Genomic DNA, 72,089 nt, shown 5'->3' with positions numbered 1-72,089 from the left:
TTTGTCCCATTCATAAGAAGAAAAATAGGAATAATGTTGTAAATAATAATATTAATGAGCATGAAGGGGATGAATTTCAACATACATTAATACTTGAATATAATGGGTTGAATAGTATTGTTAAGAATATATTCTTAAATGAATGGAAGAAATTTGTGGCTATTTCTGATATAGAAAATCTAGCTAGTATACCTCAGAAAGTAATTTTTAAGAATTCCCAAAATATTAGATCTATAATAGAGAACAAAAATAAGATAGAATGTAAGAAAAATAGGACAGGTACTTATAAATGTGGGCATTGTACCCAATGTACCTATATTATTAACAGTGACAGAATTTATTTAGAAAGTAGAGGAAGGTATGTGAATAGTGGGGAATATTATAATTGCGATTCAAAAGGTATAGTATATCTAGCTATTTGTGAAAACTGTAGATCCTTCTACATAGGAAAGACTGAAAGGAAACTAAAAAGAAGGATCTATGAACATGTGTATGAAATTTTGGTGGGAAAGGAAAGTAATGCACTATACAAACATACAAAAGTTTGTTCCAATTATAAATATAAATTCATTGTTTTAGAACAAGTAAAAAGTGATATTAGAGGAGGGCTTTGGGAAGAAAAAATAGAATTTAGAGAACTTTGGTGGCAGGTAACACTGGAAGCTGACAAAGCCCCTGGACTAAATGATTATATTTCTAGAATACCTTTACTGAAGCTAAGGTCTGCAAAACTGAGTTACCAATAGAGGGCATTAATTGCACACTATTAACTGAAGTATAGGATGGGGATATAGTTTGTTTTATTAAGTAATTTTTATGGTAATCTTTATAATTAAATAATTTTTATAGTGAGTTTTTAAAAACAGTTTCAAAAAAACAGTATAAATGATTTATTTTATTTCTTTAATTATGAGTGTGAATGTATTATGGTATTTTAGCCTTTTTATAGTTTGATAATTATTTAATGAATGATGGAATTTCATTGGTAGATTATAAAGGATTTGTAGTATAAATTAGCTGAATTAATTCATGCTGGTTATCTGATGAAGTCAATAGTATGACGAAAACGCTTATGAATGGTTTGTGAAGGCGTTCATGGTTGATGTACACGTGGTTTGTCTTTTAATTTGTCAATAAAATATCATTTTATTTGGTGGACTTGGCTTTGTTCATCGTGAATACTGCTTTGAAGTTTTTTCTTGGTTGCATTTGGCAGTATTATCCATGTATTTGGTTGTTCTTGGTAGGATATTATCATCACCACATGATGAGGTCTGATGGGTGACACATACTGGGGTGTATTAGCATTATCCTCCTGAAGGTGCATATTAGGGAGTCACATAATATGGGTATTATCATGACAACCTAAAAGTGTATGTCAAGGTGACATATAGTGGGGTGGGGGTACTATCATCACCATCTGAAAGTGCATGTTAGGGTGACACATAATGAGGTCCAATGGGTGACCCATAATTTGGGGTATTATCATCACCACCTGAGAGTGCACATAAGAGTGACACATTATTTGGTGATTATAATTACCACCTGAAAATGCATGTCAGAGTGACACATAATGGGGGTTATTATCATCACCATCTGAAAGTGCATGACAGGATGACACATAATGGTGGGGTGCTATTATCACCACCTGAAAGTGCATGGCAGGGTGACACATAATGGGGGGGGTATTATCATCACCACATGAAACAGCATGCCATGGTGACACATAATAATGGTTTTATCATCTGAAAGAACATATCAGGGTGACACTTAATGGTGGGGTATTATCATCACCACCTGAATGGCCATGTCAGCATTACACATAATGGGGGGTATTATCATCACCACATGATGAGGTCTGATGGGTGACACATACTGGGGGGAATTATCATCATCCTCCTGAAGGTGTATATTAGGGAGACACATAATATGGGTATTATCATCACAACCTGAAAGTGTATTTCAAGGTGACATATAGCAGGGCGGGGGTACTATCATCACCACCTGAAAGTGCATGAAAGGGGGACACATAATGAGGTCCAATGGATGAACCACAATGGGGGGTATTATCATCACCACTTGACAGTGCATGCCAGGGTGACACATTATGGGAGGATTATCATTACCACCTGAAATGGCATGTCAGGGTGACACATAATGGGGGGTATTATCACCACCTGAAAGTGCATGACAGGATAACACATAATGGAGGGGTACTATTATCACCACCTGAAAGTGCATATCAGGGTGACACATAATGGGGGGTATTATCATCACCACCTGAAAGTGCATGTCAGCGTTACACATAACAGGTGGGTATTATCATCACCATATGATGAGGCACAGTGGGTGACACATAGTGCATGGTATTATCATCATCACCTAAAACAGCATGTCAGGGTGACATATAATACGGGTGTTACCATCACCTGAAAGAGCATGTCAGGGTGAGACATAATGGTGGGGTATTATCATCACAACCTAAATGCGCATGTAAGAGTGTCACATAATGGGGGATTATCATCACCCCTGAAAGTGTATGGCAGGGTGACACACAATGGGGGGTAATTATCATTACCACATAAAACAGCATGTCAGGGTGACACATAATGGGTGGTATTGTCATCACCACATGATGAGATCTGACGGGTGACACATACTGTGGTGGGGGGGGTATTATCAACATCCTCACGAAGGTGCATATCAGGGAGGCACATAGTATGAGTATTATCATCACAGCCTGAAAGTGTATGTCAAGGTTACATATAGCGGGGAGTATTATCACCACCACCTGAAAGTGCATGCAGGGTGACACATAATTGGAGGATGTGGTCTGATGGGTGATACATAATGGGGGTGATTATAATTGTAATTTATAGTTTCCTCCACTAGAGGTCAGGGTTTATCTATCATTGGATTAATTATTATTTTCTTATTGGATTAATGACCATTAATTGTGCATATTTTAAGGTTTTTATGTACTATTTTTTATGTTTCAATGATTTTTTAGACATATAGTTATATCCATGTTCTTTTTCATTTATGCACTTATTCATTTAGTTAATTAGAAAATTGGGCTTTCATTGGATAACTGTTATGTAATACAGTATTTAAGGGATGTTGCATTATGGTTTGCTATCTGATGAAGTTCTTGTTTTGGGGATGAAAACACAATGAGAAAGTTAAGCGTTAATAACGTATAGTATTTTTCTTGTCATAGTTCGGTTTGTAATTTTTGGCATCAATTTCTTCTAAGTGCTAGTTTATTTCTGTTTCTGGGTATTATAATCACCAACTGAAAATGCATGTCAGGGTAATGTGTAATGGTGAGGTATTATCATCACCACATGATGAGGTCCAATGGGTGGGTGACACATGGTACAGGGTTTTATCATCACTGCATGATGAAGACCGATGGGTGGCACATACTTTTACTTATTTATTTATCTGACATTTGTTAACCTCGTTAGTCCGACTGGGCAGAGACCCTTTTTCAGTGAAGACCTGAGGAGAAAAGCTCCAATATTACAATAGAACATATAGTAGATAAAATTGCCAAAGATTACAGGATTAAACAAGATGAAAAGTTCTAACATGAGATAGCTAGCATAAAATAACAAGGTCAAATTTTTACAAGTGATACAAACTAACTGGATAAAACAAAATGTACATAGAACAAATATGTCAATAACAAGTTATAAAAAATACAGCATAATGAGGATGTATATGAAGAAGGTTAACTTAGACTACAGACAGTTATGAGGCAGGATAGGAGGATAGTTGTAGGGAGAGGACAAGTGTAAAGTGAAAACAGAAGAAACCCCTGGGTACTAGGTATGTAAGAAAGCATCTTAGAATGGAAATTAGTGTAAGAATACAGAAATTGAATGTTGAGAGAACATCAGTAAGATTAATAAAGTTTATTGATATGTTGGAGATGGGCAAAAAATTATGGGGGATAGGAAGATAAGTTATTTGGGTCATTGCAAGGGCATAACTATGACTTGTGGAAGGTTTCTTTTAGTGTTGTTTTAAAGGAGCTGGAGTTAGTGATAGTTCTGACTTGTAGTGACAGTTTGGTCCAGACATTTTTGACAGAATAGCTGTAAAGTAGTTTGCCAGTGTTCTTATTGGGGCTATAAACTTGCAGTAGGTACTGTTGCAAGCTACAGATAGCATGGCTGGGAGTATACAGGTGGGTAAGATTAGAGAGAGAGAGAGAGAGAGAGAGAGGGCAATATGATGGATCATGTAAGACTGAGTGAGCTGTGAGAAGCTAGGGTAGTAGAATTTGGTACTGAAATTCCAGCCACTGCAGATTTTTTAGGCCTATATAGTGATGGGTACAATAGGGTAGGTTAGAGACAAATCTTGCAATTCTGTTGCAGGTAAGTTCTTGTTTAGTGAGGAGATCAGATTGGAGGTTTGTGAGTATAACGGCAGCATATAATAGTGTGGGGAGTAGAAAGGCTTGTGCAAGGGAGAGTCTGGAGGAATAAGTGAGAAATTTATATCTGTATAGTAGTCCAAGTTTTTGATGAGTCTTTTTAATGCATTGCTGAGTGTAAAGATATAATTTTAGGTGGTCATTGATAATAATTCCGAGAAGTTTTGTGTGAGGCTCAGCAGATATGGCTGTGTTGTTCAGGGAGGTAACAGAAAAGGTAGTTTTATGATGCTGGAGAGTTATTAGGAGGAACAGGAGAAGTTTAGTTTTCTTAGGGTTCAGTAGCAGTTGGTTAGAAATAAGCCATCTTTTGACAGATTGAAGGGACTCTTGGGTGAGACTATGAAAGTTAATAATGTTGTCAGAACAAGAGGTGATTGTGGAATTATCTGCATATTGAATAATAGTATAGAGCAGAAAAGAAGAGTGAAGATCGCTAATAAAGATATTGAAAAGTAGGGGTCCAAGGATGGAGCCGTGGGGCACAACAGTTTGAACAGGTAGAAAGGGAGAGATGCTAGATTGCCATTTTACAGCCTGGAATCTGTTAGAGAGGTAGCTGGAGAACCTGGATAGGGTAGAATTAGCAAGGTTAAGCAAAGTACATTTGAATAGAAGTAGTTTGTGGGAAACAGTGTTGAAGGCTTTGGACAGATCAAGAACAAGCTTGTTTTAGCTCAGCAGGTCCTGTTTTGGTGTCATGCAGACTACAAGAGCAGCAGAAATGAGAAAAGACAGACTTTGATTGATTTTAAGTACCTCTGTTTACTTATATTTGCTTAAATTTGCTTACTGCACTTTATTTAAGTCATTTTCTCCCTTATTGCATCTATTTTAACTGCATTTACTGTTTTTGGCTACACACTCAAGTGTGCTAGCCTGCACTGTGTTTAAAGTGAATTTATTGCTGTTTTAAGAGTATTTTTTGCAGTTTAACAAAATAATAAATAAATTCTAGCTTGTTTGCTTGTTTTCCTGCCGTTTTCTGTTACTAGAATAGTCCGGAAACAGATTTGCTGTATTCAGGACTGTATTGGAGTTTCTGAGTTCCCCAGACCTTTCTGTGATAGAGGAAGTGGGAGTGATGAGCACTGAACAGCCTATCTACTACAAGAGGAGTGGTTTCCAGATCTGAAATTGTACCTTATTGGCCATTTTGGGTTGCATTTCTATCCCTTTTAACTTTCTGTCTTAAAACCTCATATTTGCACGGGTTTGTGTGATGGGCAGCACCACTAAGCTAGGGTAAACTATTACTGGTGCCAGAAAGTGTACTCTTCAAATTTTCCCTTAGGTCTTGCTAGTTCTCATCTTTTATGCCACATAATGCACTCACTCAGGTCACTCCACAACAGGTACAGATATGACTCGATCATTGTCCATGTTGGTGTGAATGACCTGAGATGCACTTCCCTGGACTACATGAAAAGAGATATAGAGGAGTTCTTGGATCATATAGCCCAAGTGGATATGACCCTAGCCCTGAGAAGCATCTTACCATCACCCAGAGTGATACCACAGTACAAACAAAAATGACTGACTTCAATAATTGGCTAAGTTTCTGGTGTCATTCTAAGGGGATCCAGTATCTGTATGTCTGGGATGACATGACTGACAGACCTTGATGCTTTGCCAGAGATGGTCTGTATCTGTCACCCCTGGGATTCTGGATACTGGCCAAGGCCCTTGCCACCCCTATAGTGCCTTTTTTAGGCAATTTCCAGAAGACCAAATTACCATCATAGCAGCTACAAACAAATGCAATCTGAGGGTTATACTACTCAACTCTAGAAGTCTAAATCTCAAGATGCACTTGTTCAAAGCATTCCTTAAAATGGAGAACATCAACATTTGTACAGTAACTGAGACCTGGTTCAAAGCACCTGAAAGGACCCCTGCACTACCAGGCTATAGTTCATACTACACTTTTCAGCCCCAAAATGTGGACCGAAGCCCTAAAGACGGTGGTGTCTCCATATTCATAAAGGATATGCACACCTTCAGGCTAGTAGCTCAACATAACACATCAGAGATACTCCAGATACAACTAACACTGGTAAGACTGCAATCCAGGTTGTTGCCTGCTATAGAGCCCTCACCATGTCCCAAGACTCTCACTCCACTTTTCTAAGCAGCCTGGAAAATATTAAGGTCCAACCCAACACACTCATACTGGGTGACTTTAACTACCCCTTTATTAACTGGGAAAACTACTCAAGTACTAACACACTTGCCCAATGTTTCCTGGAATTCATTCATTCCGATGCCCTGGACCAGCTCATTCTTACCCCCACTAGGGGTAGTAACATCCTCAATTTGGTTATTACTAATATGGGAGACCATTGCTCTACACCAATTGTCAACTCCTCCCTGGTCAGACCTGACCACAAGCTAGTCACCATGGATATCCAAATCCCACCCACACCCCCCACAAAGGTAACCACCATGAAAAACTTTTCCAAAGCTAACTTTGGGCTTCTAAAAACTGAGGTGGCTAACTTCACAATGCCCATGCAAATGGAAAATAAATGCAGGACTGCTGAATCATAGTCCCATGCACTGTACGGACACATACACAAATGCATGGAATAGGCCATACCCAATAGAACCAAGATGCTCTCCTCCAAAAAATGGAAGCCAATCTGACAGTCCCCTGCCATAAACAAACTCTACAACAGAATGAAGAAACTGTTGCAGAATAAGGCAAAGTCCCAAGACTGGAAAATCTCCCTTGTTATCCTCAACAAAAAGCTGAGATCTCTCATAAAATCTGCTAAAGCTAGCTATGAAAACAAAATTGCAGCAGACAATAAAGACAACCACAAAGCCTTCTATAGCTATGTCAAAAATCTACAAGGCAATGCTCAGATCTGCTCTGAGCTACTACACAACGGAAACTCCTATACTGAGCCAATAGACATTGCCAGTATACTGGTAGACAGATTCAGTGCCAACTTTATCCTCCTCTCACCCCTTAAAGGGCCAATCGCAATACCAGAGAAATGCCTAGTACCCAATATTATAGCTGTACAGGTTAAAGTCGCACTGTCCAAGGCCAAGAATACAGATTCCATGGGACATGTCAATATCCCTGGCTGTGTTCTACATGAATTACAAAATGGGCTGGCACCACACTGGTGTTCCCTGTTCAATCACAGCCTCACTTCAGGCTTTTTCTCCACCAAATAGCGCACTGCTACAGTCATCCCACTCCATAAAGGAAGTGTGACTATGGACCCTGGGAACTACTGCCCCATTAACCTGATGAGTCTGGTATGTAAGGCTATGGAGTGCATCATCATGGACCTATTAAACAGAGACATAGGGAATCTCCAGACTCTCGCCCCCACGCAGTTTGGATTTGTGAAGGGTAGATCATGTCTGCTTAACCTGGCAGAGTTCTTGGAGTCTGTCACCAGAGCTGTGGACGAAGGCAAGGTAGTTTACACAGCCTACCTCGATCTGGCCAAGGCATTCAATACAACTCCTCACTTAGGAACCATAAATAAACTCACTAAACTAGGCATCAACCCCTATGTCAGAAGGTGGGTTGCAAACTGGCTCACTGATAGAACCCACACTGTGAAAGTAGCAGACTCCAAGTTAGACTACCAACCAGTCATGAGTGGAGTCATACACAGGGATTGGTCCTGGGTCCTCTCCTGTTTGACATCTACTTTTCTGAAGTCCAGGCCAAAACAAAGGGACTCTGGCTGACCAAGTTCGCAGACGATTGCAAACTGGGAGCCATTATTAGCTCTAAAAATTATCTTGACATTCTACAGAAAGGCCTCACAGAGACCAATTACTGGTGTCAGAACCATGTCCTTAAGCTCAATGCCAAAAAATGCATCTTCATTCCCTTTGGGAAGAACACAGTACCCATGAATTACCACATCAACAGTAGTCCACTGAACACTGAAGGTGTTATAAGAGATCTGGGAACACAAGTGGATAGCAACTGACAATCACATTACCACTGTGATCAGAAAACTCTTCTATTGGCACATTTCATTTCAATGGGGTTTGCATCCAGGAAGAAAGAGGTCATTGACTCTCTCTACTCTTCCCTCATTAGACCAATTATCGAGTACAGTTCCCCATTTGGCATGTGCCTCACTAGACCTATGCAACAACTAGAAAGACCACAAATATACCTCACTAAGAGGATCCTAGACCTTAAACACCTGCCTTATGTGGACAGACAAAAAAAACTCCATCTTTTCTTGGTATCATATTACCTAATTAGAGGCGATCTCTGCTTGCCCTACAAAGCCATGTCATACCCAGCACTGTTAGATATGCTGCATCTAAAGAAATCCCAACCCCTCCATGCCACATGTTCCAGAGACCTCAACCTCATTACCACAATCAATAGGACTTGATGGAGGGACAGATTCCTAACCCAGGGATTGCCCATACTCTGGAACAGACTTCCCTTACACGTCAAGCAGAGCACCTCACTGAATCTCTTCAAGAGAAATCTTGACGAGTGGATGGGAAATAGAAAATTCACCCCAGGGATCATTTCAGTGACCCTGCTTGACAGAGGCTCTGGGTAATAACATCGGGCGGCACTATGACGGAATCCTTTGGGCTAGGCTTATAAAGGCTCCAGGACCATTAGCCTAACACACACCTATGACACTAAGAAATAAGCTGGTTACTAACATATTATTGTCATAGGATTTTGCAGTTATATTAATGAAGGATGTAAGAGCAGTATCAGTACTGTGCTTTGGGTGAAAACCATGATGATAGGGGGTAAGAAGATGTTCTTGAAGGAGGTAATCAAGGAGCTGTTTGTGTATGCATTTTTCCTGAATTTGAGACAGGGGAGATAGGATGGCATTTGGTCTGAAATTAGAGGGATCGGGATGCATTACTACCTTTGTGAAGGGGAATGATATACATTTTTTTCCAGATATTAGGCACAGTGTTTTCCTGGATGGATCTATTGAGTAGTATGAAAATGAGGAAGGCGATAGAATTAGCTATTTACAAATTGTGGAGGTAGGTTATCAACTGATGGAGAACAAGTTTTAAGTTTTGAGAGAAGGGACTTGATGAAGGCTGTAGAAATAGGTTTGAAAGAAGGCAGTAGAATGGGTGGACATAGGAGGTGTGGGGTTGCTGATGTTTTTGGTCAGGGTGCAGACTGACTCAATGAAGAATGAACTAAGGAAGGTAGCAGTCTCTGTGGAAGAGCTTTTAGGGCAGGGGTCAGGGGAAGATGGGCATCCCAGATTTAGTAGTATGCTTACAGATTGCCAACATTTTGAGGGTTAGAGTAAGGGTTATTAAGTGGTTTTAGGAAAATGTTTTGTCAAGGGTGACTTTTTTTGGTTAAGTTATGGAGCTCTCTATAGTTTGAAGATCGGCGGAGGATATGAATTTCTTCCATTTTTTCCATGCTCTCTTATTCATAAGTGTTCGGGTGGCTTGAGTAAGCCAGGGAGCAAAATCAGTTTTGAGCCTTATTTTCCTAAAGGGTGCCAGAGAGTTGAGTGTTTCTATAAAGATATTGTTAAAAGCTAGGACTGCTTCCTCTAGAAGGAGATTATGGAAGAAAGACCAATGAATCGAAGAGTGCAGATGGTTAAAAGTGTCTGGATTAAAATTTGAGTGTTTATGACAGTTTATGAAAAGCTGGGGTTTATGTAGCTGGGAAGAATTCTAATAATGATGGTGGGATGGGGATCACTAAGGGTGTCAGGCAGGGTAGATAGGTTATGGTAGAGATTAGGACTGCAGGTGAGGAACCAGCCAATAGTTGAACCTAAGTTGGTGCTTGTTTAATCAGGTTGGATCCAAGATAAGCTAGGTGAAGCCAAAGAGTATGATGGAGGAGTTTTGGGAATCATTGTCAAGGATGTTACAATCAGTTTTTACATCACCCATGACAACGGTTTCATAGAGGATGGTTTGAGTGATCCAAGAGAGAAAGTTTTCTAGGATAGGGATGTTATTTCCTGGGGGAATGTAGATAGAGACAATAGCTAAATTATGAGTGTTAATTAGACAGTTTGCTATGAGAATTTCAGCGGAGTGAAAATCTGGAATGGTAATTGGGAGATGGTGAAGGGTGAATTGGTTGAAGTACAGAATAGCAACACCTCCACCTTTATTTTTAAGACTATAATATTGGAGTATGTTATCGCCTGGTGGAAGCATTTTGGTGTTGGTAATATGAGGTTTAAGCCAGGTTTCAGCGAGGCATAGTATATAAGGGGTATGTAAGGACATCCAGGCATGAAAGGAAGAGACGTTGTTCATAATACTTTGAATGTTCATAGATAGTAATGAGATTTTTGGTGGGAGTGGATGCGGGTATCTGGGGAAAAGTTTTAGGGGTGGGGTTATGGAGGAGTGAGGGGTGGGCTGGGAGTAGGGAGCTAAGGTAAGGACCAGGGTTTGGATATATGTCTACTGACAGTGACAGGTGTAAAATAAGATGTCTGAGTGGAGTAAAGTCATTCATTTGGAGGTTATTTTTTGTTTTAGTTTTCAGTGGGAGTGTAGACAGTAGGAACAGTTTCATTTTATGTAAAGTAGATTTAGGATGAATAAAGAGTGGTGGGGCTACAGGAAAAGAATGAATGGGAGAGTGAGTGGCTTGGGGTGAGGTAATAGTAGGAGACAAGTTCCTGGGTGGGAGAGGTGAAGTTAATAATTAGGAAGCCATTTAAGTTTGATTTTGGGACAAACATAGTTTGGCAAGCCTGGGGATGGGGGGTAGAGGGTAAAAGTCTATAGTAGTGTGGGTTGACTGAAGTAATTAGGAAGATGTATTTGACTGGCGAGGTCTGGAGGAAGTTGGGAAGAGGAAAGTTGTGTGGTTAAAGGGGGTAGAGTATAAATCAAATGAAAGTGGGGGTGGTTGGAAATGGGGGTAGTGTAGGGGAGTGGAATGAGCCTGAGTGCAGCAAGGGAAAACAGAGTGGGTTGGGCCAGGTCTCAGAAGACTGTGGAGTACAGAAACAATCTGTGAAAAATTGAGTATTTTCGCCAATTACCAGTCCAGCATTAGCGTATCTAGAACAGAAAAGTCAGCTGTAGTAGTAATCAAATGGGGGAAAACTTAGTTACAGGAATGCAAAATGCAAAAAAAATGTTGCTTTGGAGAAGGGGATGGGTTCAAAGAAAGAAAGAATACAAAAGGAAATTAAGATAGCAAAAATATGAAAACCAGTTCGGGGGGGGGAATACAAGAAATATGAAGCAGGGTGAAAAGTTGGGTAAATATGCAAAGGGGGGGCAGTATTCTTATCAGTGCCTGAAAGTGCATCACAGGGTGATACATAATGGGGGGTGTTATCATCACTACATGAAATTGCATCTCAGTGTGACACATAATGGGGGATATTATTATCACCACCTGAAACAGCATGTCAGAGTGAGACATAATTGGGGGTATTATCATCAACACCTGAAAATGCATGATATGGTAACACATAAAGGGGGGTATTATCACCACCTGAAAGTGCATGATAGGATGACATGTAATGGAAGGGTATTATCATCACCTAAAGTGCAAGTCAGGATGGCACATAATGGGGCTGTTATTATCACCACATGATAAGGTTTCATATGTGACACTTAATGCCGACTATTACCACCATTTGAAAGTCCATGTCAAGGTGGCACATAGGTTCTAGCACAGCATTACCACATGGGTCAAATGATGATAATAATCCTGAAACTATGTGTAATCAGGTGTTTTTAGATTTACTAAATCTATGAAAACCTTACATACTAATGTGTGACATTTAAAGTTGTTTAAAGCATGCAAATTTAAGGGTATCACACCAAGGGGGTTACGCATTCATTTACAACCCCTAGTTAGTCATATGGATGACATTTTGTTACAGGAATGGGCCATAGTGCAACAAAATGCTACTATGCATTTTATAGGAATACTAATGACATATTACGAATGCAGGGTTGTTCAATCCATGGCTGAAATTTCTAAAATTTATGATGAGGTTAAACCTTTTGAAGCAAACCTTTTTACATTACATGTTTTCACAAGCTCACTAAAGACCTTATTGACATTGAGAAACAACTCAAGGAAAGGAAAATTCACAAATTTAACAGGGATTCTAGGGATTATAGTCAGGGAAAGACTTCTGGAACCAGAAACGTTAAATTTGTAAATCAGGACTTAGTACGCAACTCAAATAAAAGGAAGAGGAATACGTCCACTTTGAAAAAAAAATAGGTTTCTGGTGAGGAGTCTTCCTCCATAATGGATACAGAATGCTAACATAGACAAGAGTCACCAGTCCCAAAAAAATGCAGTTTGGGAAACCCTTTGGACTAGGAGATGAAGGGGTGGTTGAAAACATAAATCAGGCGCCAGCTTTAGAAACAGTGTTACAACCACTCATACCATAATAATTGATCATTGTAATGTACATGATACATCTTCTGTAGTGTTGTCTGATGTGGAAATATAGTTGTTGAACTAGGGATTAATCTTTGTGCCTGATTTTTGTGTCAGAGGATGTGTTTGCCAATGATGTTATTTCATTTTCTCATTTGTTAAATTTAAGGCTACATTTTGGTAATGATTCCTCTTTTCAGTCTTTCACAGATTTTATATTTCATAAGTCCAAATTTATGCCCCCTATGAATAAACATGTAGCCACCTCCAGCAATGTGTTCTCAAAGAGCTACATTTCAGGAGGCCAGCTTTAAGTGTTTTGAGAAATAATCTAAGCCTTCTAGAGTTTCAGGCATTGACAAACCTAGAAAATAATACCAATTTGGTTATTTTTCCTGCTGATAAGGGAGGTGTGATTGTCATTATGGAATGGTCTATGTATCTTGAAGAAGCTGATCAACAACTGTCAGATTATAGGTTCTATATTAAAATGTCTATGGATCCTACTTACAAATTTAAGAAAGAAATAGATCTGTTTTTCAGCTTGCTCTGGATGAGGGTATTGTCAGGCAGACAGTTGTGTTTCATTTAACCATACCTGACCCCCAACCTCAATATTTATACTTACTACCCAAGATAGACAAAGGTCTGCATAAACCCCTGGGTAGGCCGATTGTTTCTGGCAATGAGCCTCTTACAGAACCTTTATCAGCTTTCCTCACAAAGTATCTTAAACCATTGTTATGGGCAGTTAGAGCTAGGATCCAAGACACTACAGAATTTTTGAATGTTATATCTGAGATGCAATTAGAACCGGGATGGGCTATGGACATTTTAGATGTAACATCCCTATATACTAATATTCCACATTGAGCAGGCCTTATGGCCTTGGATTTTTAGTTAAATTGGGTCCCATTGTACAGCCTTGGGTTCAACACATTTCTTTTGTGTCTTACGGAACATGTTCTAACAAAGAATGTTTTTTACTTTAATGTGGAATGTTATTGGCAGATTAAAGGGACAGCAGTGGGTGCTTCTTTTGCACCCATCCATGCAGATCTTTTCGTGGGTTATTTGGAAGAACAAATAATATGATGCTACCCACAACTTGTTTTTGGATGAGATTGATATCTGGCTTAGGTATTTGGATGACTGCTGGATGGTGTGGAGGTCAGACATTGTTTATTTAAATGACTTTTTGAATATTTAAATGACAACAAATGGAGCATTCATTTTTCTTTACATTATGACTTCAAAAACATTATATTTTTGGATATTCAGAGTTCGTGTAATAGTGAGGGCACTTTGGATAGTAATGTTCAACAAAAATATTCACAATTTAATACATTATTGCATGCCTCCAGTTTCCATCAGAAGCATATTATTCGGAATATCCCCAAATCACAATTGTTATGAATATGCAGGTTTTGTTCTTCTGATCAAACATTTGATTATCAACAAAAGGATCTTATTAATAGGTTTTGGGAACGTGGTGACAATAAGGAACATATTATGAAAACTAGTACTAGGACTTCAGGTCAGGCTAGGTCATCTTTGCTAACATATCAACAAATGGACCAATGAATGAACAAGATCATTAGGTTAATTACCAGTTATGGTCGCAATACTTCTGATTTTATCTATGTTATACAGAAACACTGGGATATTTTGCTTTTGCATGACAGGTTGTGTGATATTCTTGCCTCCATAATGTGGCAAAGCACTGAGGGGATTCTTTAACCATTATAAAAATAAGAATAAAGTTGGCTTTTGATATTTGTATCAGACCATGACTGATGGTCCCAAATAATGTATTCTGTCTAGAACTATTAGAACGTTTTGATCAGAGTGGCTTTGATCTCATTAAAATTATCATCAGAGAAAATGAGAGGTGCCTCGCAGAACTTAAAAATACAGTACAAAAACTGGTGAGTTCTATTACCCAGGACTTAATTTTTTGCTCAGCGCAAAACAGATTATTAAAAAGTTTTTTTTGAAGTTGAGAAGAAGATTGCAGTCTCCAGGGACAGGAAGGCTAAAAAATTAGCCAGAGATGATGCCAATTATTTAAAGAAAACAGTGTATCCTGTACCTCTTAGGAGAGAAATTGATTATAATGGAGAAGGGGTTGACCTTAATGGCATCCAACAGGATGATTGGGAAGAGATGCCAGCCCCTTTAGACACACTGCTACCAAGGCGATCCCAACATATTGCCAACTGGCAGAGACAAAGATGCAATGTGAACAACACCCAGAGGCCGTGGCGAGAGAACCAGGGTCCAAGGCAAAGGAGGCAGCATGGAACCAACAACAGCAGGTGGAGGAGGTGATGTCTGAGGTTATTCACACCAACCCTACAGGTAGTGTGAAAGTTATCTCCTATAAACAGTTCAACATTTATAACTTTATGGAGTTCTCAGTTGAACCAGTGCATCATGAACTTTTTTAAAAGGTTTCAACTTTGTGCCTGCAAGGAGGGTTAATGTTGAACATTCATTATTAGATTTAAAAATGTTTACACAGAAATTAAACCTAGACATTTTATATGGTATAAATGAGAGGGTTTGTGTGACAATCAATAATGGTCTTAAAAGAAAAAGTGCAGCCAAACCACCCTTCCACCCTGCTATACATACTTTTGAAAGGGTGTGTGAAAAAGAACTTAGAGACTTGCTTGGCAAGCGGTGTCAACACCATTATAATAATCTATCTCCATATGAAAAACATATTTTAGCATCAATTACTGAGGACACTGATATTAGATGTATGTGCCCCAATAAGGTCGGATGCCTGATCATGATGTATTCCCTTGATTATCAGGGGCAAATGTTGAGTTTGTTGTGTAACACTGCAGTTTATAACTCAATTTCCCTGATTGAGGTGAATATTGCTTACAGGGCTATTAGAATAGCCCTGGATGAATTATTTTTGTTTGATCAGATTACCCAGGTCTTATATGACTTTTTGATGGTATGAGAAGCTGTGATTCAGAGAATCTTCAGCATCCCTAAGCTTCATTCTCATTTGTGTGACCCACCCTTTACAACCTGTAGTATCATCTGCAAGATCAATAACTGAGCCCCTTGCTAAATTTATTGACATTAAACTTAAATATATTTTTAAGCCTTTTACACACATTATACATGATATTTGGGATTTATTGGATACATTGAGATATATAATCAGGATTTCTGTTTTTTGATAACGTGAAACTTTTTCCTGTAATTCCACAGGAAATTGGACTTCCTTGGTTTGATTAAATTGTTCAAACATATGGGGTGGTGATTCGATAATGATAACATTTTAGTGCACGAATTCAAGAATATTGTTCTGTATAGCAATTTTTTTTTTTTTTGCAATGAATATTACAAACAGTGCTCAGGGGTTGCTATGGGTGCAGTTTGTGCCCCTGTATATGCCAATGGAGTTCTATTAAGATGGGAACTAACTACTCTTTTTCAACTGCCTCTATTCAAGCTTTGTAAAGCATATTTTAGATATTTAGATTTGCTTATGTTATGGAATAGTAGTGTTTATGAATTTAATAAACTATTAAGGCAGATGCATTTAAGTATTGACTTTCTAGAATTTACACATCATAAAGATGCCAACGAAATTACCTATTTGGACATTAAAATTGTACATTCAAATATGGGTAATCTTGAAACAAGGATATATAGAAAGCCTACAAATTGCAACTCATATTTATTTTTCTCCAGCTGCCGTCCATATCACCAGAAAAAGGGGATAGTTACAAGCCAGTTTATTAGGGTGTCAAGGCTTACCTCAGTTGATAATATTTGTCATGAGGAATTTATTACCCTAAAAAAGATGTTTGTAGAAAGAAACTACCCCATTTCTTTGGTAGATGAGTTAGCAAACAAATCTGGAATAAGCGTAAAGATATTTATGCCCCCATTATAAGAAAATGATTTTATAACAACAAAGAAGGGTTGGTTAATAAAGAAGGTTGTTTAGATTTAAATATGAACATGTTCTTGCACTATTCTTTAGATTTGAAAGAAATACAGAAGATAGTTACGAAAAACTGGCTTATCTTTAATAATGATGAGGGGTTAAGTAGGCTTAAGGACGTTAACCCTACATTTACTTTTAAAAGAAACAATAATTTTAAGAACATTTTTGAAAATAAACCCATTCGAATTAAAGACAGTTTTTCTAAAAATCTAAGATGTGGACGTTGGAACCAATGTGGTTACATTGAGTGCAACTATGAAGGCTGGTTATTTAATGAAGTTAAAAACTATGCCAGGGGTGGAAGTTTTTATTGCTCCTTAGAAAGAGTGATATACTTTGCAGTTTGCACGAAATGTCCTGCCTTTTATATTGGCAAGACTAATAATGCGTTTAGTAAATGTTTTTACCAACATACGTATAGGATTCAGCATAACAATAATAAAAGAGCATTAGCAAGGCATTCGTTAATATTGTTCAGGATTTGAGAAGTTTAAATTTTTTATAGTGGAACAAATAAACATATCACCATACTGTGGGGACTGGAAAAATAAGTTATTAAAAAGGGAAATTTTTTTGGCAACTTAGGTTCAATGCAACAGTTTTCCCTGGTTTAAATGAAACAATCTCCATAGTTAGTGAATTGAATGACAGATCATAGAAAGTTTAAACACATTTAAACATCTTTAAAATTTTATGTGTTTGTAAATTTTGTTTGTTCATTTTTATACTTTTCTTGTTTTTAAATGTATTATGAACATGTTTTCTTAATTTAAATGTAGAAGACCTATGATTGTTTTTTTAGAAGGGGTATGATTGTTTCTTAATTTATATATATTGCTCAGCTGTTCCTTTCTGTATTGTTCTGATTATGTCATATTTTAATTGACAAAAGTGCTAAATCACACTTAGGCAGTGTATTTGATGGTGGATTTTATTCAATTTAAAAACTGTGTTAATAAATTCAAATTGAGAGATTTGGTTTTGGTCCCTTGGAGCTCCTGGTTTTGCTTTTTATTTTTTTTTCATTACCAAAATAATAAACCACACCAGTGGTACAAACAAGCCTCTATTTATTAACCTAAAAAGGTGACTAAGCGCTTTCACCCATCAGAAACTGGGCTTCATCAGAGTCACCATTAAAATGCAAATTATTTCCTTTTATATGACTTTCAAATACACAATTAATGACATTATCAAACCTGTTTACAAAGCAATTCAGTTTAAAGTGCTATTGCATAAAACATAAATATCTAAAACGTACTAAAACACATTTATCCCAAGAATTAATTTCAAACATTAATTATTACATTTACATTCATTCATTAAACTCAAATAAATTATAATTTCCACTTTTATTTTGTATTTTCATTGCCCTCTGCTTTAACAGTGGAACAATGGAAACACCTTAATTTAATCCTGGCTTATGCTTAGCATTTAATCTAAGCTGCCACTTTGTCTCTCTCACCTCCACTTCCAATTTAATATTTCCACCTCTTTCATTTTGATCTACCTTGTCAATGATAAAAAATATTTTTTTTTGTAATTAGTACAAACATTAGTATGTGTGTACAAAGCGCTCTACATCTTTTTGTTCTTGATGTCCCTCATATGTTCTCCTGTTCTTTCCCTAAGTCTCCATGTGGTTTTGCCCACATAAAATGCTGGGCATGCTGTAAAAGTAGCAACATACACCCCATTTTTTGTGTTGCAATTACAGCATCTTAGGCATTGTAAAGTCCTTTGATAACCTTCCACAGAGAGATAAGGTCCAGCATTAATAAATCTACAAAATGTGAAAGCCTCACATTTGTACATTTTGGACTTATAATTAGCCTGCTTCACCTTTTCTTCCATTTCTAATGCGTTTCAAATTCTTTTTCCCTACTGTAAGCTACTTTATACTTCTCACCTACTAGTTTCTTTAATTCTCCATCAAAACTAATATCCCAGATTTTGTACAACATAGAGACTAACTGTGGACCATCATTTTTATACTGTAAGACCATAACATCAGTACCAAACATGTCTTTAGGTTTCTCCAGACTTAAAGTCCCTTCATTCCTCAATATAGGGTCAAATAGTGTCAGCTGTTTTTTTTTAAATTTCCCTCCTAACCTTAAGCAACATGCTCAGTGGGTAGCCCCTATTTTTGAACATACCAATTAGGGAATATATCTGTCTTTAAAGTCTTCATCCTCACTGGTTAATCTTAATAGACTCACCATCTGTCCCTTGACAACACCCCTTTTCTAATGAATGGGGTGACATCTATCAAAGTGAAGCAGCATGTTAGAAAAGGTTGGTTTTCTATAAATGGTAGATGTCAATCTATCTTTGTCCTTTTTCAATAAAATATCTAAATAATCTATTTCCTCTGTATGATATTTATAGGTGAATGAAAAAAATGAAGTGCTGTTGTTTAAAAAATCAATAAAGTCCACAATTTTACTCTCTTTACCTGTCCACAAGACAAGTATGTCATCTCAAAACCTTAAATATATTCCAATTTTAGACATGTATGTTGATGGAAAGACATGTTCTATTTCCCACTCTAACAGGACTAGGTTGGCAAAAACTGGGGCACACTTCGCTCCCATTGTCACACCAGCCACCTGACGGAAATACTCTCCTTCAAAGAACAAAAAATTGTTCCTCAAAACTAGCTCCCTCAAGTCTACCAGAAAATTAACTTTACAGTTAGTCAACATCTTTGCACTGCTTAAACTTTTATGAAAGAAGTCTAAACCAGTCGCGTGGGGTACAACCGAGAACAAATTTACTACATCCACCATGATAAATATAGATTTCTCTAAGATGTTAATATTTCTTAGCATCTTCAAACAATGCCAGGAGTCCCTAAGTATATAAGATGTTTTACTTACTGCTGGTTTAGAATATTTATCAATATATGAGGCTAGAGGTTCAGTTTTAGAGCCTCTAGCTGCCACTATTCATCTAAACAGTGGATCATTTTTTTTTTGTGGACTTTTGGTTTTCCAAAAATCACCAGTACAATAGGTGCTCAACTGCTAAATAATCAAACTCAATTGCATCTATTGTCCCTTGTGAAAATGCATCAAACAATTCAACATCAATCTTAGAGTAAGCTCTATTGACTTAATTTAAAGAGACTCTTTCATAGGTGGAGGTGTCGTTAAGGATTTCATACATTTTACAAACACAGTCTATCCTAGTCATAATAATGACACCCCCACCTTTATCTGCTTTTATAAACCTATTGTTCATGTCCTTGGACCACTGATGTAACACCTCTCTTTCATCATTAGTTAAAGTTTCCTTATGTTGTGAGTTACTTTGTAATAAGCCCCTAAATTCCAACTCACACATACTTTCAAATGTGGACACATTGCTATTACAGGGAGGGATAAATGTACTTTTGCATTTCAATATAATACCAGACAAGGCTTCTGGGTGGGAAAAATAACCTTAAGTTTAACTGTCTAGTGTATAACTTAAGATTCAACAGCAAGGTTGCAATATCAGTTTTAAAACAAGGGACAAAAGAAAAACCCTTTTCAATAGTTCACAATGGGCCTAGTAGATTTGTTAATGATAGACCTTCTCTCCGTCAAAGGTTATCAAAGGACTTTACAATGCCCAGGGCACTGTAATTGCAGCACAAAAAATGTGGTGTATGTTGCCAGCATTTTATGTAGGCAAAACCACACAGAGACTTAAGGACAGAACAGGAGAACATATGAGGGACATCAAGAACAAAAAGATGTACCGTGCTTTGTACACACATAGTAATGTTTGTACTAATTACAAATTTTTTTTTTAATTTTTTTATCATTGGCAAGGTAGCTCAAAATGAAAGGGGTGGAAATATTAAATTGGAAGTGGAGGTGTGAGAGACAAAGTGGCAGCTTAGATTAAATGCAAAGCATAAGCCAGGATTAAATGAAGGTATTTCCATTGCTCCTCTGTTAAAGCAGAGGGCAATGAAAATATAAAATAAAAGTTCAAAATGATAATCTATTAGAGTTTAATAAAGTATATAATAGAATGGAGTTAAATGTAATAATGTTTGAAATTAATTATTGGGATAAATGTGTTTTAGTACGTTTTAGACATTTATGTTTTATGCAATAGCATTTTAAATTGAATTTCCTTGTAAACAGGTTTGATGATGTCATTAATTGTGTACTTGAAAGTAATATAAAAGGAAGTGATTTGCATTTTAATGGTGACTCTGATGATTCCCAGTTTCTGACGGGCTAAAGCGATTAGTCACCTTTTTAGGTTAATAAACAGAGGCTTGTTTGTACCACTGGTGTGGTTTATTATTTTTGTTTTTAGTTTTATATATGTTTCACACTGTTGGTGGTATTTTTGGGTTCTATATTTTCATTACCACCTGAAAGAGCAAGTCAGGATAACACATAATGGGAGGTATTATCATCACCAAATGATGAGGTCTGATTGGTGACACATAATGTGAGGTATTAGCATCGCCACATGATGAGGTCTGACAGTTGACACATAATGGGGGGTATTATAATTAACACCCAAAAATATATGTCAGGTTTATATATAGTAGAGAGGTATCATCACCAAAACATGGGGTCTGAAGAGTGGGGCATAATGTTGGGGCTTTAGCATCAGCACCTGAAAATGCATATCAGTGTGACAGATAATGGGCTGGTATTATTATTACCATCTGAAAGTGCATATCAGGGTGACACATAATAGGGGGTATTATCATCACCACCTGAAAGTGCATGTCAGAGTGACACATAATGGGGGTATGGAAGTATAACAGTTTTTTTCCGCATGCTCACAGGTTTTTCTCCTGAAAGTGCATGACAGGGTGACACGTAACAAGGGGCTTATCATCACCACCTGAAAATGCATGTGAAGGGGACACATAATGGGGGGGTAATATCATCACCACATGATGAGGTCCAATGGGTGACACACAATGATGAGTATGTTCATCACCACCTGAAAGTGCACGTTAGGGTGATACATAATGGTGTGGTATTATCATCACCCCATTATGAGTTCTGATGGGTGATACGTAATGGAGGGTATTATCATCACCACCTGAAAATTCATGTAATTGTGACACATAATGGGGTGTATTATCATCAATATTTGAAATGTATGTCAGGGTGACACATATTTGGGGGAATTATCATCACCATCTGAAAGTGCATGTCATGGTGACACATATTGAGAGGGAATTATCAAACTACATGATGAGGTCCAATGGGTGACACATAATGGGATGTATTAGAATCACCACCTGAAAGTGCATGTCATGGTAACATATAATGTGGGGGGGTTTATCATCACCACCAGAAAGTGCATGTCAGGCTGATAAAAAATGGGGGTATTATCATAACCACCTGAAAGTGCATGTCAGGGTGACTCATAATGGGGGGTTATTATCATCACCACATGAAAATGGATATCAGGGTGACACATACTGGACTTAGGTACTATCATGAATACATGATGAGGTTTGATGGGCGACACATAATGCAGAGATATTATCACCACCACCTGAAAGTGCATGTCAGGTTGACACATAATGGTGGGTATTATCATCACCACATACAAGTGGATGTCTGGAATACACATAATGGGAGTGTATTATCACCACGTTAAAGTGCATGTCAAGGTGACACCTAATGGGGGGATTATCATCACAACAGGAATGTACATTTCAGGGTGACACATAACTGGGGGTATTATCATCACCACAGAAAGTGCAAGTCAGAATGACACATAATGGGTGCATTTTTATCACCACCTGAAAGTGCCAGTGAGGGTTATACATAGCTAGGGGTATTATCATCACCACCTAAAAGTGCATGAAGGGTGGCACATGATGGGGGGGTATTATCATCACCACATGATCAAGTCTGACTGGCAATACATAATGGGGGTATTATGATCAACCCTGAAAGTGCATGTCAGGTTGACACATAATGGGGAGGTATTATCATCACCACATGGTGGGGTCCAAAGGGTGACACGCAATGTGGCGGTATTATAATCACTACCTGAAAATGCATATCAGGGTGACACATAATGGGCTGGCATTATCATTACCACCTGAAAGTGTATGTCAAGGAGACACATAATGGGGGTGCTTTTATCATCATCACTTGAAAGTGCATGTCAGGGTGACACATAATTGGGGAATATTATCATCAACATATGATGGGGTCTGAAGGGTCACACGTAATATGGGTATACTGGTATTACCACCTGAAAGTGCATGTCAGGGTGACATATAATGGGGGTATTATCATCACCACCCAAAAATTACTCAGCCATGGTGGTGCAGTGGTTAGCATTTTCACCTTACTGCAAGAGGTACTCAGGTTCAATTCTCAGCTGGAGCATCTTCTGTGTGGTGTCTACATGTCCTCCCTGGGGTAGAGTGAGTTTTAAAGACATGCAGGTAGGTGCGAGTGTGTATGAGTGCCTCCTGTGAAGGTTGGGTGGGCTGGAAACTTGTCACTGTAAAAACTGCACTGCCAATAAAACTGCAGACTGATGATCTGCTGCGATGACCTCTAATGGGAGAAGCTGAATGACACTACTTCATCAGCACTACCAGAAAATACATATTAAGCTGACACTTAATGGGCTGGTATTATCATTACCACCTGAAAGTGCATGTTAGGGTGACACTTAATCTGGGGGTGTTATCATCATCACCTGAAAGCACATGTCAGCATAACACATAATGGGGAGTATTACCATCACCACTTGAAAGTACATGTCAGGGTGACACCTAATGGGGGATTATCATTATGACAAGAAAGTGCATTTCAGGGTGACACATAACTGGAAGATTATCATCACCATCTGAAAGTGCATCTCAGGATGATACATAATCGGGGGTATTATCACCACTTGAAAGTGCATGTCAAGGTGACATATAATGGGGGGTATTAATATCAGCACGTGATGAGGTCTGATGGGTGACACAGAATTTTCATCACCACCAAAAAGTGCATGTCAAGGTGAGAGATAATGCAGGGTGTTATCACCACCACCTGAAGGCGAATGTCAAGGTGACACATAATGTGGATATTTTCATCATCACCTGAAAGTACATGTCACAGTGACACATAATGGGGGGTATTATCATCATCACATGATGAAGTCTGATTGGTAACACATAATGGGGGGTTTTATCATCAACACCTAAAAATGTATGTTATGCCAACACATAATAGGCAGGTATTATCATCACCACATGATGGGGTCTGAAGGGTGACACAATGCTGAGGTTTAATCATCAGCAACTGAAAATGCATATTAGTGTGACAGATAATGGGCTGGTATTATCATTACATAGAGCATAACAGGGTGACACATAATGAGGGGTATTATCATCATCACATGAAAAAGCATATCAGGGTGACACGGAATAGGTGTTATTATCTTCACCAACTGAAAGTGCATGTCAGGGTGACACATAATTGCGAAGATTATAATCACGACCTAAAAGTGCAAGTCAAGGTGACACATAATGGAGGTAACATCATCACCACATGATGAGGTCCGATGAGTGACACATAATACGGTTATTGTGATCCTCACCTGAAAATGCATGTCAGGGTGACACATAATGGGGTGTATTATCATAACCACTTGAAGTGTATGTCTTGGTGACACAACTTGGGTATTAGCACCACCTGAAAGTGTATGTCATGGTGACACATAATGGGAGGGTAATATCTAATCACATGATGAGGTCCAATCGGAGACACATAATGGAGCATATTAGAATCACTTTCTGAAAGTTCATGTCAGAGTGACACAATGTGGGGGGTGGTATTATCATCACCAACTGGAAGTGCATGTCTGGGTGACATATAATGGGTGTGTATTATCATCACCAGAAAGTGCATGTCAGGGAGAGAAAAATTGGGGGATATTATCATAACCACCTGAAAGTGCATGTCAGGGTGACTCATAATGGTGGGGTATTATCATCACCATGTGAAAATGCATGTCAGGGTGACACATAATGGGGGGTATTATCATCACCACATGATGAGGTCCTATGAGTGACACATAAAGCGGGGTATTATCACCACCACCTGAAAGTGCATGTCAGGGTGATACATGATGGGGGGAATTATCATTACCACCTGAAAGTGGAAGTCATGGTAACACATAATTGGGGGTATTTCTATCACCACGTGAACGTGCATGTCAGGGTGACAGATAATGGGAGGGTATTATCACTTCAAGAAAGTGCATGTCAGGATGATACATAATGCAGTAGAGTACTTTCATCACCACATGATGAGGTCTGATGGGTGACACATAAGGGAGGAGTATTAGCATCACCATATGATGAGGTCCAATGTGTGACACATGGAAGCAGAATATTATCAACATGGAAGCAGAATATTATCATCACCACTTGAAAGTGCATGTCAGGGTGACACATAATGGGGTTTATTATCATCACCACCTGAAAGTGCATGTCAGGGTGACACATAATGGGGATATTATCATCACCACCTAAAAGTGCAAGTCATGGTGCAACATAATTGGGGGTATTACCTTCACCATCCAAAAGTGCATGTCAGGGTGACAAATAATGGGGGGAAATTATCATCACCACATGATGAGGTCCGAGGGGAGACCTATAAAGCAGGGTATTATCACCATCACCTGAAAGTGCATGTCAGGGTGACACATAATAGGGGGTATTATCATCACCACTTGAAAGTGCAAGTCATGGTGACACATAATTGGGGGTATTATCATCACCACCTGAAAGTGCAAGTCATGGTGACACATAATTGGGGGTATTATCATCACCACCTAAAAGTACATGTCAGGGTGACAGATAATGGGAGAGTATTATCACTTCATGAAAGTGCATGTCATGGTGATACATAATGCAGTAGAGTACTTTCATTGCCACATAAGGGAGGAGTATTAGCATTACCATATGATGAGGTTGAATGTGTGACACAATGTAGAATATTATCACCACTTGAAAGTACATGTCAGGGTGACACATAATGGGGGTATTATTATAACCACCGGAAGGTTCATGTCAGGGTGACACAGAATGGGGGGTATTATCTTCAGCACCTGAAAGTGCATGCCAGGGTGACACACAACAGGGGTATTATCTCCACCTGAAAGTGCATGATAGGGTGACTCATAATGGCAGGGATTTTAATCAACACCTAAACGTGCATGTCAAGGTGACACATAAATGGCATATTTTTCTCAAAACCTAAAAGTGCATGTCAGGGTGACACATAATGGTGGGTGTTAAACCTGAAAGTACATGTCAGTGTGACATGGAATGGGGAGTATTATCTTCACCACCTGAAAGCGCATGTCAGGGTGACACATAACGAGGGTGGTATTGTCATCACCACCTGACAGTGCATGACAGGGTGACACATTATTTTGGGGATTATAATCACCATGAAAAAGTGCATGGCAAGGTGACACATAATGGGAATATTTTCATCACCACCTGAAAGTGCATCTCAGGGTGACATATAATGAGTGGTATTATCATCACCACATGATGAGGTCTGACATTCTGACATGTGACACATGATGGGGTATTACTATCAACACCTGAAAATATATGCCAGGTTGATACATAATAGGGAGATATTATCACCACATGATAGGGTCTGAAGGGTGGGACGTAATGTGTGGGTTTTATCATCAGCACCTGAAAATGCATATCAGTATTCCAGACAACAGGCTGGTATTATCATTACCATTTGAAAACACATATTAGGGTGACACATAATTGGGGGTATTATCATCACCACCTGAAAGTGCATGTCAGGGTGACATCTAATGGGGGATTATCATCACAACAGGAAAGTGCATTTCAGGGTGACACATAACTGGGGAGATTATCATCAACACCTGAAAATGTCTGTGAGGTTCACATATAATAGGGAGGTATTATCATCACCACATGATGGTGTCTAAAGGGTCACACATAATGCAGTAGTTTATCATCAGCACCTGAAAATCCATATTAGTATGACACATAATTGGCTGGTATTATCATTACCACCTGAAAAGGCATATCTGGGTGACACATAATGGGGGTATTATCATCTCCACCTGAAAGTGCAAGTCATGGTGACAAATAATTGGGCATATTACAATCACCACCTAAAGGCCTATGTCAGGGTGACAGATAATTGAGGATATTATCATCACTTTGTGAATGCTCATATCAGGGTGATACATAATGCAGTAAAGTACTCTCATCACCACATGATGATGTCTGAAGGGTGACACATAATGGAGGGTTATTAGCATCACCATTTGATGAGGTCCATTGTGGGACACATGATGCAGAATATTATCAACACCACTTGAAAGTGCATGTCAGTGTGACACATAATGGGGGTATTATCATCACCAACTGAAAGTGCATGTCAGGGTGACACAGAATAGGGGGTATTATCTTCACCACCTGAAAGTGCATGTCAGGGTGACACATAATGGGGGTATTATCTCCCCCTGAAAGTACATGACAGGGTGACACATAATGACAGGGATTATAATCACCACCTAAACATGCATGTCAAGGTGACACATAAAGGGGATATTTTCATCACCACCTGAAAGTACATGTCAGGGTGACACATAACAAGAATGGGGGGTGCTGTCATCACCACCTGAAAGTGCACATCAGGATGACATGGAACAGGGGTGTATTATCTTCACCACCTGAAAGTGCATGTCAGTGTGACACATAATGTGGGAGGGTATTATCATCTCCACCTGACAGTGCATGACAGGGTGACACATAATGGCGTGGATTATAATCACCACCTAAAAGTGCATGCCAAGGTGACACATAATGGGGGTATTTTCATCACTTGAGAGTGCATGTCAGGGTGACACATAACGGGGGTATTATCATCACCACATGATGAGGTCTGATTGTTGACACATAATGGGAGGTATTAGCAGAGTAGCAGAGAGCACCTCACTGGCCCTCTTTAAGAGAAATCTTGATGAGTGGATGGGGAATAGAAAGTTCACCCCAGGGATCACTCCAGTGGCTCTACTTGATAGAGGCACTGGGAACCAATGTTGGGAAGCACGATGCCAGGCACTTCTACGAGCTAGGCTTGTAAAAGCTCCTGGGCCATTAGCCTAGTACACACCTATGAACCTATGAGACCTGACATATGACACATAATGGGGGGTGCTATCATCAACACCTGAAAATGTATGTCAGGTTGACACATAATAAGAGGTATTATCAGCACCACATGATGGGGTCTGAAGGATGATAGATAATGAGGGGTTTATCATCAGCACCTGACAAATGCATATCAGTGTGGCACATAATGAGCTAGTATTATAATTACCACCTTAAACTGTATATCAGGGTGATTAGTATTATCATAACCACCTGAAAGTGCATGTCAGGGTGACACATAAAGGGGGGAATTATCATCACAGTTTTTTTTCATGTGTTGACAGGTTTTTCTCCTGAAAGTGCATTACAGGGTGACACATAATGGGGGGATTATCATCACCACCTGAAAGTGCATGTAAAGATGACATATAATGAAGGGTTATATGATCACCACATGGTGAAGTCTGATGGGTGATGCATAATGGGGAGTATTTTCATCACAACCTGAAAGTGCACGTTAGGGTGACACATAATGGGGGGGTATTATCATCCCTAACTGAAAGTTCATGTCAGGGTGTCACATACGGAGGTGGTGGTATCATCTCCCCATGATGAGTTCCAATGGGTGACACATACCGGAGTGTGCTATCATCAACACTGGAAATAAATGTCAGGGTGATACATAACTGGGGGTGTATTATTATCACTACTGGAAAATGTATGTCAGGGTGAGACAAAATGGGTATTATCATAACACCTGAAAGTGTATGCCATGGTGACTCATAATGGGGGGTATTATCACTACATGAAAGTGCATATCAAGGTGACACATAATGGAGTTGGGTACCGTCATCAAAACATGATGAGGTCCGATCGTTGACACATAATGCAGAGATATTATCATCACCATCTGAAAGTGAAGTGCATGTCAGGGAGATACATAATGCTGGGTATTATCATCACCTGAAAGTGCATGACAGGGTGACAGATAATGGAGGATATTAGTATCACAACTTGAAAGTGCATTTCATGGTGACACATAATGGCAGAGTATTATCTAAAGAGATAAGGTCCGATTGGTAAAACATAATGGGGACGTATTAGAATCACCTACTGAAACTGCATGTCAGAGTGACATATAATGGGGGTATTTTCATCACAACATAAAAGTACATGTCTGGGTGACACATAATGAGGGTATTATCATTACCAGCTAAAAGTGCAAGTCATGGTGACACATAATTGGGGGTATTATCATCACCACCTGAAAGTGAATGTCGGGGTGACAGATAATGGGGTGAATTGTCATCACTAAGTGAGAGTGCATGTCAGATAAATAATGCAGTATAGTACTCTCATCACCACATGGTGAGGTCTGATAGGTGACATATGATGAGGTCCAGTGTGTGTGGCACATGATGCAGAATATTATCATACTATCATCACCACATGAAAGTGCATATTAGAGTGAGACATAACGGGAGGGGGGTATTATCATTACCACCTGACAGTGCATGTCAGGGTGAGACATAATGGAGGGGTGGAATTATCATCACAGTTTTTCTTCACGTGCTGACAGGTTTTTCTCCTGAAAGTGTGTGAAAGGGTGACACATAATGGTGGGGATTACAATCACCACCTAAAAGTGCATGTCATGGTGTCACATAATGGGGATATTTTCATTACCTCCTGAAAATGCATGTCAGGGTGACACAATGGGGGGAATTCTCACCACCACATGATGAGGTCTAATTTGACACATAATGGGAGGTCTTTGAATCAGCACATGATGAGGTCTGACATGTGACACATAATGGGGTTGTCATCATCAACCCCTGAAAGTGTATGTAAGGTTGACACATAGGAGGTATTATTACCACATGATGGCATCTGAAGGGTGATAGATAATGTGGGAGTTTTATCATCAGAACCTGAGCATGCATATCCATGTGATACATAATGGGCTGGTATTATCACTACCACCTGAAAGTGAATATCAGAGTGACAGGTATTATCACCACCTGAAAATGCATGTCAGGGTGATACATAATGGAGGGGCGGAATTATCATCACATTTCTTTTTTATGCGCTGACAGGTTTTTCTCTTGAAAGTGTGTGACAGGGTGACACGTAAATGGGGAGATTATCATCACCACCTGAAAATGCTTGTCTGGGTGACACATAATTGAGGTGTTATCATTACCATCAAAAAGTGCATGACAGGGTGATGAATAATGGGGGGAGGTTATCATTGCCAGATGAAAGTGCATGTCAGGGTGACACATAATAGAGGGTATTATCATCACCACCTGAAGGTGCATGTCAGGGTAACACATAATGGAGGGGTGGAATTATCATCACAGTTCTTTTTTTCATGTGCTGACAGGTTTTTCTCCTGAACGTGTGTGACAGGGTGACACATAATGGAGAGATTATCATCACCACCACCTGAAAATGCATGTCTGTGTGACACATAATGGGGGTGTGTTATCATTACCATCAAAAAGTGCAAGACAGGGTATAGAATAATGTGGGGATTATCATTGCCAGCTGAAAGTGCATGTAAGGGTGACACATAATAGAGGGTTTTAGCATCATCATATGTTGAGGTCCAGTGTGGTTGGTACTATCATCACCACATGATGAGTTCTTATGGGTGACACATAATCGGGGGTAGTAATATCGCCATCTGAAAGTGCATATCAGGGTGACACATTATGGGGGTGTTATCAACACCTTAAAGTGCAATACTGGTAGACACATAACAGGAGTGTATTATTCTCACCACCAGAAAGTGCATGTCAAGGTGACAAATAATGGAGGGTATTATCATAACCACCTAAAAGTGCATGTCAGGGTGACACATAATGGGGAGTATTATCATCACCACTTGAAAGTGCATGTTAGGGTGACATATAATGGGGGTGTTATCATTGACACCTGAAAGTGCATGTCAGGTGACACATAATGGGGGCTATTATGACCACCACCTGAAGTGCATGTCAGAGTGATACATAATAGGAGGCTATTATCATCATCACATGATGAGGTCTGATGTGTGACACATAATGGGGGGTATTAGCATCACCAGCTGAAAGTTCATCTTAGGTGACATATGATGGGGGCTAATATCATCAGGACCTGAAGCACATGTCAGGTTGACAGATAATGGGAGGGTATTATCATAACCACATAAAAGTGCATGTCTGGGTGACACATAATGGTGAATTATCATCACCATCAAAACGTGCATGCCAGAGTAACACATAATGGGGTGTATTATCATCACCAACTAAAAGTGCTTGCCAGGGTGAAGCATAATGGGCAGTATTATCATCAACACCTGAAAGTGCATGTCAAGTTGACAGAAAGTGGGGAGGTATTATCACCACATGATGGGGTTCGAAGGGTGGCACATAATGCAAGGTTATTTTCATCACCACCTGAAAGTGCATGTCAGGGTTACAGATAATGAGGGGTACTATGTTCACAACCAGAAAGTGCTAGTCAGGGTGACACATAATTGGCAGGTATTATCATAACCACATCATGAGGTCTGCTGACACATAATGAGGTTTTTAGCATCACTACATCATGAGGTCCAATTTGTGACACTTAATGGGGGGTATTAGGATCATCACCTGAAACTGCATGTCAGACATGTAACACATAATGGTGGGTATTATCATCACCACCTGAAAATGTATATCAGGGTTACAAATAAAGGGCTGAAAGTTCCCTTACCACTTGAAAGTGCATATCAGTGTAACACATATTGTAATGGTATTATCACCACCTGTAAGTGCATGTCAGGGTGACACATAATGGGGTGGTATTATCACCATATGATGAAGTCCAGTGGGTGACACATAATGAGGTGGTATTGTCATCACCATATGATGAGGTACCAATGGGTGACACATAATGGGCGGTATAATCATCACCACCCAAAAGTGCATATGATGTTGACACATAATGGGAAAGGGTATTATCTAACCACATGGTGAGGTCTGATGGACGACACACAATGGGGGTATTGGAATCACCACCTGAAAGTGAATGTCAGGGGTATAATGGGGTATTATCGTGACCACATAAAAGTGCATGTCTGGGTGACACATAATGGGGGTGTACTAACATCACCACTGGAAAGTGCATGTCAGGGTTACAAATAATGGGGGGTATTATCATCACCACCTGAAAGTGCATGTCAGGGTGACACATTATGAGTGTATTATCATACTGTGACACAGAACAGGTGGCTATTATCATCACCATCTGAAAGTGCATGTCAGGGTGACACATAATTTGGTATATTATCACCAACTGAAAAATAATGTCATGTTGATACATAATGGGGAGGTATTACCATCAATACATGATGGGGTGTGAAGGGTGACACATAATGAAAGGGTATTATCATCACCACATGAAAGTGCAAGTCAGGCTGACACATAATTTGGAGGTATTATCATCACCACATCATAAAGTGTGATTGGTGACACATAATGAGGGGTTTAGCATCATGACATGATGAGGTCCAATTTGTGACACTTAATGGGGGGGTGTATTAGCATCACCACCTGAAAGTGTATGTCAGGGTGGCACATAATGGTGGGCATTATCATTATCACATGAAAATGTATGTCAGTGTTACACATAATGGGCCGGTATTACCATCACCACTTGAAAGTGCATATCAGGGTGACACATATTGGAGGAGTATTATCATCACCATCTGTAAGTGCATGTCAGGGTGACATATAATGTGGGAGTATGATCATCGCAAACTGAAATTGCATGTCAGGGTGACACATAATAAGTGTATTATCATCATCACCTGAAAGTGCATGTCAGGGTAATACATAATGGGGAGGTATTATCACAAAATTATGAAGTTCGAAGGGTGACACATAATGTGGGAGAATTATCATCAACACCTAAAAGTGCATGTCAAGGTCACACATAATTGGAAATATCATCACCACTGGAAAGTGCAAGTTTGGGTGACACATAATTGGGAGGTATTATCATTAGCACATAGGTTCTCTGGTTCAATCCTCAGCTATGGTGCCTTCTGTGTGGAGTCTGGATGTCTTTCCTGTGGTCACATGGGTTTCCTCCAGATGCTCTGGTTTCTTCCCACATCCCAAAGACATGCTGTAGGTGGATTGGACAATCTAAATTGGCCCTAGGTGTGACTGCGTGCATATGTGTGCCTTCTGTGGATGGTTGGGTGCTGAGCTGGCAACATGACACTGTAAAACTCCATTGCCAATCGTGAGAGGACAGGTGATCTGCCGTGGTGACCCCTAACTGGGAAAGCCGAAAGAAGAAGAATCATTATCACATTATAAGGTCTGATTGGTAACACTGTGAGGTGTTTAGCATCACCACATGATGAGGTCTTAAATGTGACAAATAACGGGGGGGGGGTTATTAGCATCACCACCTGAAAGTCCATGTCAGGGTGAGACATAATGTTGGGTATTATCATCACCACCTGAAAATGTATGTCAGGGTTACAAATAAAAGGCTGGTAGTTCCCTCACCACTTGAAAGTGCATATCAGGATGACACATATTGGAGAGGTATTATCACCACCTGTAAGTGCAGGTCAGAATGACAGATAATGGGGTGGTATTATAATTACCATATGATGAAGTCCAATGGGTGACACATAATGGGGTGGTATTGTCATCACCATATGATGCGGTACCAATGGGTGACACATAATGGATGGTATAATCATCACCACCTGAAAGTGCATATGATGGTGACACATAATGAGGTCTGATGGGTGACATAATGGGGGTATTGGAATCACCACTTGAAAGTGCATGTCAGGGGTATAATGGGGTATTATCATGACCACATAAAAGTGCATGTCTGGGTGACACATAATGGGGGTGTACTATCATCACCACTGGAAAGTGCATGTCAGGGTGACAAATAATGGGGGGTATTATCATCACCACCTGAAAGTGCATGTCAGGGTGACACATTATGAGGGTATTATCATACTGTGACACGGAACAGGTGGCTATTATCATCAACATCTGAAAGTGCATGTCAGGGTGACACATAATGTGGTATATTATCATCACCAAATGAAAGATCATGTCAGGTTGATACATAATAGGGAGGGATTACCATCAATACATAACGGGGTGCGGAGGGTGACACATAATGAAAGGGTATTATCATTGCCACTGAAAGTGCAGGTCAGGCTGAAACATAATTGGGAGGTATTATCATCACCACATCATAAAGTATGATTGGTGACACATAATGAGGGGTTTAGCATCACCACATGATGAGGCCCAATGTGTGACACTTAATGGGGGGTTTATTAGCATCACCACCTGAAAGTGTATGTCAGAGTGACACAATGGCGGGTGTTATCATTACCACATGAAAATGTATGTCAGGGTTACACATAATGGGCTGGTATTACCATCACCACTTGAAAGTGCATATTAGGGTGACACATATTTGAGGGGTATTATCATCACCACCTGTAAGTGCATGTTAAGGTGACATAATGTGGGAATATGAGCATTACAAACTGAAAGTGCATGTCAGGGTGACACATAATAGGTGTATTATCATCATCACCTGAAAGTGCATGTCAGGGTGATACATAATGGGTAGGTATTATCATCACAACATTATGGAGTTTGAAGGGTGACACATAATGTTGGAGAATTATCATCACCTCCTAAAAGTGCATGTCAAGGTCACACATAATTGGGGATATTATCATCACCACTGGAAAGTGCAAATGAGGGAGACACATAATTGGGAAATATTATCATTAGCACATCATAAGGTCTGATGGGTGATACACAATGAGGGGTTTAGCATTACCACATGATAAAGTCCAAATTGTCACACATAATGGGCTGGTATTACCATCACCACTTGAAAGTGTATATCAGGGTGACACATATTGGAGGGATATTATCATCACCACCTGTACATGCATGCCAGGGTGACACATAATAGGGGTGTTATCATCATCATTTGAAAGTGCATGTCAGGTTGACACATAATGGGGAGGTTTTATCATCACCGCATGATGGAGTCCGAAGAGTGACACATATTGTGGTGGCATTATCATCACCAACTGAAAGTGCATGTCAGGGTCACACATAATGGGGGGGTATTATCATCACCACTGGGAAGTGCAAGTCAGGGTGACACATAATTGGGAGGCAGTATCATCACCACATCATGAGGCCTTATTGGTGACACATAAAGGGGGGGTTTAGCATTACCACATCCTGAGGTCCGATGTATGAAACTTAATGGAAGGGTATTATCATCACCACCGGAAGTGCATGTCTGGGTGACACAATGGTGGATATTATCATCACCACCTGAAGATTTATGTCAGGGTGACACATAATGGACTGGTATCATCACCAATTGAAAGTGCATATCAGGGTGAGACATAATGGGGGGTATTATTATCACAACCTGAAAGCGTAGTTAAGGGTGACACATAATAGGGAGGTATTATCATCACCACATGATGGGGTTCAAAGGTTGACACATAATGTGAGGGTATTATCACCACCTGAAAGTACATGTCAGGGTCACACATAATAGGGGGTATTATGATCATCACTGGAAAGTGCAAGTCAGAGTGACACATAATTGGGAGGCATTATCATTACTACATCATGAGGTCTGATTGGTGCCACAAAATGAAGGGTTTAGCATCACCACATGATGAGGTCCGATGTGTGACATTTAATGGGGGGGGTATTAGCATCACCACCTGAAACTGCATATCAGGGTGATACAAAATGCTGGGTATTATCATCACCACCTGAAAATGTATGTCAGGGTTATATATAATGGGCTGGTATTATTATCACCACTTGAAAGTATATATCAGGGTGACACATATTGGAGGAATATTATCACCACCTGTAAGTGAATGTCAGGGTGACACAATGTGGGAGTATTATCACCACAAACTGAAAATGCATGGCAGGGTGACACATAATGAAGGGCATGTTGGGGTGACACAATGGGGAGTATTATCACCACCTAAAACTGCACATCAGGATGACACATAAGGGGGGCTAGTATCATCACCACCTGAAGGTGACACATAATGGGGGATTATGATCACCACCTGAAAGTGCAGGTGAAATTGACTCGTAATGGGTCGGTATTATCATCATCACATGATGGGGTCCGAAGGGTGACACAATATGGGGGTATTAGCATCACCACCTGAAAGCGCATATCATGGTGACACATAATGTGAGTATTATCATTCCCACCTGAAAATGTATATTAGAGTGACATATAATGGGCTGGTATTATGATTACCACCTGAAAGTATATGTCACTGTGACACATAATGGGGAGGTATTATCACCAGCTGAAAGTACATGTTAGGGAGACACATAATGTGGGGGTATTATCATTACCACTGGAAAGTGCTTGTCAGTGTGACACAGAACAGGGTGTCTATTATCATCACCAACTAAAAACACATGTCAGTGTGACACATAATGGGGGGTATTATCAATACCTGAATGTGCATCTCAGTTGACATATACTGGGGGGGTATTAACATCACCACGTGATGGGGTTTGAAGCGTGACTCATGAAGTGGGGGTATTATCATCACCTAAAAATGCATGTTACGGTCACACAATGGGGGTATTATCATCATCACCTAAAAGTGCACATCATGATGACACATATTGGGGGGTAGTATCACCACCCGAAGGTGCATGACAGGGTGATAGATAAGGGAATTATTATGATCACCACCTGAAAGTGCATGTGAAACTGACACATAATGGGGAGATATTATCATCATCGCATGATGAAGTCTGAAGGGTGACACAATGCGGGGGTATGAGCATCACCACCTGAAAGTGCATATCACGGTGACACGTAATGTGAGTATTATCATTCCCACCTGAAAATGTATATTAGAATGACACATAATAGACTGGTATTATGATTACCACCTGAATGTGGATGTCACTGTGACATACAATGGGGAGGTATTATCACCAGCTAAAAGTACATGTTAGGGAGACACATAATGTGGGGGTATTATCATCATCACTGGAAAGTGCTTGTCAGTGTGATACAGAACAGGGGGGCTATTATCATCACCAACTAAAAGTGAATGTCAGGATGACACATAATGTGGGTATTATCATCACCACCTGAAAGTGCAAGTCAGTGTGACATGGAAGAGCGGGTTATTATCACCAACTAAAAGTACATGTCAGGATGACACATAATGAGGTATTATTGTCACCACCTGATAGTGCATGTCAGAGTGAAAAATAATTGGGGGTATTATCATCAACACCTGAAAGTACACGTCATGTTGACACATACTGGGGAGGCATTATCATCACCACATGATGGGGTCCAATGGGAGACGCATGATGTGGCAGTATTATCATCACCTGAAAGTGCATGTCAGGGTCACACATAATGGGAGGTATTATCATCACCACTGGGTCAGAGTGACACATAATTGGGAATTATCATTATCAGCATACCCTGAGGTCTGATTTTTGACAAATAATGGGAGGTTTTAGCATCACCACACTATGAAGTACAATGTGTGACACTTAATGGGGGTGGTATTAGCATCACCATCTGAAAGTGCATACCGGGGTGACACATAATGGTGGGTATTATCATCACCACCTGAAAATGTATGTTAGGGTTACACATAATGGGCTGGCATTACTATCACCACTTGAAAATACATATCAGGGTGACACATATTGGAGTATTATCATCACCACATGTAAGTGCATGCCAAGATGACATATAATGTGGGGGTATTATCATCACAAACTGAAAATGCATGTCAGAGTGACACATAATAGCTGTGTTATTATCATCATCTGAAAGTGCATGTCAAGGTGACACATAATGGGGAGGTATCATCACATTATGTAGTCTGAAGGGTGACACATAGTGTGTGAGTATTATCATCACCACTGGAAAGTGTATATCAAGGTCACACATATTTGGGGTGTATTATCACCAATGGAAAGAGCAAGTGAGGGTGACATAATTGGGAGGTATTATCAACACATCATGAGGTCTGATTGGTGACAAATAATGGGTTTAGCATCACCACATGATGAGGTCCAAATTGTGACACATAATGGGGGGATATTAGCATCACCATCTGAAAGTGCATGTCCGGGTGGCACACAATGGGCTGGTATTGCCATCACCACTTGAAAGTGCATATCAGGGTGACACATATTGGAGGGATATTATCATCACCACCTGTAAGTGCATGTCAGGGTGACATATAATAGGGGTGTTATCATCATCATCTGAAAGTGCATGTCAGGTTGACACATAATGGGGGTATTATCATCACCACTAAAAAGTACAAGTCAGGGTGACACATAATTGGGTGGTAGCATCATCACAATGTCATGAGGTCTTACTGGTGACAAATAAAGGGGGGTTTGCCATCACTACATGATGAGGTCTGATGTGTGACACTTAATGGGAGGGTATTATCATCACCACCTGAAAGTGCATGTCAAGGTGACACAATGGTGGGTATTATCATCACCTGAAAATTTATTTTGCAGTGACACATAATGGGCTGGTATTATCACTACCACTTGAAAGTGCATAGGGTGAGACACAATGGGGGTATTATCATCACCGTCTGAAAGTGCATGCCAGAGTGACACATAATGTGGGGTATTATCATCAACACATGCCATTGTGATGATACTTGCCAAGGCTTTCGACACCATCCCCCATTCTGAAATTATAGATAAAATCATTAAACTAGGTATAACTCCCTATGTCACAAGATGGGTTGCCAACTGGCTCACTGACAGAACCCACACTGTGAAAGTAGCAGACTCCAAATCCCACTTCAGACCAGTGACTAATGGAGTACCACAGGGTTCAGTCCTGGGTCCTCTCCTGTTTGGTATATACTTCTCTGAAGTACAGTCTAACACTGAAGGTCTTTGGCTAATGAAGTTCGCAGATGACTGCAAACTAGGAGCCATAATCAAAACTCCTAATGATGTGGACATCCTACAAAATGGCCTCACTGAGACAGATGCCTGGTGTTAAAGCCATGGCCTCAAGCTCAATGCCAAAAAGTGCATTGTCATCCCCTTTGGTAAAAACTCTATACCCATGAACTACAACATAGGCGGTAGTGTACTTAACACCAAAAGTGTGATAAGAGACCTTGGGACACAGGTGGACAGTAGTCTCTCCTTTGATAATCACATTGCCACAGTAGTCAGGAAATCCTTCTACGTGGCACACCTCATCACAAAAGGTTTCTCATCCAGAAAAACAGAGGTCATTGTTCCCCTCTACTCATCACTCTTAGATCCATTATAGAGTACAACGCCCCTTTTGGTATGTACCTCACAAGACATCTACAACAACTGGAAAGGCCGCAGAAATACCTCACAAAGAGGATTACCAGCCTCAAACAGATGCCCTACGCAGACTGTCTCAAAAAACTTTACTTCGTCGCATATTGCCTACTCAGAGGTGATCTCTGCCTAACATACAAAGGTATGTCAAACCCAGAGCTATTGGACATGCTCCACTTAAAGAAATCCCAATCCCTCTGAGCTACATGCTCTAGGGACTTAAACCTTGTCACCACAATAAACAGAAAATGCCGGAGGGATAGATTCCTGTCCCAGAGACCTCCCATACTCTGGAATAAACTACCTATCTATATCAAACAAAGCTCCTCATTAGCACTCTTCAAGAAAAATCTTGATGATTCAATGGGAAATAGGAAATTCACCCCGGGGATCACCTCTGTGGCTCTGTTTGACAGTGGCACAGGAAAATAATTTTCTTGGGTGGCGTAAGCCAGAGTACATTTTTGGCTGGGCTTGTATAGGCCCCAGGGCTGATAGCCTAGTACCTACCTATGAACCTATGAAAGTGGATGTCAGGTTGACACATAATGGTGAGGTATTATCATCATCACATGATGGGGTTCGAAGGGTTACAGATAATGCAGGGGTATTATCATCACCACCTGAAAGTGGATGTCAGAGTCACACAAAATGGGGGGTATTATGATCATCACTGGAAAGTGCAAGTCAGAGTGATACATAATTGGGAGGTATTATCATCACTATATCATGAGGTCTGATTGGTGACACAAAATGAGGGGTTTAGCATCACCACATGATGAGGTCCAGTGTGTGACATTTAATAGGGGTGTATTAGCATCACCACCAGAAACTGGATGTCAGGGTGACACAAAATGGTGGGTATTATCATCACCACCTGAAAATGTATGTCAGGGTTACACACAATAGACTGGTATCATCACCACACGAAAGTGTATATCAGGGTGACACATATTGGAGATATATTATCATCACCATGTGTAAGTAGGTGTCAGGGTGACACAATGTGGGGGTATTTTCATCACAAACTGAAAGTGCATGTCAGGGTGACACATAACGAAGAGCATGTTAGGGTGATACATAATGGGGGAGTGTTATTATCACCACCTAAAACTGCACATGAGGATGACACATAATGGGGGGTAGAATCATCACCACCTGAAAATTTATGTCAGGGTAACACATAATGGGCTGGTATCATCACAATTTGAAAGTGCATATCAGGGTGAGACATAATGGGGGTATTATCATCACCACCTAAAAGCATATGTCAGGGTGACAGATAATAGGGAGCTATTATCATCACCACATGATGGGGTTCGAAGGGTGACACATAATGTGGGGGGTATTATCATCACCACCTGAAAGTACATGTCAGGGTCACACATAATAGGGGGTATTATGATCATCACTGGAAAGTGCAAGTCAGGGTGACACATAATTGGGATGTATTATCATCACTACGTCATGAGGTCTGATTGGTGCCACAAAATGAGGGGTTTAGCATCGTCACATGATGAGGTCTGATTTATGACATTTAATTGGGGGTATTAGCATCACCACCTGAAACTGCATATCAGGGTGCCATGAAATGGGCTGGTATTATTATCACCACTTGAAAGTGTATATCAGGGTGACACATATTGGAAGGATATTATCACCACCTGTAAGTCCATGTCAGGATGACTCAATGTGGGGTTATTATCATCACAAACTGAAAATGCATGGCAGGGTGGCACATAATGAAGGGAATGTTGAGGTGACACAATGGGGAGTATTATTATCACCACCTGAAAGTGTATGTCAAGGTGACAAGCAATAGGGAGTATTATTATCACCACCTAAAACTGCACGTCAGGATGACACATAATGGGGGGGGTAGTATCATCACCACCTGAAGGTGACACATAATGGGGGGATTATGATCACCACTTGAAAGTGCAGGTGAAATTGACACACAATGGGGTGATATTATCATCATCACATGATGAAGTCTGAAGGGTGACACAATGCGGGGGTATGAGCATCACCACCTGAAAGTGCATATCACGGTGACACGTAATGTGAGTATTATCATTCCCACCTGAAAATGTATATTAGAATGACACATAATAGACTGGTATTATGATTACCACCTGAATGTGGATGTCACTGTGACACACAATGGGGAGGTATTATCACCAGCTAAAAGTACATATTAGGGAGACACATAATGTGGGGGTATTATCATCACCACTGGAAAGTGCTTGTCAGTGTGACACAGAACAGGGGGGCTATTATCATCACCAACTAAAAGTGAATGTCAGGATGACACATAATGTTGGTATTAGTGTCACCACCTGAAAGTGAATGTCAGGGTGACACATAATGGGGTGTATTATCAATAACTGAACGTGCATCTCAGTTGACATATACTGGGGAGGTATTAACATCACCACATGATGGGGTCTGATGGGTGACTCATGATGCGGGGGTATTATCATCATCTGAAAATGCATGTCAGGGTCACTCATAATGGTGGTATTATCACCACCTAAAAGTGCACGTCATGATGACACATAATGGGGGGGTAGTATCACCACCTGAAGGTGCATGACAGGGTGATACATAAGAGAGGTATTATGATCACCACCTGAAAGTGCATGTCAAACTGCACATAATGGGGGGGTATTATCATCATCACATGATGGGGTCTGAAGGGTGACACATAATGTGGGGGTGTTAGCATCACCACCTGAAAGTGGATATCATGGTGATATGTAATGGGAGTATTATCATCCCCTCCTGAAAATGCATATTAGGATGGCGCATAATGGGCTGGTATTATGGTTACCACCTAAACGTGGATGTCACTGTGACACACAATGAGGAGGTATTATCATCACCACCTGAAAGTGCATGTCAGGGAGATACATAATGCGGGGGTATTATCATCACCACCTGAAAGTGTAAGTCAGTGTGACATGGAAGAGGGGGTTATTATTGTCACCAACTAAAAGTACATGTCAGGGTGACACAAAATTAGGGGTATTATCATCAACAGCTGAAAGTGCACGTCAGGTTGACACATAATGGGGAGGCATTATCATCACCACATGAAGGGGTCCAATGGGTGACACATGATGCAGCAGTATTTTCCTCACCTGAAAGTGCCTGTCAGGGTCACATATAATTGGTGGTATTACCATCACCACTGGGTCAGAGTGACACATAATTGGGAATTATCATCCTCAGCATATCCTGAGATCTGATTTTTGACAAATAATGAGGGGTTTTAGCATCACCACACTATGAAGTGCAATGTGTGACACTTAATGGGGTGGTATTAGTGACACTTAATGGGGGTGGTATTAGCATCACCATCTAAAAGTGCATGATGTCAGGGTGACACATAATGGTGGGTATTATCATCACCACCTGAAAATATATGTCAGGGTTACACATAATTGGCTGGTATTACTATCACCACTTGAAAATGCATATCAGGGTGACACATATTGGAGTATTATCATCACCACCTGTAAGTGCATGTCAGGGTGACACATAATGTATAGGTATTATCATCACAAACTGAAAGTGCATGTCAGGGTGACACATAATAGGTGTGTTATCATCATCACCTGAAAGTGTACGTCAGGTTGACACATAATGGGGAGGTATTATCACCACATTATGGAGTCTGAAAGGTGACACATAATGTGTGAGTATTATCATCACCACCTGAATGTGTATATCAAGGTCACGCATATTTGGGATGTATTATCATCATCAATGGAAACAGCAAGTGAGGGTGACACATAATTGGGAGGTATTATCATCAACACATCATGAGGTCTGATTGGTGACACATGAGGGGTTTAGCATCACCACCTGATGAGGTCTGAATTGTGACTCATAATGGGGGTATATTAGCATTTTAGGGTGACTCATAGGGTGACTCATTATGGCTGGTATTACCATCACCACTTGAAAGTGCATATCAGGGTGACACATATTGGAGGGGTATTATCATCACCACCTGTAAGTGCATGTCAGGGTGACATATGATAGGGGTGTTATTATCATCATCATCTGAAAGTGCATGTCAGGTTGACACATAATAGGAAGGTATTATCATCACCACATGATGGGGTCCGAGGAGTGACAGACAATGCAGGGGTATTATCATCACCACCTGAAAGTGCATGTCAGGGTCACGCATAATGGGGGTTATTATCATCACCACTGGAAAGTACAAGTCAGGGTGACACATAATTGGGTGGTAGTATCATCACAATGTCATGAGGTCTGATTGGTGACACATAAAGGGGGGGTTTACCATTACTACATGATGAGGTCTGATGTGTGACCCTTAATGGGAGGGTATTATCATCACCACCTGAAAGTGCATGTCAAGGTGACGCATAATAGTGCATATTATCTTCACCACCTGAAAATTTATTTTGGGGTGATAAATAATGGCCTGGCATTATCACAACTACTTGAAAGTGTATATCAGGGTGGGACACAATGGGGGTATTATCATCACCACCTGAAAGTGCATGTCAGGGTGATATATAATGAGGGGGTTATCATCATCACCAAATGAATGTGCATGTCAGGGTGAGCCATAATGGGGGATGTAGTATCATCACCACATAATGAGGTCTGATGGGTGACACATAATGGGGCGGTATTATCATCACTACCTGAAACTGCATGTCAGGTTGACACAAAATGTAGGCATATTATACTCACAACCTGAAAGTGTATGTCAGGGTGACATATAATTGGGGGCTATTAACACCACCTGAAAGTGTATTTCAGGGTGACACATAATGGGGAGTATCGTCACCACATGAAAATGCACAATAGGATAGCAGATAATGAAGCGGTTATCACCATCTCCTGAAAGTGTACATCAAGGTGACACATAATGAGGGGGTATTATCATCACCACATAAGGTCGAGTAGGTGACACATAATGGGGCAGTATTATCATCACCAGCTGAAACTGCTTCTCATGGTGGTTCATAATGGGGGGTATTATCATCACCACATGATGAGGTCTAATCTTGACATATAATATGGGGTTACTATCATCTCTACCTGGAGTGCATGTCAGTGTGACATTTAATGGGGTTGTATTATCATCAGAACCTGAAAATGCATGTCAGGGTGACACACAATGAGGTGATATGATCATTACCACATAAGAAGGTCCAATGGGTGACACATAGGTTCATAGGAAGGTACTAGGCTATCAGCCCTGAGGCCTATATAAGCCTAGTCAAAAAGGTTCCCTGGCTTTTGCCACCCAAGAAAATTATTTTCCTGTGCCCCTGTCAAGCAGTGCCACAGAAGTGATTCCCAGGGTGAATTTTCTATTTCCCATCCAGTCATCAAGATTTTTCTTAGAGGGCCAATTAGGAGCTTTGCTTGACATTAATTGGTAGTTTGTTCTAGAATATGGGAAGTCTCTGGGACTGTAATCTATCCCTCCAGCATATTCTGTTTATTGTGGTGACAAGGTTTAGATCCCTGGAGCGTGTGGCTCAGAGAGATTGGGATTTCTTTAAGTGTAGCATGTCCAACAGCTCTGGGTTTGACATAGCTTTGTATGTTAGGCAGAGATCACCTCTGAGCAGGCAATATGTGCCGGAGTATAGCTGGAGGTTTTTACGATGGTCTGCATATGGCATCTGTTTGAGGCTGGTAATCCTATCTGTGAGGTATTTCTGTGGCTTTTCCAATTGTTGTAGGTGTCTTGTGAGATACATCCCAAATGGGGCATTGTTGAACAATGACCTCCTTTTTTCTAGAGGAGAACCCTTTTGTGATGAGGTGTGCCACATAGAAGGATTTCCTGACTACTGTGGTGATGTGGTTATCAAAGGAGAGACTATTGTCCACCTGTGTCCCGAGGTCTCATCACACTTTCAGTGTTTAGTGAGCTACTGCCTATGTGGTAGTTCATGGGTACCGAATTTTTCCCAAAGGGGATGACAATGCACTTCTTGCCATTAAACTTGAGGCCATGACTTTGACACCAAGCATCTGTCTCTGTAAGACCCTTTTGTAGAATGTCTACATCATTAGGTGATTCTATTATAGCTCCCAGTTTGCAGTCATCTGCGATCTTTGTTAGCCAATGACCTTCTGTGTTGGCCTGCACTTCAGAGAAGTAGATGCTGAACAGGAGAGGACCCAGGACCAAACCCTGTGGTACTCCACTCATCACTGGTTCGAAATCGGACTTGGAGTCAGCTACTTTTACTGTGTGGGTTCTGTCAGTGAGCCAGTTGGCCACCTATCTTGTGACATAGGGATTTGGGATTTATGCCCAGTTTAGTGAGTTTATCTATATATCCAGAGTGTGGGATGGTATTGAAAGCCTTGGCAAGGTCAAAATTGTCTGTGTGCACTACCTTTCCCTCATCTATGGCTCTAGTGACTGCTTCAAAGAAGCCATTCAGGTTTAGTAGACATGATCTCCCTTTTACAAACCCAAACTGAGTGCAGTCCAGGGTTTGGAGGTTACCTATGTCTTTGTTTATAAGCTCAAGATGATACATTCCATGGCCTTGCAGACCAGACTCATCAGGCTAATAGGGCAGTAGTTTCCAGGGACCGTGGTGGCACCCCCTTTGTGGAGTGGGGTAACTGTTGCTGTGTGTCATTCAGTAGGCACATAGCCTGAGGTGAGGCTATGATTGAACATGATACTTAGGTGGGGTGCCAGTTCATTCTGTAGTTCATGCAGTACGTAGCCTGGGATGTTGTCTGGTCCTATGGATGCTGTATTCTTGGTTTTGGAGAGTGTGGTCTTTACTTGTTCATCTGTGATTACAGGGGCTTTGCATTCTTCCAGTATTAAGATGGGCCCTTTGGTGGATGGGGGGGGGGTAAAGTTAGCACTGAACCTATCTGCCAGGATATTGGCAATATTGGTTGGTTCTGTATATTTAGTGCCATTGTGCTGTAGCTCAGAGTAGATCTGAATGTTGCCACTGAGATTATTGACATAGCTGTAGAATCCTTTGTGGTTGTCGTTGTAATCAGTGGTGATTTTATTTTCATAACTGGCTTTGGAGGATTTTATGAGGGATCTCAGCTTCTTGCTGAGGCTGATCAGGGATTTCCTCCAATCTTGGGATTTTACTTTTTTTTGCAACAGCTTCTTCCTTCTGTTGTAGAGTTTGTTTATGGCAGGGGATCACCAAATTGACTTCTTTTTTTTGGAGGATAGTGTCTTGGTTCTGTTGGGGATGGCACAATCCATGCAATCGTGTATCTGCTTATACAGTGCATTTGTGTAAGATTGTAAGATTCATCAGTCGTACCTCTATTTTCCGTCTGCATGGGTGTCGTGAAGTTTGCCACTTCTGTCTTAAGAAGCATGAAGTTGGCTTTGGAGTACTTTTTGATGGTGTTTTTTTAATGGGGGTGTGGGGGTGGGATATGGATGTCTAGGGTGATTAACTTGTGGTCGGATCTGAGCAGCGAGGAGTTGACCTCTGGTGTGGAATACCGGTTACCCATATTTTAATGTCTAGATCCAAAATATTGCTGTCCCTGGTGGGGGTGTGGACATACTGATCCAAGGCATTGGAATTTATGAATTCCAGAAAATGTTGACTGAATGAGTTGGTAGATGAGTAGTTTTCCCAGATGATGGTGGGGTAGTTGAAATTGCCCATAATTAAGGTATTGGGTTGTACCTTAATATTTTCCAGTGTCTTAAGAAATGAAGAGTGGGAATCCTGGGGCATGGTGGAGGATCTGTAACAAGCTGCAACCTGGATTGTAGTCTTGCCCAGTGTTAGTTGCACTTGGATAATTTTGGATGCATTATGTTGAGCAACTAGCCTGGAGGTGTGGATATCCTTAATGAATATGGACATGCCTCTGCCTTTAGTGTTTCGGTCCAGGTTAGGTGGCCGAAAGGTGTGGTATGAATTATAGCCTGGTAGTGCAGGGGTGCTCTCTGGGGCCCTGAACCAGGTCTCTGTCACTGCACAGATGTCGATGTTCTCTATTTTAAGGAGTGCCTCGAGTGAGTGCACTTTGAGGTTTAGACTTCTAGCATTGAGTAGCATTACCCTTATAATTTGCTTGCTTGTACCTGTTACGGTGGTGAATTTAGCATTCGAACCTTGCCTAAAAAAGGCACTATAGGGGTGGCAAGAGCCTTAGCCAGTATCCGGAATCCCAGGGGCGACAGGTGCAGGCCACCTCTGGCAAAGCATTGTGGTCTGTGGACCATGTTGTCCAAGGCAGAAAGATACTGGATCCCCTTAGAATGACAGCAGAAGCTTAGCCAATTGCTAAAGTCAATCATTTTCTCCTTGTACTGTGGTATCATTCTGGGTGATGGCAGGATGCTACTCAGGGGTAGGGTCATACCTTCCTGGGCTACAAGATCTGAGAGCTCCTCCATGTATCTTTTCATGTACTCCAGGGAGGTACATCTCAGGTCATTCACACCAACATGGACAATGACAGAGTCATACATGTACTTGAGTGACCTGAGTGCATGCACTATGTTGTGGATCCTGGCACCCAACAGGCAGCTGACAGTAACTTCTCCTTGTTTAGCCTGGTGAGTGGAACATCACTGTGCTGGACTATAGAGTCACCTATGACTAGTGTGTTGGGTATGTTGTTTTGCCTTATGGGCTGAGGTTGAGTGGCACACTGATTTTGTGGGCTATGTGTCATTTGGGTAGCGTTGGGGGTAGTAGTTGTCTGTGTTTCAGCTTGAGAGGTCTCTGTTGCTTGGGCAGATTTTTATTGAGTGCCTCCGTGAATGTGGGTGTGTGCTTTGTGTTTCTATGTGTGGGTTTTGGTAGTGTGGGTTTTGAAGGACTATGTGTTGAGTGTGGTGTTGGTGCAGGTGTTAACCTTCTCCTCTTGACTGTCTAGTCCAGTCTTGGCTATAGAGAGCTTGGCTTCCAGTTTGGTTATATAAGTGCATCTCTCACTGGTTGTAGTGTTGGGTGGTAGGAGGAGAAGGTTGTCAGTGTACATGAGGCAATTGCTACATTGCCCAAAGATGCCCAGATTCATCAGGTGGGCAGGAGAAAATACCAGGAGTTGACCCATGGACATGCCTGGATAGGTGCTTATTAATTTAAGTACTAAGAACCGTTTTCCTCTTAACAAATGAGGAAAGTCGAGTGCTGCAGTAATTTGTAGTTTATTTAGTGTTTGCAATGAGTTCTGAACAAGTGCTGAGCACAAGGAAACATTTCTAAGTGCTGAAACTAAAAAAAACTGGCTAGTCCTATCTAAAACTAGCTAGTTTTAGAACCAATCCCAAGAAGAGAAGCAGGCCATGGCCTGTTTGGCGATCCACAGTCTTGTCCCAGATGATGCAAGGGTCTGCAAGCTTGTAGCCTTTTTCTGGTAGATGCCTCGAATAGCAACCAGACCAATCAGGTTTGTTAAGCACAGACACTCACTCTCCAACCAGAAAGAGTCAGGAATCAATGCACTCTGCTCCTACTCTCACCAGGATCGGAATATAAGCACAGATTATAAGTTGTCACCTATAAAGCAGTTATTAAGCTTTCTGGTGATCAGCAGTCTCCAGGAAGTAATGTAACTGCACTCCTCCTCTCACCAGGAGAAAACAGAAGCACTAATCCCAAGATGACTACTGAGAGGCAGAATGTGGGCTCTACAATAACTGTTGGTCTTGCAATAGATGCTTAAAGGTAAGATGAAAAAAATGGTGTATCCTAAACACTGCAGTATGCACTAGAGGAGTTATATGTGACATAATGTAGGTGTTATCATCACCACCTGAAAGTGCATGTCAGGGTGACATGTCATGGGGGAGTATTATCATCACCACATGATGAGGTCTGATATGTGACACATAATGGGAGTATTATCATTCCTAACTGATGATGTCCAGTAGGTGACACATTATGTGGGGTACTATCATCAACACCTGATAGTGCATGACAGGGTGACACATAATGCAGGGGTATTATCACCAGCTGAAACTGCATGTCAGGGTGAAATATAGTGGGGTGGTATTATCACCACATGATGAGGTCTGATGGGTGATACCTAATGGAGTTATCATCACCACATGAAAGTGGACGTCATGGTGACATACATTGAGGAGGTATTATCACCATCTGAAATGAGATGTCAAGGTGACGCAGATTGATAGGAAATTATTATATTCACATGAAGAGGTCTGATGCGTGACACATAATGGGGGGATGTTATCATCACAACCTGAAAGTGCATGTTAGAGTGAGAGATATAAAGGGTATTATGATCACCAGAAGATGATATCTGATAAGTGACACAATGCATGGGGGTATTATCATCACCAGGTGAAAGTGCATGTCAGGGTTATACTTAATGCAGTGGTTATCATCACCTGAAGGTGTACATCAGTATGACACATAATGAGGGATATTATCATCACCACATCATGAGGTCCAATAGGTGACACATAATGGGAAAGTATTATCATCACCAACTGAAACTATATCAAAGGGTGGCACATAATGGGGGGTATTATCATCACCACATGATGAGGTCCAATGGGTGACTTATAATGTGGGGGTACTATAATACTCACTTGGAGTGCACATCAGGGTGAAATATAATGGGGTGGTATTATCAGAACCTGAAAATGAAAATGCATGTCAGTGTGACACATATTGAGGGGGTATGATGAGCACTACATGCAGATGTCCAATGGATGACACATAATGGGGATATTATCGTCTCCACCTGATGAGGTCTGATAGGTGAAACATTATGTGGAGTATTATTATCAACACCTGAAAGTGCATGGCAAGGTGACACATAATAGGGGGTATTACCACCAACTGAAAGTCCATGTCAGGGGGAGAGATAATGGGGGTATTATCTCCAGATGAAAGTGCATGTCAGGGTAAAATATAATGTGGTGGTATTATCATCACCACATGATGAGGTCCAATGAGTGACACCTAATGGGGTCCAATGAGTGATACATAATGAACAGGTATTTTCACCACCACATGAGGTCCAATGGGTGACTCATAATGGGGGTTATTATCATCTCCACATGATCAGGTCCAATGGGTGACACATAATGGGGGTATTATCATCACCACTTGAAAGTGCATGTCAGGGTGACACATAATGGGGTTATTACCATAATTACCTGAAATTGCATATTAGGTTGGTACATAATGGGTAGTATCATCACCACCTGAAGGTGCATGTCAGGGTGACACATTATGGGGAGCATTATCATTACCTCATGACGAGGTCTGATGAGTGGCACATGATGGGGCGGTATTATCAACACCACCATAAATTGGATGTCAGAGTTACACATAATGGGGGTATTATCATCACCACATGAAGAGATCCAATGTGTGACATATATCATTAGCACCACTTGAAAGTGCTTGTCAGGATAATACATAATGGGGGTTATTAGCATTACCAGCTGAAACTGCATGTCATGGTGACACATAATGGAGGAATCATCACAAGCTGAAAGTGGTTGTCAGGGTGACACATAATGAGGCAGTTATCGCCACCTGAAAGTAACTGTCAGGGTGACAAATAATTGAGGGGTATTATCACTACATGATGAGTTCTGATAGGTGACACATTATGTGGAGTATTATTATCAACATCTGAAAGTGCAAGTTAAGGTGACACATAATAGGGGGGTATTATCACCAACTGAAAGTCCATGTCAGGGGGAGAGATAATGGGGGGTATTATCTCCAGATGAAAGTGCATGTCAGGGTAAAATATAATGTGGTGGTATTATCATCGCCATATGATGAGGTCCAATGAGTGACACCTAATGGGGTCCAATGATTGATACATAATGAGCAAGTATTTTCATCACCACATGATGAGATCCAATGGGTGACTCATAATGGGGGTTATTATCATCTCCACATGATGAGGTCCAATGGGTGACACATAATGGGGGTATTATCATCACCACTTGAAAGTGCATGTCAGGGTGACACATAATGGGGTTATTACCATAATTACCTGAAATTGCATATCAGGTTGGTACATAATGGGTAGTATCATCACCAGCTGAAGGTGCATGTCAGGGTGACACATTATGGGGAGCATTATCATTACCTCATGACGAGGTCCGATGGGTGGCACATGATGGGGCGGTATTATCAACACCACCATAAAGTGGATGTCAGAGTTACACATAATGGGGTATTATCATCACCACATGAAGAGGTCCAATGTGTGACATATATCATTAGCACCACTTGAAAGTGCTTGTCAGGATAATACATAATGGGGGTTATTAGCATTACCAGCTGAAACTGCATGTCATGGTGACAAATAATGGAGGAATCATCACAAGCTGAAAGTGGTTGTCAGGGTGACACATAATGAGGCAGTTATCGCCACCTGAAAGTAACTGTCAGGGTGACAAATAATTGAGGGGTATTATCACTACATGACGAGTTCTGATAGGTGACACATAATGGGGGGTGTTACTGTCACCACATGAAAGTGCAAGTCAGGGTGAATTAGGGGGTATTATTATCACCACATAATGAGGTTCCACAGGTGAGAAATAATAGGAGGGAATTATCATCACCACATGAAAGTGCATGTGAGGATGAAACATAGTGAGGGGGTATTATCTTTGCCACATAATGAGCATGATTAGTTCCAATGGGTGACAAATAATTGGGGGATGTTATCATCACCACATAAAAGTGCATGTCAGAGTGAAATAATGTGGAGTTATTATCACCACAAGATGAGGCTCCACAGGTTACAAATAATTGGGGGGGGTATTATCATCACCATGTGAAAGTGCATGTTAGGGTGACATGTAATGGGGGTTATCAGTACCACATGTTGAGGTCCAATGGGTAACACATAATGGGGTGATATCATCATCACCACATGAAAGTCCATGCCAGGTTGATAAATAATGAGGGGGTATTATTGTCACCACATGATGAAGTCCAATGGGTGACTCATAATAGGGGGGTATTATCATCATCAAATGGATGACAAAATGGAGGTATTATCATCACCACCTGAAAGTTCATGTCAGGGTGACACATAATGGGGGGGGGTATTATCATAACTACCTGAAATTGCATTTCAGGCTGACACATAATTTGTGGTATTATCCTGACCACCTGAATGTGCATGTCAGGGTGACACATAATGATGGGGTATTACATCACCTACTGAAAGTGGAAGTCAGGGTGACACATAACGAGGGGGCATTACAACACCACCTGAAAGTGGATGTCAGGGTGACACATAATGGGGGTATTATCATCACCTCATGACGAGGTCCAATGGATGCCACACAATGAGGCAGTTATCACCATCACCACCTGAAACTGCATGTCAGGATGACACATAATGATAGGGTTTTATGATCTCTACATTTTAAGGTCTGATGGGTAACATATATTATCAGCACCACTTGAAAGTGCATGTCAGCATGATGTATAATGGGGAGTATTAGCATTACCAGCTGAAAGTGTATTTCAGGGTGGCGCATAATGAGGTGGTTATCATCATCATCATCATCATCATCGCCACCTGAAAGTGTATGTCAGGGTGACAAATAATGTGGGCTCTTATCATGACAACACGATGAGTTCTGATGGGTGACACATGATGGGGGGTATTATTATCACCAAATGATGAGATCTGATGGGTGATGCATAATGGGGGGGGGGTTATCATCACCACCTGAAAGTGCATGTCAGGGTGACATGTAATGGTTGTTATTATCATCACTATATGATGAGGTCTGTTTGGTGACAGATAATTAGGTGGAATTGTCATCACCTCATGAAAGTGCAAGTCAGGGTGATACATAATGAGGGGGTATTATCCTCACCACATGATGAAGTCTGATGGGAACTCATAATGGAGTGGTATTATAACCACCACATGATAAAGTCTGATGAGTGACACATAATGGGGCTATCATCAGCACCACCTGAAAGTGCATATTAGTGTGACACATAATGTGGGTATTATCATTATTACCTGACAGTGCATGCCAGGGTGACACATAATGGGGGGTATTATCATAACTACCTGAAACTGCATGTCAGGTTGAGACAAAATGAATAGTATTGTCATCACAACCTGAAAGTGGATGCCAGGGTGATACATAATGGGGGGGGGGGAATTATCATCACCTCATGACGAGATCCAATGTGTGCCACAGAATGAGGAGGTTATCATCAACTCCACCTGAAAGTGCATATCATGATAAGGTATTATAATCTCCATATGATGAGGTCCGATTGGTGACAGACAATGAGGGATATTATCATTACTGCATGAAAGTGTATGTCAAGGTGATACATAACAAATGGGTATTATCCTCACCACATGATGAGGTCTGATTGATGACTCATAGTGGGAAGGGTATTAGCATTACCACATGATGTAACATATATTATCAGCACCACTTGAAAGTGCATGTCAGTATGATGCATAATGTGGAGTATTACCATTACAAGCTGAAAGTACATTTCAGGGTGACACATAATGAGGGGTATTATCACCACCTGAAAGTGCATGTCAGGGCGACACATAATGAGGTGGTTGTCATCATCTCCACCTGAAAGTGCATCTGAGGGGAAGCAAATAATGGGGGGTATTATCATCACCACATGATGGGATCTGATGGGTGACACATAAAGGGGGAACTATTATCACCACATGATGAGGTCTGATGGATTGCACAAAATGTGGGTGTATAATCATCACCACATGAAAGTGCATGTCAGGGTGAAATAAAAGGGGATATTATCACCATATGATGAGGTTCCATGGGTGACAGATAATGGGGGGTATTATCTTCACCATGTGAAAGTGCATGTCAGGGTGACACATAGTCAGGGTGTATTATCATCACCATAGGATGAGTTCCAATGGATGACACATAATGGTGGGTGATATCACCACCTGAAAGTGCATGTCAGGGTAACAAAAAATGGGGTTTATTTTCATCACAACATGATGAGATCCAATGGATGACACATAATGGGGTGGATGTTATCATCACTGTCTGAAAGTGCATGTCAGGGTGACAAGTAATGGGGGTATTATCATCGCAACATGAAAGTGCATGTTAGGGTGATGCACAGTGAGGGGATAGTATCATCACCACATGATGAGGTCTGATGGGTGACTCATAATGGGAGGTATTATTATCACCACATGATTATCTCCGATGGGTGACGCATACAGGGAGTATTATCATCACCACCTGAAAGTGCATGTCAGCATGAAACATAAAGGGGTTATTATCATCTGAAAATGCATGTCTGGATGTCAAGGTTACACATAATGGGGGACATTATCATCACCTCATGACAAGGTCCAATGGGTGCCACATATTGAGGCAGTTAAAAAAGTACCTCTTCATAAAGTATTAGATATTCTAATTGTTTTTTATTTTGTTTTCACAATTCTTTTTTTGTGACTGGATATTATCTTCTGTAGTGTAATCTATCTCCTTTCTTCTTTTAGTCTACAGTAAATACTTCTTTGTTGTTCCCTGCCCCCCTCGAGAGTGCAGATATTATCAAACACCTCTAGTACAAAAAGAAGTCTGCTAGTAGAAAACGTACACTGAAAACTTAAATAAAAAATAAATGTAGGTGATTAAATGTTTTAGCTGCAGGAATTATTAATGTATTCTAGGAACACTTCAAGCATTAAGGAATCTATGTATATCCATGTAAAGTAGCATACTGCTAGGACAAACAGCTGCAATCCATGTTCTAAGTCTCTCACCATGCTTCCCAGTTGTACAGAAAAAAATAAAACAAAAAACAGGGACACTACAAATATATATCTGAGGAGCTTGCTCCCTACTCATCATCATCATCATCATCACCATCCCCCCTTTTCCCATTTTTCTACATGGAGTCGGGGTATCATGTTAACTGTCACCAACTCTCTTGATTCAGTGCCACACTCCTGCCTTCTTCAACACTCATGCTTGACTGTCGCAGACCTTCTTTCACACAATCCATCCACTTCTCTGCTGGATGTCCTCACTTCCTCTTACATTATTCCTGTCTGTCCCAATCTTCCTCACCAGATTGTCTTCTGCTTTCCTATACATGTGCCCAAACCACCGTAATCTATTCTCTTTGATCTTTACTGCAATTGGAGCTACTTTGGCTTCTGCTCTTATGTCCTCATTTTTTCATCTGTCCCACAATGTGCATCCTATCACCTTTCTCAGGCACTTCATTTCCATCACCTCTAGCTTCTTCAACTTTTCTGCCTTTACTGCCCAGGCTTCTGGACCATAGAGTAGTACTGGTCACACCACTGTCTTGTAGACCTTACTTTTCAGCTTCTTTAGCATTCTTCTGTCATATACTAGACCTGATACTCTATGCCAGTTGGCTGCAGCCCCTCTGATTCTAGCTTTGACCTCTTCATTCAGACTATCCTTCTCCTCAACTACTCCTCCCAGATACTTGAAGCTGTTTACATGTTCCACTATCTTCCCTTCTGTCTCTATTCTCAGCTTTTCTCATTTCCTCAATTTGCTGCCATTACCACCATCTTATCTGTGTTTAGCTTCATCCCACGTGCCTTCAGATTTGCATTCCATTCTCCTATCCTTTGCTGAAGTTCTTGCTCAGACTCTGTCTGTACTGCCACATCGTCTGCATATAGCAGCTTTGTTGATCTGTCCCCTCCAACCTGTTTCCTAATGTAGTCCATCACCAGTATGAACAGCAGTGGGGTCAGAGCTGAACTCTGATGTATACCCATACCCATTGGGAACCCCTCTGTGAGGCCAAACACTGTTTGTATTTGAATCATTGGGTCCTTGTACATAGCCTGCACTAATTCTATCAATGTTTCTGGGACTTCAAACCACCACAGTACTGTCCAGATCAGCTTTCTTTGGAAAGAAAGCTCCCTACTCCTGGGTTGGATTTGCCTAAAAATGCTTGTTAAGGTGGTGTTAGATAAGTTTACCTTGCCAAAATAGCTATATGGGATAACTCATTGATTGTTTTTCTGATTCCTTTCTGAAACTGTGCTCAGAATCTTCCAGGTCCATTCTCTCTTGCTACTCTCAGGCTCACTCCACTTCCCTACCCTACCCCAATTCTCACACACCCCGTCTTTCATTACAGTTATACTTCCTTAATCACTTCCTTGTGATCATAAGCCAATCACACTCCTCCACTTCCTAATCTTCACATCCTCTCTAACAAAATATCCTCACTTCTTGCACTTACAGCACTCTCTCAAAATTTCTCTCTTCTTTCCACAAACATTACTCCTATCTCTTTTCTCTCTATTGCTCCTACTTCTTTTATAAGCATCATTAAACCCTCATTCTTTACCTCTCAAAACAAACTATTTAACTAGCTTTACATTTTCCCCACATAATTCCTACTCCAAGATTAGCCCTAGCCCCTCTCACACAAATAATCTTCGTTGTGCAAAAACACATTTTCTCTCCACAAGCTATTCCTTACAGTACACACCCAACTCTCATTACTACTTTCTCTACTATATCATCTCTATCTTTTCCATACCCTGTCTTCCTTCTTCTGTTCTGGAGACATCCACCCTAACCCTGGGCCCTCTACCACTTTCTTCCCCTCAAATGCTAACTCCCCTAAATGTTCTAAAACACTTCCCATAACTACTCTAAATTTTCAAAGTATCTGCAACAAAACCTCTGAGTTGCAAGCCTGGCTCTCTCAAAACAAAACCAATATCCTAGCTGCTACAGAAACCTAGTTAAAACCCTTTATAGAAGACTCGGAGTTTCTCCCACCAAACTTTAGTGTAATTAGGGCAGACAGGTGTAATAAAAAAGGAGGCGGTGTTGCCATCATCTAGTCCAATGCCTTCAACATCTCACCTTTTAAAGAATCTATCTCTCAATTCCAAAAAGCTAAGATTCTGATTTCCTTTCTGGAAATCAGTTGCTCTAAAAAACTTTGTATTATTAGTCTGTACATCCCCCTGGAAATAGCATACCAGTTTTAGAAGATATTATTTCCTGGATTTCCTTTACAATAAAAAATGAAACAATTATCCTTGGCAACATGAACATAGATTGGGCTTCCATTTCCTCCAAACACCCTCCATTATAAATTTGTTTCACTTCACCCAACTTCTCTTCCACTACTAGGTACAACAACAGAACCAATGTAGGCTCCTTCTTACACTGGAGTTTAGTCTGAAGTACATAGATTCCAGCACCATGTCCAACTTCATTAGCTACCATCTTCCTGCCTATACTATCTGTACCTACTCATCCGTCCCTAAAGTCCACAATATTAAACTGGTGCAAAACCTGTCAAAATTCAATCCCCACACATTTATTAGCCTCCTGAAAAGCTTTAACTGGGATAATCTTAAAATTCTTCCATTGGACGATGCTCTGCTTTACTTTAATAATACCTTTCTAATTATCTAGGATAGTCTAGCTCCTACCAGAATCAAAATAATCAAAATCAACCATGCCCCCTGGTTAACCAAAACTACCAAAGAAATTATGACTAACAAGGACAAGGTATGGCAACTCTGGCTTAAATCTAACAATCCTTCTGACCTCATTCATTACAAACAGCTCCAAAACCAAGTAATTCCATCAATAATCTCTTAAACCCTGGCACCAAAACCAATCCCTGCCCATACCCTGGCATGTCTCCTGACCAAATAGGTAGTATCTTTAACTCCTGCTTTATTGACACCATTGCTAACATTACTGCTACTTTTTTCTTTACCTCTCCCAAGTAATACTATTCATACAACCTCATCTTCTCCTTCTCCCTTGCAACACTCCTTACATCAGAATTTCCATAATACCTCAAATACTTTGAAATATGCTACTTCAAGCATCAGCATCCACCTCCTAATTGTACACAGTAATCTTTCCAGACAGAATTCAATCTCTTATCCCCACCACTTTAATCAAAAACTTCTTTTGAAATTAAAACCCTGCTCTAACTCAGCTGATAGAATTCCTGCCAAGTTTCTTAAAATCACTGCTGATGCTATGGCCTCTCCCATTAGCATTCTGATTAACAGTTCTGTCCAAGAATCCCATCTCCCTTGCCTTTGGCAAAAGGCAATCATCCTTCCTCTCCATAAAGGTGGTCCATTAACTGATATCTCCAACTTCCAAACCATTGCTATACTTCCCCCCATCTCTAAAATCCTAGATGAATGTGTGCAAAAACAACTCTTAGGCTACCTTTTAAAACACAAAATCTTCTCCCCAACACAGCAAGGTTTCCTCCCAGGTCACAACACATCCACTGCATTAATATCCTTTTTAGACAAAATTGACCAAGCAAGAGACTCAGGACACATTGTATCGGTCCTTTTCTTATACTTATCAAAAGCATTTGATACCAGCTTTCACTCTATCCTCCTCTTTCAGCTCTCAAGCATAGGACTATCTCCACAGTTTCTTAACCGGTTCAAAAGCTCTCTCACCAACAAAGAGCATGCTGTTAAATGGCAAATTTCCATTCCCCTTACCTTCAAAATCTTACAGGTGTACCCCAAGGATCAATTTTAGGCCCTCTTCTGTTTAATATATTTATTGACAATCTCCGCCAAGTCATCCTGCAGGGCTCCTTAGTCCAGCACACAGACTACTCTACTATAATCTGCTCTGCACCCAAACTAAATTATTACAGCAAAATACTCAAGCAGCATTTTCCATTGTCGAAACCTGGCTTCATAATAATCACATTTCTTTAAATCTCAAGAAAACTAAGCTTATGATATTCACACCCAACAGAAATTTTCCTATCAATAAAGCTGACCTCAATATATTCTCTTTTAACTTTACAAAAATTGAGATAGTAACCCACACTAAATTGTTGGGAGTAATAATCAATGAAAACCTCAAATCTGATCTGCACATTCAAAATAATATAAGTAAGACCCATAAAAGTTAGGGTTGCTATATAGACACACTACATTCCTCTCCCTCCCTGCTAACGAAGTATTAGTACTATCTTACCTATTATCCTGTCTAACCTATGGTATGTCTTTACTAACCAACTTGCAGTCTTCCTTGAAATCAAAATTAGAAACATGCTATAATAAGATAGCTAAATTTGTACAGTTGATGCTCTACTCACCACTGTATTGTCTTAAAAAATATAATGGCTTGAATTCCCTTACTACCTATTACTCCTTTAGCTCACAATTACACATAAAATTATTTATAAACCACAAGACTGCCCTGCACTTGGCTCCTTACTCACTCTTTACAACACCATTAAGCCTTTGCAATCTGCACAACAATACCTCATTCAAGTTCATAAACCTAAATTACCTACAGGCCAGTTTTTATACTTTTGGAACATTTCCAGAAAATGGAATAATCTGCTTTCCTTTATCCACCTACAGCAATGCCCCTTCAAGCATCTCCTCTCCAATTGGATGTGTAACTGTTCTATTTCTTCCCCTGCCATTACTTAATCTACCAAATGAACCTACATCTGTTTACATACTAGTTCCACCTCAAATATTTTTGTTTTCTGGATAATTCCTAGTGAACTTTAGCTTTCTAATTCTACCTCTTGCTCAATTTCTCTTTATTTACTGTCCATCCCACTTACTATTACTTCCCCACCTCTTTTCTTCCTTTTTCCACTTTTTCCTTCTTCCATTCCCTCTCTACTATATATTACAAAGTTCTTCTCTCATGCCTTCTTCACTATATATATATATATATATATATATATATATATATATATATATATATATATATATATGTCTTTATTGTTTATCCTAAGTAAAGCCTTGAATTATATGCATACCTTGGTGCTTATAATCTGTTTAATATTTAACTATTCTGTTGTGCCTCTAATGTGCCATGATATTATTGTCTGTACTTTGACCATGTTTAACCTTGATGTTCCTTTAATGTCTTATCACCTTTATCTATTTTGTATAACTTTCATGCAAATTTCTTTTGTATTTTTTTCTCTAGTAATGTTCTTGATTTCCCCTTGAAACTTGTTTGGAAACTTTTATGTAAATCTGTTTATAACCTGGAGGTTTTCTCCCCAGACCTCCACTGAAAATGGGCTTACTTTGACCCAGTGGACTTTTCCAGTATTCAAATGTCAGTCAATCAATAAATAAATAAATATTATCACCAACTAAAAGTGCAGGTCAGGGTGACAATCATAGGGTATTATCATCTCCACATGATGAGGTCAGATTGGAGACAGACAATGTGGTGTATTATCATCACCACATGAAAGTGCATGTAAGGGTGATATGTAATGAGACAGTTTTATCTTTATCACATGATGAGGTCTGATTAGTGACTCATAATGGGGGGTATTATCACTAAATGCTGAGGTCCGATGGGTGACATATAATGGGGGTATAGTCATCACCACATGAAAGTGCATGCCAGGGTGAAATAATCAGCAGGTATTATCATCACCACATGACAAGGTTCCATGGGTGAGAGATAATTGAGGGGGGGATTCTCATCATCACAAGATGAGTTCTGATGGGAGACACATAATGGGAGGGTATTGCCATCACCACATGATGAGGTCTGATGGGTGACACATGAGGGGTATTATCATCACCATCTGAAAGTGCATGTCAGGGTGATACATAATGGGGTGGTTATCATCATTGCCAACTGAAAGTGCATGTCAGGGTGACAAATAATGGGGTATTACCATCACCACATGATGAGCGCTGATGGGTGACACATAATGGAGGGGTATTACCATCACCACATGATGAGGTCCGATGGGTGACACAAAATGGGGGTATAGTCCTCACCACATGAAAGTGCATGTTGGGGTGAAATAAGCTGCGGGTATTTTCATCACCACATGATGAGGTTCCATGGGTGAGAGATAATCGAGGGGGGAATTATCATCACCACATGAAAGTGCATGTCAAATTGATACAAAGTGAGGGGGGTTTTATCTTCACCGGATGACGAGCTTGATGGGTTTCAATGGGTGGTGCATAATGTTTGGGTATTATCACCACCACATGAAAGTGCATGTCAAGTTGAAATAATGGGGTGTATTATCATCACCACATGATGCGGTTCCATGGGTGAAAGATAATGGGGGGGTATTGTCATCACCAACTGAAAGTCCATGTTTGGGTGACAGATGATGGGGATATTATTATTATTATTATTATTATTATTATTATTACTAACTAAATTTACATGTCAGGGTGAAATATAATGGGTGGTATTATCATCACCGCATGATGAGGTCCAGTGGGTGATACCTAATGGAACGTATTATCATCACCACATGAAAGTGCATATCAGGGTGACACATAATGAGGGGGTTATGTTCATTACCATCTGAAAGTGCATTTTAGGGTGACAGATAATGAGGGGGTGTTATCATCAGCATGAGTTCCAATGGGTGACACAATGGGGGGGTGTTATCATCACCACCTGGAAGTGCACATCAGGGTGAAATACATTGGGGTTTTATTATGATTACCACATGATGCTGTCCAATTGGTGATACATAATGGGGTGAGTATTATCATCACCATCTGAAAGTGCTTGTCAGTGTAACACATAATACGGGGTATTATCATCACATGATGTTGTGTGCTGGGTAATATGTCAGGGTGACATGTAATGAGATCATATTACCACCACAATGTGATGAGCTCTGATGGGTGAAATATAATGGGGTCGTATTATAAACACCACATGATGAGGTCCAATGGGTGACACATAACAAAGGGGGTACTATCATCAACACATGAAAGTGAATGTCAGGGTGACACATATTGGGAGTAGTATCATCACCACCTGAAAGTGGATGTCAAGATGACACATAATGGGGGGATTATCATCACCTCATGACGAGATCTACTCAGTGTCACATAATGAGGAGGTTATCATCATCACTACTTGAAAGTGCATGTCAGGATGGCACATAATGATAGGATATTATCATCTCCACATAAGGTCTGATGGATGACAGTGGGAAGTTATTATCATCACCAGTCGAAAGTGCTTGTCAGGGTGATACATAATGAGGCAGTTTTCATAATTTTCACGTGCATGTCAGGGAGACAAAAAATGTGGAGTATTATCATCACCAGATGCAGAGATCTGATGGGTGACACTAATGGGGGTATTATCATCACTACATGATGAGGTCCAATGGGTGACACATAACAGGGGTATTTTCATCACCACATGAAAGTGCATGTCAGGGAGAAATAATGGGGGAATTATCATCACCACATGATGAAGTTCCATGTGTGACAGATAAATGAGGGGTATTATCATTATAAGAACTTCTAAATTATGCAGTAGTGAAGAAAATGTTCTGTCACAGAAAGACAAAACTGTCTGGAATTTGATGGTTATAAGGAAAAGAAGATATATGCAAGCACTGGATAGCTAGATGTTTTACACAGGAATAAGGGGAAGCCATGGTTCTCTGTTGGGTATGCCAACAATCAAAAAAGGGGGGGGGCTTTCAGCCCCTCTTATATCTGAGTCCCACACAGATTTAATAGTGACAGTAGATATATTTGTAACATTATACGTAATAACTTGAAAAAGCTTTTAGTGGATGAACAGACAGGGAATGTCGTTGGCTCTGTACCTCAGTTCATTTATAAGAGGAACAGTAACTTGAAAGACCTATTATGTTACAGACCAACTAATACACGTAGTTTTAGATTTCCGTCAGAAATTAAAGGTACATACCCTTGTAAAAGATGCAAAGCATGTCCTTTTATAAATACTTCAAATACATTTTGACATCCAAGTACACATAAGGTTCATTTTTATAAAGTATATACTACATACACTACTAGAAATGTGATATATACTGCTAATTGCAATCTTTGTACCTGTTTTTATGTAGGTAAAATGAACCAGATGTTTAAACAACAAATTTTACAACATCAATATGCTATACGTAACAATTTGGAACACAATGTTTTGTTTCAACATGTATCATTTTACTCTGATCATAGCTTTTCCTTTATGGCTATAGATACCATCAGCAATAATATTAGGGGTGGAGATCTGCAAAATGCTACTGAGGTAAGGGAAACATATTGGATAGCAGAACTGTGTGCTCATGTTCTGCCAGGTTTAAATGCTTTTATTCCTTTAAAACCTGTGCTGAAAGCTCGAAGACTGTGATCATGTTAAACACATTTATGAAGTTTTATACAATGTTTATGTGTTATGGTTATGTCCTTTATCTGCTTTTATATGTTATATATATTTTAGTATGTGTTTTCAAATATGCATATTTTTATTTGTTTTGAGAATGGGTTATGATGTATCAGGAAATGACATCTGCTGTTTTGTGATTCACCAGGAAATTGCATGGGTCATTTGAGTTCTACTGATTGGCTTATGACATTTTAAATGTAGTATATATAGTTATATGCATGTCAGTTAATGGTAGGATGTGATGAAGGAAATTGTTTTCTGAAAGCACTTATCCTGTTACTAATAAATATTTTATGCTTGTTGTCATGGTGACCCTGCTGCTGTTTGTTTAGATATTTTTTAAATCATCACCTCATGAAAGGGCATGTCAGGGTGACACATAGTGAAGGGCTATTATGATCACCACATGATGAGTTCTGATGGGTGACACATGATGGGACATGTTATCATCACCCTCTGAAAGTGCATGCCAGGTTGACACATGATAGGATTTATTATCATCACCACATGATGAGGTCTGATGGGTGATACATAATCATGTGGGTATTATAATTTACCATCTGAAAGTGCAAGTTGGGCTGACATGTAATGGGGGGGTATTATCATAAGTACCTTAAAGTGCATATCAATGTGACACATGGTGGGGGTATTATCATCACCACCTGAAAGTGCATGTCAGGCTGACGCAATGGGGGGTATCATCACCATCTTAAGCAGCATGTCAGCATGACACATAATCTGGGGGTTACCCTCATTACCATCTGAAAGTGCATGTCAGGGTGACAGATGATGGGGGTATTATCATTAGCACATAATGAGGTCTGATGGCTGACACATAAAAGAGTGTTATCATCACCACCTTAAAGTGCATGTCAGGGTGACACATAGTGTGGTGTTATCATCAATGACAAATAATGAGGGGCTATGATCATCACCACATGATGACATCCGATGTGTGACACATAATGGGGGTATTATTATCACACTTGATGAGGTCTGTTAGGTGACACATTATCGGGATATTATCATCAACACGTGACAGTGCATGTCAGCATGAGAGATAATGGGGGGTATTATCAGCACCTGCTGAAAGTCCATGTCAGTGTGAAAAATAATGGGGTGGTATTATCAGGATGAGGTCCAATGGGTGACATCTAATGGAGGGGTATTATCATCACCACATGGAAATGAATGTCAGTGTGAAATAATGGGTGGTATTATCATCACAATATGATGTGTTCCGATGGGTGACACATAATGGGGTCTATTATTAATACCAGGTTATAGTGCATGTCAGGGTGACATATAATGAGGGGGTATTATCATTACAATCTGAAGCTGGATGTCAGGGTGACACATAATGATATGGTATTATCATAGCCACAAGAAGAGGTCCGATGCATGACATATAATTGTGGACTACCACAACCTGAAAGTGCAAGTTAGGGTGACAGATAATGAGTACTGTAAACCACCTGAAAGTGCATGTCAGGATGACACATAATGAGAGTGTAATATCATCGCCACCTGAAACAGCATGTCACAGTGACTTATATTGTGTGGACATTAGCATCACCACAATAAACTGCATGTCAGGGTGACGCATAATAGGGGATTAAAATTGCAACATCATGGGGTTAGATGGGTGATGCATAATGTGGGGGTATTATTATCACCACCTTATAGTGGATGTCAGGGTGACACATAATGGGGGGCATTATCATCACTACATAATGAGGTCTGATTGGTGACACATAATGGGGGGGTATTATTTCCACCACCTGAAAATGCATAACAGTGTGTCACATAATGATAGGGTATCATCTCTACATAATTAGGCCCAATGGGTGACACATAATTGGGGGTATTTTCATCACCACATGAAAGTGCTTGTCAGCGTGATACACAATGAGGGGGTATTATCCTCATCACATGATGAGGTCTGATGGGTGACTCATATTGGGGGGGGTATTATCTTCACCACTTGAAGTCTGATGGGTGACACATAATGGGGTATGATCAGCATCACCTGAAATGCATGACACATAATGGGGTGTCTTATCATTACCAGCTGAAAGTGCCTGTAAGTGTGACACATAATGATAGGGTATCATCTCCAAATGATGAGGTCTGAAGGGTGACATATAATGGGGGGGTTCATCACCACTTGAAAGTGAATGTCAGGGTTACAGATAATGAGTAGGTATTATGATCATCACATGATAAGATCTGATTGACTAATGATGGGGATATTATCTTCACCACATGATGAGGTCCTATGGATGGCACATAATCATAATGGGCTGGTATTATCATCACCACCTGAATGTGCACGTCAGTGTGATACATAATGTGAGGGGTCTTATCATAAGTACCTGAAAGTGCATGTCAGGGTGACACATATTGGGACGTATCATCACCACATTAAAGTGCATGTAAGGGTGTTGCATAATGGGGGGATTATTATCGCCACATTATGGGGTTCAATGGTTGATGCATAATGTAGGGGTATTATCATCACCCCCTGAAAGTGCATGTCAGGGTGACAAATAAAGGAGGTATTATCACCACCACATGTCCGATGGGTGACATAATGGGATGGTATTATCATCACCATCTGAAAGTGCATGTCAGGGTGACACATAGGGATATAATCATCACCACCACCTGAAAGTGCATATCAGGGTGACACATAATGGGGGGGTATTATCATCACCACTTGAAAGTGCATGTCAGGGTAACACACAATGGGGGGTATTATCACTACCTGAAAGTGGATGTCAGTAGGCACATAATGGAGGGCATTATTATCACCACATAACAAGGTCCAATTGATGCCACATAATGGGGAGATTATCATCACCACTTGAAAGTGCATGTCAGAGTGTCACATAATGATAGAGTATTATCATCTCCACATGATGAGGTCCGATGGGTGACACATAATGGGGGGGGTATTATCATCACCACATGATGAGTTTCAATGGGTGACACAATGGGGGAATTATCAGTGTGACCTGAAATTGCATGTCAACGTGACACATAGTGGGGGTTGTATCATAACCACCTGACAGTGCATATCAGGGTAACACATAATGAGGCAGTTATCATCATCACTATCTGAAAGTGCATGTCAGGATGACACTTAATGGGTAATATTATTATCACCACCTGAAAGTGCATGACAGGGTGACATATAAAGAGGGTATTATCATCACCACCTGAAAGTGCATGTCAGGGTGACACATAATGGGGGGTACTGACATCACTATCTGAAAGTGCATGTCAGGGTGATACATAATGAGGAGGTATTATTCTCACCAACTGAAAGTGCATGTCAGGGTGACACATAGTGGGAAAGTATTATCATTACCACATGATAAGGTCTGATGTGTGATACATAATGGTGGGTATTATCATTCCCACTTGATGAGGTCCGATGGGGTCTATGATCATCTCCACCTAAAAGTGCATGTCAGTAAAAGACAACCACTAGTACCCCTTAAATTTATAGGTGGCTTTCTCATGCTACTGCTTTTTGATACAATCACCATAATTAACCACTTGTAGTCAGGGTTAGCACAAATTCCACAAGGACTTTGCCTTCTTTAGTGGCCTTTTGGAAAAGGTGGACTCTAGAAGCACAAATTGGACGTCTGTGTGTGTGTCTCTGTGTGTTAATACAAGTTGGTGAAATGATTCAGAAATGTGTTAAGAGCTCTAACACCAATGTTGTTGAATGCAAATAAATCTCTGTTTTCATGCTATTGAACCATGGAAATATGTTAGGGGTTACCACAGCATTAATTAATGCATATATGTAGGAAGTTCTTATTGTTCCTAATAACCTCACTGATGTGAATTATTGCCTTTGGTTGTATTGTGTCAACTGACCTTGCTTAACATTTCATACACTTCGCAACATAACATTATGGATCAGTACCATATGGATAGACACATCATACAGGTCCTGGTAAACATATGTCAGCTTCATCTGCAGGCCTGTGGGAATTATGAATAACCTATCCCACTGGACACCAAGGTATATGTGGATTTACGTATACTATCTAAGGGATCTTTCTGTGGCCAAATGGAGATACAGTATGTGTGTGTGGGGGGAGGGTTAATCTCAAGCATCTGATTCAAGAATACTCCATCAGCTTCTTGATGCCATGCTACAGCATGAGGGGCAACATATGTGGTTTCCACCTAATGCAGTGGAGAGAGCTAACACCATGTGTGGGATGTAGTCCCTTTCCTTGAAGTACTGGGGGTCACAGACTGCACCCACATTGGAATAAAGGCCCCACCATGGGATATCAAAAGAAGGTATATGAACCAGAAAGGGTATCACTCCATTAAATGCCAGCTGGTCTGTAATGTACAGGGTATTAGCTCTGATGTTTGTGTGTGCAAGCCACCCAGTTTTTATCATCACTCTCGCATAAGGCACATGTGACCTCTACAGATGGGTTGACTTTCCCTAGAAGCATCTTATATGTACTGGCGGGTATAGTCAGGATCTTGAAAGTAATTCCACAGAGGCTCGAGCTCAACCAAACAGCACTTTATTGCACAAAGACACACCGGTTCTCCACTACTGACCTAGGTTTCGTCCCAAAAGACTTCTTCAGAGTGTGTTGAACCTGGTTTAAATACATGCAGTAAAATTCAATAATACAATCAAATTAAAATCAACCCAATTAGAAATTATCAGTCATTTAAAAGCAATTACACAATCACAATTCTCCCCCCTTCCAAATTTCAAAACATGTTAATGAAAAACACTGAATCAACTGTTGAATAACCCGTGCATATGTATACACATGTTTACACTATTGAAAGCAGCACAAATACAAACCACATAATGTGTAAATAAAATGAAAAAAATAATAAAAAATAAAAAATGAAAATGTATATTAAGTATGAATTGAAAATGATGACTGGAAGTAAAATAGTAAATATAAATGTGTGTCAAAATATTGTAAGTATGAAACCTAATATGTAAATATGGGGTGCTGTTAAACATCACTCAAGGCATGTTAACCTAAAATATGCCTTAGCTTCAAAACTGGTTTGATAGATATAAACTCATTCAAACCCGGATGTTGATATGCATTTAATCTAAGCTGCCATTTACGTTCACATACATCTAAATGAAAATCAGTCTTCCTTCCTTGTTGGTCTTTAACTAATTGCTGTATAACACAAAATTTAAAACTATGATCATTAAATGCTATAACATGTCTGGCCAAGGCATTAGTGGGCTTCTTGTGTTGAATGTCCAAAATATGTTCTCTAATTCTGTCTCTAAAGTGCCTGCAAGTCTTACCCACATAAAAGGCGGTACATGCCTGACATTTAGCAAGATAAACAACATTAGCTGAAAAGCAATCGTAATGCCCCAAAATGTTAATGGGTATACTGTTGATCACAATTTTATTCCCTGTGGGCATCACATGCCTACAAGTCAAACATCTTCCACATTTAAAATTCCCTATGATTTTATTACTAACATTGTCGTTACTCATGGCACTTTTTTCAAGCATCTCCTTCAGGGCTAAATCCTTACGGAATATAAATTTAAGTTGGTGTGCAACAAACCCTTGAAACTCTTTTAATCTAACAAAAGATTCCCAATTCTTTTCAATAATCTTTCTAATGTACTCAGTGTCAGCATTAAAAGTGAGTACAAACAAGATGTTCCCATTCAGTGACACCTTGTCCCTATATTGATCAGTTGTTTCACTAAAAAAATCTTCTTTACTTTTAAGAATGGATTGGATGTTACATCCATTCCTTTTGTAAAGTATCTCTTTTTTGATCTCGTCACACATGTACTTAGGGTAACCTCTGTTCAAAAATAGTTTTATCATAAATTCTAACTCTAAATGAAAGTCCACCTCCTCACTTACCATACGTGCTGCCCTGACCATTTGGCCTTTGATAACGGCTCTTTTCTAATGACCAGGGTGCCAGCTGTCAAAATGCAAGTATGAATTGGAAAAGGTGGGCTTTCTGTGTATTTTTGAAGCAAGGCAACCTTTCTCTTTAAGGTATGTCAAGCATATATCTAAATATGTGATTTTTTCCTTGTCAATCTCATGGGTAAACTTTAGAAACCATACAGTTTGATTGATATATTCAATGAAGAAGTCTTTTGGGACGAAACCTAGGTCAGTAGTAGAGAACCGGTGTGTCTTTGTGCAATAAAGTGCTGTTTGGTTGAGCTCGAGCCTCTGTGGAATTACTTTCAAGTTTTTGTTTCGGTTCCTGGTTTGGGTATAGTCAGGATCCCTGGCTGATGACACCAATTAAAAATCCATAGAATGAAACAGATTAGGGATAAAACTGTGCCCTATCACAAACCAGGGTCATTGTGGAAGGTGTGTTTGGGCTGATAGACAAGTTTCACTGCTTAGATCTATCAGGTGATGCCCTGAAGTTATGATCCTGCCACATGTGCAAAAAGCTTTCATCATGTCCAGTGTTATACAATATCATACATAGGAGGCAGTTACAGCAGGGGGGTCAACTTCAACACCCTGCCCCCAGATAGTGGAAGATGCACCAGATGAAGAATCAATGGAGGACCCAGCAGCAGGGGATGAATCTTGATAGAGGCAGGTGCAGTATGCCATGGCACTGGCAAAGAGCATTGGCTTGCACTTAGCTTCAACCAATATACACTACAGTATAAACTGAATACCAGACTGTTTTTATTCATGTATAGGTGGGTCACACTACATCAGATGTAGGCAACCCAAGTAACAAAGTACAAACAGCAGGGCAAAGCCATTATTATTTGCACAGGTGGAATAGGTAGCATAATTGTGCAACATCTTTCTCTTATTCTGAACATGAAGTAAACTAAGAATGCACTGTGTGGATCAGCTGGTTGGGGGATATTACTGAATAAGGCTTTGTGAAGGGACAGTTTCACTGGATGTGTCAGTGTGTGAAACAAAGGGAGCTGTGGTGGTAGTGACTGTGTGCATGAGTGCATGTGTGTCTGCTGGGACACAGTTTCAGTAGCAGTTGAAGCACTGCAGCTCAATCTTCTAGACAGGACTAGGGCATAAATGGTAGAGGGTTCAGCAGTCTGTGCATGTATCTGCCCATGAGAGCCACATCTACCAGGAGTTGTATGGATTTAACCTAGGCTAGATAGTGGCATGCTGTGAGACCATGAAGAACATCCATTCTCAAATGTGTCCCTGCTGCAGCTGCCACAACCTTGTGTATGCCCTCTCTAGGTTGTAGCCACCTCCAGAACAGATACAACTGTGGAAGTGGTAGCACTGCATGACCATGAACTAGGCTATTCAAAGCCAAGATCATCATTTATGGAGGTAGTTATGTTAAAGCTTCTTGGACAGTACCTGATGTGTGGCATGACAGTATGAGAGGACATGGCATGTGGCATGACTGCATGAGAGGACATGGCACATAGCATGAGAGCATGACAGGACATAGCACATGCTAATATACTAATCAGACTATCAAAACTGTTATACATACAGGGCATATACTCCCAAAGATCATCCCACTAACTCAGAACTGGCTATGCTGGTACTAGCCCTCCACATACACTGGGTCATGGCCACTGACACAACTAATTCAGGGGGAGGGCAGTGCTCATGTCTCCAATGAGCATCAGCACTCAGCCCCTGTGTGCACACCTATGGGGCTTGGGGCAGATATGTGTGAATTCTCTGTAGGGACTATCACACTATCCTGGTTGTGAGTGTTTCCAGTAACTTGCCATTCCTGTGTGGTGTGCATATCTTGGGTCACCACCAGCACATGTGCTGTCTCCGTGGTCTGAATAGGGGATGCAGTAGTTACAGTCCCCGTGTCCAACATATTCACTGTATTCCTTGATCATGCTCCCTGGCCATGCCAATTCATCACTGACACCGTCATCAGAGCTAGATGATCCCCTGACATTAGACAGTGGCAGTTTCACAGACATGCTACCTAATAGTGACTCACCTCTGAACAGAAAAAAATCATAAGTACTAGTGTAAATCTATCCACTAGCTTGAACATACTCCCAGTGCAGATGTAATAATAACGTGTTTCTTAACAGTGCAAGTAAATACCTTTTATATGCAGGTGTCCTTGATGGTTGTATCTCTGATGTTCCTATGGTTACCAAAACACACATATTGTTAGTAAGATTGTTAGTGAGTATTTGCAAAATGGAAATAACTTTTATATAAATAAGGATGTCACAGCCATCTGGGGCATCTCCTGCTGATATTTTAGGGGTATGCTGTAGGATCTGAGGTCCTGCCCAAAGAACTGCTGACCATGGAGATTAGGGACATGTGGCAGAACCTTATTCTCAACATTTGAGAACTTGCTTTTCCTGTTTTTTTCCCCCTCATTGGTCACTACAGTGTTCTCTTGCTATCCTTGCCAGGCATATTTCCGTGGGTATAGAACAAATTTGTTAACATGGTAGTAATGACTG

This window comes from Protopterus annectens, chromosome 17.part0 (assembly GCF_019279795.1).
Source record: "Protopterus annectens isolate FY-2018-M chromosome 17.part0, PAN1.0, whole genome shotgun sequence".
NCBI classification, from domain to species: domain Eukaryota; kingdom Metazoa; phylum Chordata; order Ceratodontiformes; family Protopteridae; genus Protopterus; species Protopterus annectens.
Note: the sequence above shows the minus strand (reverse complement) of the source record.